The following is a 60948-nucleotide window of genomic DNA, read 5'->3' as shown; positions in this document are numbered from 1 at the left end:
TCTCAAACAACTTGAAAGTTATCAATAAACTTGGTATTTAGAAAATTTCACCCTTAAGACAAGCATTTTCGGGTAAAAGTCAAGCATGTTTTCAGTAACTGCAACGATGAATATTGAAGGGGAATTTTCAAACCCGTTGGAAGTTGTCTTGGATCGTTTGCCGTCTTGAATTTTCGCATGACATGTAGGTGGCAGACGCCTTTACAGTGTATATGTAATTCGTCGAAGAACTGAACTATTTCTGAGCATGCTCACATCGGACTATCCATAAACTAGAGTTTCAAAACAAAACCAATACTGCGTTTGCCAATTTAACAACATCAAGTCGTTACTTTTAGGACTGAATTACATACATAAGACTAGACAAGGCAAAGGTTGACGTAAATATCTTTAGTATAGAGTAAAATATAACAAAACATCTGATCCATCTGACTGTAAGCTTACATCTTTACATGTTAAAAGATCGATTCCAATTTACTTGTAAAAATACTGTGAAATGTAGACAAGTATTTGTGTAGAACCACTCCATTCGCTGATCTGTTGTCCATGCATGATAGCGTTCAGTTTACAAACACAGTCAGTGGTACTCGATACAAGACTTCCCCCGTCGGGCATGCGTACCAGCACTATTGTATAACATAAATCGTACACACAAAACAATACTCCTTGTGACAAACGACACTGACTTAATACGTCATGCTGATGGCGATATTTTTTTTCCCATACCGGGATGGGTGGTAAGAATTCTCTACATAATTTTCTTCCGCGTTCCAAAATTTGACGGTTTTTCAAACTTACATGCCATGCACCTCGTCAGATTTCCACGGATTTCCAAGCTGATAGTCACGTGGATACTCTGTTTGCAAAAGCAATAAATCTGAGAATCTTTTTGCAACTTCACGCACTTTGCTCTGCAGATATTTTGACAACCGCTTTCAAAGACATAATTGACGACTTTTAAACTGCAACCTTTCCTCGGTTATTTTATAAACTACAATCGACCAAAGAAAGGTGCATTTCTCGGGGTGATATATTTTGACTAAAGTTAAACCCAGCGACATCTCTACCGCTATTAGATTGCGCGCATACATGTATTATGAGAGCGATTGGATTTTAATCGTGTTCAATCATGAATAAAATAATGCAACGTTTATAAGTATATGAGAATGTAAACATATATCCACTTTTCTTTTTGCCGTGACAAAAATATAAACATTAAGTTACCAGATCTTTGCTCACAAATATGGAGCCGTGGAAACATACTGTCATGGTACAAAGGTCACACACTTTACTAATAAAAAGTTGGAAAAAAACCAACTCAACGGAAAGTGACAGCCTATACTGTCATTGTCGTGTAAATATATAGAGATATAATTATAAAGCCTGCGAAGTATCTTACACCTTACGGAACTACATTTTTGCATATGTACATCTGCCAGGTGAGAGTGGAAAATCACACCAGACTTATTAAAATCTAAGTACACATTTGATAGTTTTTGTATATTTTTGTGCGGTGCTACTCTTTATGGTCAAGGTGACGGTTCTGGAAACGATATTGCTTAGTATCTGACACTTAACAGCAGCATACAGTATGTCCTGGACTCGAGCTCACTTATGCCAATTGACCTTCGTATTTGACAGAAATAAAAAGCCCTTTTCTCAACACGAAGAGACACTTTGAAACTACCACTGCTGTCGCAAAAAAAACATAACCCCTGGTTGTGTTCAGATTTAAATTGGCAACATTCCAGGTTCAATATCATACTCGTGCGTAGTTTTTGTCAAGGTTTACTTTGCAAGATATGTCAAAGAACCGGAGGGTTTTCTTACAAGGATTGCACTTACTCATGTTTGACTTTATTAGAACTAAGGGAGCAGCTTTGTTTTCTACTTTCCGACACATAAAATGCTTAATTATTTGTCTGTGAGTATAGAACTCCAGTAAAGCGATACCAATTCTTGTCTAAATGGACAACAAAGAGACTCAACAAAGCTACAACAATCGTGTGTTGGTAAAACATCAGCGAGAAGCAATGCCTCAGAGTTGGCTTTCTAATTGCATATGTCAACATTTCTTTTCGGCAGGCTTGTTAAAACTTCCAGGCTCAATTTGGATACTAACCTTGATTGGTCTCAGTGAATGACAGTGACTACAAAGTTACCCATTGTACCCACGGTGTCTGTAAGATTGTTACCTCCTTGTCAGCGTTAGCCTTACTCCATGATGATTAATGAGCATTTCTAATGAAGATTTCTGGATCCCAATTTTCGCTCTATGCCAATAGATTCTTAGTAAAATCAAAAGCACTGCATGTGATGTGACCGCAAAATAAGTTCAGAATTTCAATTTTTAAATTGGTCTGAAATTCTTCCACTTTTTGCAGGAGACGAAAAATAGAATGGCGGGACATGTCTCCAATAAACAATTAGGAAGGGATAGTCTTCATTATGCGAGTGACGTCAACTGAATCGCATTTGCAGACATACCACATTCCTAAAAACCGGGTAACAGCGTATTTCCTTCGCTTTCTAAGTGTATTGCGATGTTCATAGTAGCAACTATGTCATACAGGAACACTATTATTTAATGTCACCGAGGGTAGACAAATTTTAAACTCTAACGATCAAAACCAAATGACATCTTTAAAAATTCTGGGTAAGCTGTGTGATATTTGTGTTTGTTTCAACCACGGTTGCAATACAGTGTCATAGTGTAATATTCTACATGCACTTTCTCTGTAAACAATTTCCGAAGAATCGGAAGTTTCCTTAAAGCCAACACACTTAATCAGAATCAAAGGTTTCATAGTTTGATATCTCGTTTTAGTAAACAAGCTTCCTTTACAGGAATATCCAAACATAATGAAAAATGAATGAGAGGATGAGTCAAAGTTTGTGTCGTGTGCTCTTCACCCCCGAATCATAACTTCCAAGATGTACATTGACCATTGTTAGACACAGCTGATACAAAACGGTCTCAACAAGTAGAGCGATACTATTTTCCCTTGAAAAGGCGGGAGCAACTATAAGAACGACCAAAGAGTGCACACGCTTATGATAGATAGCTGTCTTTGTGTATAGAATTGTGGATAAAACTTGCACTTGCGGTAAAACCTTATCGATAGTAAGACGCATACAGCAGTAAAACCGTATACACGGTCAAAATCTATCAGTCCAAAGCTGTCAAGACCCAAAAACTTCTGTCCACAACCAAAGTCTGTACGTATTCATGGACGACATGCTGAGCATTTCATAAAAAAATTATGCTTAACATAATGAGTCTTATGGCTATCGTACCCTAAGTCTATTCCGCTGCCATAGTAGTCTTGTGGCTTTGACAATGTGTGTCGTTCTAATCTCATTTCGGAATGTTCAAGCTGCTTTTGCGTATTGTTTCCCCGTAGTTCATCCATATGCGTCATAGCTATTCCATCTCCTGGCTTGACAGTCTAGTGCTTAACTATCGCAAATAAAAAATATCACCCTCGATGCTCTCATAAAGATGAAATTATATTAAATTCATATATGAGGTAGTGACAATAAAAATATTCCAAGAAAAATTGAACAACAGTTTTTTTTTTCTACATCGCCCCTTCAACCGATAAAACTGACTGAACCTCAACCTGTTAATTCCCGTTCGCGGCCGCAAACGGTTTATTTGGCAGGCTTTGTAACCGTTACTGATGTGTGTATCAACACTCGAACACAATAGAACTCGATAACAAAAGAAGCTGAGGTTGAGGCGAAACGGTATCAATTGTTCTCAACAAAACAGACCTATTGTTACAACGGCCTCTCTCCCACTATCAGAGAGTTACACTCGTAAACATTCGGCAAGTGAATGATCCGGTCATTGGTGAGTTGATTTCCAGATTAGGCCGTTACAAAAGAAATCACCTGGCCAACGGCGTCCAGAGGTGTAGAACTCCTAATCCTTCGACCAGGCGTAGCGGCGATTTTTAAAACTGTTTGGCTGAAAGCAATCCCCAGTGTTTGTTTGTGAAGGAGTGCTGCCGTAATAACATGTGCAAACCGCCGGGATATTAGTGACACGTCTTTTACTAAAAAGGAATGTTTAACCTCGATGTCAATGTTACTCGATCACCTCAAGTTTGCAATATCTGGTCTGAAAGCGACAAAGTTAAATCCTCAGGTCATGGGGATTGCAAATTTAAACACATTTCAATCATCACGGTCCGCACTTGCACATTTTAATGAAAGATTATGATGTTCTTAGGGTAATCATTCCATGCTGATAACAAAGAAGTGCCCCCATCAAAGGACCATATTATTGATTTTTATGGCGTAACAAACGTGAAATTTCTTTAATTTCTTCTTAAAATGACTCAAATAGACTTTGATAACAGCAACAGCCAACATCATACAGCATATGTTCAATAGATTGGGAACCGGCACATCCATGACCATGGACCATTATAGAAATACGCATATATCCTTTATGAATTTTAGGTATTTTGGTAATCGCCATATTATATGTCACGAATTTCTGTAGTAGAACATAAAGTTTATTTCAATAACAGTTCAGAAATTGTGCATAATCTCCAAACGTTTTCTAGCGATACACTTTTATTCTTTTGTAGATTAAATGTTTTCCACGTTGTCATGGTAACAAACGAGGTAGAGTTGTCAGTTTAGCGAACGCAGACGGAGGTGGACTATTTGCAAAGCTAAAAAATATGTCGCCACCCATACATTATATTAATGTGAACAACAGACGATTAAAAATTGTGAGAGAGTACTAAATTGTCTGGACATCCGCTGATAAAAAAGTTGACCATTCTGAGTCTTGCGATAAAATGCCATGACCGTCTGTCCCCGACACTAGATTACGGAGAACGAATCCACGTTCCGTCTGCATCGTCTATCATTTTTTCCGCACATTTTCCAAGAATACGTGAGAGGGCGTCTGTCAGGAATGGAATTCAACTTTAGTCGTATTGTGTGTATTTACCTGACTGTCACACCGGGTCACTTTTAACGTACTGGAATCGCGCCACAGAATTGTAGAATCAGTTCAAGTCGTGGTAAAGTAAATAAGACGGATAGATTTGAACACATATTCAACGGTGTATAGATTAATCAAGGAGCAATCCCGTAGACCTCTTCCTTGGACGAAATATATTATTATTTGGTTATTAAACCCAATATTTGTCTTGCAAAGGCCTGCACTGGTTTCGCTATCACTCCTCTACTACGCACACCATTGTTACGAAAGCGAAATACTTTACTGAAATTTATTCCTTCAACTTACTTTTAAACTAAGACTTTCACCTGTTTAGCCCCAATTCGCTGTAAACACGCCCACAATCACAATATTGACTCTAGCAATGAGTTTGGGCCAAACCATTGTGGTGAAAGGGTTAATAGATCCTGAAACTTTTGAGGCAGTCTACATATCCCTTGCAACACATGGTGGTATTTTGAAGGAAAACCATCTTCAAAGTTCGGAACCGATGCTACTAATTTCGATCACGCAGTGATATCCTACAGTATGGTCGTTTTAATTTTATTCAGTGAAGGTCGACGGGCCAATTTAACAGAATAATCACTTACGGCCATTTGATCTGCCCCGGAAAATATATCTCATTGGTTCATTAGATAATATTAGATCACCTGATTAGATCACCAGATTATTTGCCGAAACGCTGAACATAAACACGAGACGTATTATTTACTTCAACCACGTCTCAAAGCAGGTGTCGCGATTTCGTCGAATGGCGCCCCCAATCGACATCGTGACACGTCTCGTGATCCTGAACAACTCATGCGCACAGGACAATGAATCCCAGGAATTGATCACGCTCATGAACGCATTTGACCTGCAGTATACAACGCTGATGATAGACGTTCAGAAAAACCCCCTTGCGTTTTCCTCCACGCAACTAGGTAAATGCAGCATTTTGATTTCTCTACAGGTGACTATACACATAGAGGCTTGTTTCTATGGAGACATCGGTTTCTGGTGACGATTTGTAAGCTTATGTTTTATACGGCATATTTTGTAGCATGGTATTTATGTTCGGAAAACATAAGCTTTATAGCAATATTAGAATGCCAAATATCTCCGTTCCTTGTCTTAGCTGAAAAACAAACCCATATTTTTACAACCTCTTAAAGAATGTTTTGCGTTTGTGGAAATCAATCATAATTTTGTCGTTTCAAACTATCGATGGGGAGAGGGAGTGTGAGTTTGGTGTCAAACCCGATCTACTTTTGCAATGCGCGCATTTTGATAGTCTATTAGGCCTATACCTTTACAAAACCAACAATACACCATTTTGTCAGGGGTAGCTAACAAACCCGTAACCAGAGCCTTAGCGATGAGGATGGTTGGCTGTTTTTTCCAGTGTAAGCAAACGGGGCAGGGTAATTTTTTAATGACTTAATATAATCAGCGGGGAGGTATTATATTCGTTAGCTCCCTGGGCAACATAGAAAAAGCAACAAGGTGTACCGTAGGAATGTGTACCGGACGGTGGAGATTTTGAATTGGAGAAGACGAAACAGGTTTATTCCGCTAGGGAGTCTATGGAAGAAGAAACCCGTAATGGGTGGATGAGAGAAATTCAAATGGTAATGGAAGGGCAGTTGTGAATAGTTTTCACTCTCCCTCAAAGTAGTATTTTGTGCTTAAAATGCCTTAGAATATTACATTTACATATAAAACACCTGTGTATACAATGCATCGAAATTGGCAACTTGGTTGCCCATGATTTTGACCTTGGTTGTTTTGCTCTACTATGATAGATTACTTTTCGTTATAAGAATTGACATTCCTCTCGGGAGAATAGCTTCTAAAGACTTGCGACCGACATGACCGCAAACATTCACCATCCAATAAACTGACATGTCCCTATCCCTGCGTGAGTAGGCTGCGCAGTGCGGACGACCTTGGCCTCACGGAAACGTATCGAGCACACACTCTACTGTGTTTATTATTATAGAAGGGTGACATATCAGCCGATTTCTAGAAATTATAACCGCGTATAACCGCTGGCCCTCTCCCTTTTGTAAAGAGCGTTATCGAAACAATGGTATTTAGTGGACATTGACAAGACTCGATGGGAACTTTTCCAGTAAAAGCCCCTTAGCCTATGAGTATTTGTATGGCACACTTGTCAGGACAAATATGTAATAATGCAGAATATGGACTAGAAGTGTCCCTATGTAAGGAATACCCACTGTAAGATCACAACATCAGTATTTTTGCCTGTGCATGAGCAGAGGTGACATAAAATTTTATGCAGAAGAAAAACATCAAATAGAAATCGATATGGAATTTCAAGTGACTGTGGAAAAAACTCCATCTGTTTAAGGGTTTTTGAACTGAAGCACGAAAGTATCATCAATTTATTTTACAAAACAATTAATTCGCGTATCGTGATGTTTTGTTGACTCGATATGCCAATTATTGCTTTGATCCACAGCAACCGCAAAGAAGGCTAATATTGGCCAACCAGAGAGGTTTATCATTGCAAGCAGATGACAGGCAAACGATCTATAAATGACAATATCGCACGTGAAACGGGTAATGAAAGGCTAAGTAGGTAGGCTACATAGGATTGGGCGTGTCTGCATATATTTTGAAGGGGCGGGGCAGTTTGAAAGTGGAGGCAAGAGGCTTGTGAAAGGGTATTAAAATACTATACACAAGCAAAGTGAATCACTTCAAAATCTATGTATATGCCTTTCACTGTTTTTTTCATGAAAATCCAAGATTGCCGCCAAATTAATAATAATAGTGATAATTTCAAAGCGTCAATATCTACATAATAATGTGATAAAGGACGCTGAATAACAGTGAAATGCCAGAAAAACTAATGAAATTAAAACAACTCTAAAAATCTATAAATACAGAAAAAGGTGCATACTAACGATTAAAAGCGAATTCAAGAGGAAAAATTTAAAATCCGACAGACTAATAAGACGCCAGATATTTAATTGATGACTATTCCAGAATACACAAGTTGCTATACTAAAAGAACGATTTACATATGTCAGACAGTACGTGACCGCATCAAACAAAGTTTAACTGTTCTGCTGACCTGAAATTTCGACTGGGTACATAAAGTGAGATCATATTTAAAAGATAACTTGAAGCAAGCCCACAAACCTTTTAATGCACTGAAAAGTCGGGACCGAAATCTTAAAAAACAATTCTTTGTGTTAGTGGTAACAATGCAACTGGCACAGAACTGAAGTGATGTAGAGAGAGTGACTTTTGAACGAGTTACAATTCTTGCAGCTCTGTTCTGAACACGTCGAATCTAATTAATTAAATTATTCTGAAGCCTGTACAACAGAGAGTTACAAAAATCGATGCGAGATGTGATAAAAGCATGGACAAGTTGTTCTGTGACAGATCTTGATAAATATTTTCAAACACGTTTGATGCGTCGTAGATGAGAAGTAGCTGTATGGAAGATCTCTCAGACGTGAGTAATTAAGCGAAAATCAAGGATAGTGACAAGACTCTTAGCCTGATAGTGAACGGGAATTTTAACATCGCCAAAACAAATTTCTGTAACATTTCTATCTGACAGATCGTGAAAGGAGAAAATTACAAACTCTGTTTTATTATCATTAAACTGAGAACATTTTAAGACATCTAAAATCTGACATCCGAAATGCAATCTTCAAGATTTGAAATCATTCGGGTGGAATTATTCCTGGTGAAGGACATGTGTAAAATGTCGAATCGTCAGCATAAACAACTATAAAGACACACATGACTATTGCAGCGAATATCCCTAGTGGGGAAGTATTGTCATAAAAAAGTATTGGACCTAATACTGATCCTTGAGGTACCCCAGTATCAAGTGGATAAAATAAAGACTGAGTAGAATTTATAAGAACGCACTGACTTCGATTGGAAAGATATGAGCGGAAACACTTGAGTGCTCGACCATCCAGAAAGACCAAATTGGTCTCTTAAACGATCTACTAGAAAAGTATGGTTGACAGTATCAAATGCAGCAGAAAGGTCAAGTAAAACCAAGAATTGAGGGAAAGTAAAATGTTACTAGTATTTGTAAACTTTAAAACGCAGTTTCAGTACTGCGTCCCGGTTTCTAGGCATATTCATTGAATAGTTTACAATATGGTCCTTAGTCTCGCAGTTACAATACATACTAGAATCTTCGATGAAAATGACAATTTGAAACGGGCGGAAGTTCTTGAGAGTTTCGTGATTCCGAGATGGTTTTTAAATAAGGGGTTTAACAATAGCGAGCTTGAAATCATCAGTCACAACACACTAGTCTGCAGACAGTCGTTGAAAATCTCAGTAATACGTGATAGAAGATCATTTACAATGAACAGGGTTCTTAAAGTTCTTTGTAGGAAATGGATCTGAACAACAATAGGTTGATGGCGAAGAACGAATTATATCAGTAGTTGTGGGCTTAAAAACATCAAGTTTACATTCATCAAGTTTTCACTGGCAGGCTTTGAATGTTGATGTTCAGAAATAATAGGTAAAATATCAAAATAAAAGAACATCACTTAACACGATCTATTAAAAACTCAGCTAAGCGATTTGCTAGTTCCAAAGCATTATCATGTTTTGGTAGGGGAACAGAAGTGTTCATGGCCAAGTTATCGTCTGATGACTTGAAACGACAGTTTTTGATTGCCTGTACTATCGTCAGCGAGATCAGGATAATGATTTTCCTTGGCAACTTCTACAAAGCGAACAACACCAGTCTGATATCATCTGTGACGCTGTACTTACAGTCTTTATATAATCCAAAATCTCTCTGCCTTCATTGTATTTTTCGCGCATTGATGAAAGAATTATTAATCCAGCGAACTGGCTTTCTGCCTGTGACTAGTCTTTCCTCTGTAGGAGCGTGATGATCAAATGTGTCCCGAATACAGTTGCATTTTGCTGGTACTTTCATCAGTCATCTCAAAACAGATTGACGAAGCTGAATCTGATGCAAACTGGTCAGGAGAACAAAAGATTTCATGATTCTCGCAATAACAGATTTTCGGGTGTTTTTCACTTAAAAATGTGAGGACGGTAACTGGAAATGATTAGAAAGGGCAAAGATGGAGCGCGAACATCGTCGATGATGTCATCGTCAGAATAGTGTATGCATGATATCATGATCAATAGTGTGACCAGCACAATATGTAGAAGCGGGGATCCATGGCATGTAGAAATGACTCAAGTGTGTGGCGATACTTTGGCACTTGGACGTTTTGAGTCGTCAAAATGAGAGTTAAAGTCACCAGCGATGACAAGTTGTAAGTTATCTGTGAGATGACAAGATAGGAAAGTAGTGAAATTGTTGACAAAATCATCGACGGTGAAACCATTTGTTTTAAATTGGCGGTGAATGGTAGACTGACGGAAGCTAATGCGATGTGGAATCAATAGAATCTCACACCACCGAGGACCTGGGATCAGATTTCTCAACAGGCCCTTGCTGTGTGAGATTTTTTTCCCCACACCGTCGATCCCACACTCCCAGTGGCCAGGAATGTGAGAAAATGGGTTATTCATGCGTACCTCCATTAATAAACCAGTATGGCGTTCGCCTTGTGTGTACCTCACCACCAGCAACTGTGATATGACGCAAATAATTTTCGTTTGAATCAGCACAGCAGCCATTGCTCACTCTCTTTACTCAGACACAAGGTAGGCTTGAATAGCAACAAAGTACCTTGATTGCCAATATTTCAGGGATTTCTTCGCTAGAGGATGTTATTACAAATATTTAAAGAAGTTAAACTCGACTCCATGGGATTAAAGTAACAAGCACAAAACCTACGCGTATCCAATTATAAATATAAAAAAAAATCACGTCCCTTATGTTTAAATTTTAAGGGCGCCCTCTTTATGTGGAGGACCTATTGAGCAACACTGTACTTGACAAATGTCGTCACAATATATACTTTTCAATGGCGCCAAAAACTTTGCTCTGAGGGCACAAATAATCTTCAACTTCTGTAACTTCAGTGCCTGCAGGAAGCATTGCAGATACTGATAGCAATACATGCAACACTATTTTGACTTGTGCTTACTTTATCGAGAAATTAAAAAACAAAAACAACAGAAAAAGACTATGTCAAGTGATAACTTTGAGTTTCAGTTGCTGAACGAATAAAAACGCCACTTTTTCGCCATGAATTCTAACACTGACTATGACTGCTGTGTTTCGCAAGATGCCGCAAATTTTGAACGAGAAATCCTAATATATTTAAATGTCATTTCCAAAGTCGTGACCAAAACAAACTGAAGTTGTGTGATATTAATAATTCTTTCATAATATCCACTGTATGTTTTGTTCACTGATAAGCTCACACACACTGACGTCACTAATTAATTGTGGACGTCAATTTTATACTTTTTCTCCGCTTTCTCTGAAGTACATACAAAAGGTAACTATCCTTTACTGCGCCCTAATAAAGGCTAAAGCACGATAAAAGCATAACAAGTGGGAATAATCCGTGGCCTTTTTGATCAACCGTTTTTTGGATATTGAGCAAAAGACAAAATGCTGACTGCATCATAAATAAGTCCTCTTTGCTCTTCGATTAGTTATCTGGGCATCTCAATTGCATTATCGTGCTTTACTAAATGTTCCCAATCGTTTTATAAGAATAATTTAGAACATACAATTCCTGTTTCTAAGTTGATTTTATCGAAAGGGAACGACTTGATGTAGTTTGTGATAGGGATTCTATGGTTAGGATGGCCATACCATGATATCGATCACTGTTTAATATCGACCATGATATCCCATTACCATAATCTTTAACAAGAATCTCATTTAATTTCACAAAACAGCATTCTGAGTTTCCATTTTGAGATAATTACTAAATACACTATCGTAGGGTTTTCCTTTTATCTTGTAAACTGAAACATTTCCATAGAATACAAGGATGAAAGCAGAGCATGCAAAACACTATTTAATTATGTTTGGATAATTGCATGACATGGAAAGGATTATTTTAGTTTGTGAAACAAAAATCCAGAGACCGGATAAAATTAATATTTTCTTTCAATTACAAAAGACTTGATAAAGCAATGATAAAAATTAAACTATCTAAAATCATATTTACATTTTATCACCGAGCACTACATCAAATATAATTCCAATTATATACCAACAAACACAAAGTATTTAAGATCGTAAATCTTTCATATTAATGATATTTCACCTCAAATTGACCGGTACTCCGACTCTGTAATTGATGACACAGACTTTATGTCCCCGTAATTGGGTTTTTTGCTCACTAACTGCCTAACGTGAATTATTGAATCCATTAGCGTGTTTCTCGCGTGATTATTAATATGCCATTACATTTCTCGAAGTATTCATTGAAAACAATGGTCGTTATCGTCATTGTTTTCCCGATACGCCTGATTCTAATGCTTGTCATAATTCATCGACCTCTCAGGAAACTAGAAAAAGCTGGTTTTTTTGGATTGTTGTTTTTGGAGACATCTTACAAGAAAACAAACAAACAAACAAACATAACCTCCTCTGAAACACACTTTAACATTAAATTGTAACTTAGAGTAATGAAGTTAACCCAGAAGAAGTTTTTGTAACCGCTTTTGATGATATATCGTTGTGTACATTCTTCACTTGGTCAGCAAGTCACCCATGCAGTGTATGTCTTCGTGTACTTGAGGGGCGCCCTTTGAGGGACGTTTAGAAATCGAGGCCGAAAGGAACTGAAATGGTTGATCATCTCCCTGCTTTCTTGAAGGTTCAAATCTGTCTTGAGGCAATATGAGACGTAACATGAAATCAAACGGTAAAATGTGTTTCCATGCAATGTATCTAAAAAGTAGCCAAACGCGGGAACACCAATTTTGCTCATCACATTACTTGTCTGTTCACCGCTATCTATAAAACATTGGTAATCAAATGACGACTCTAAAGCTTTTGGTGGTCCTCCACTTAAAAATGATACTGCTGGGAAAGTAAAAAGAACCCCTCCTTTCAAGAACGGGTAGTATTTTATGTCGGAAAGTAACTTAAAAAGAATAATTACATCGCTTGAAAAGCAGCGTATAGCTAGTGTCGATTTCAAGCTGAAACAGAAACACTTTACATCTTGGTGTTCCTGGCGCCGGACAAACTCGTTGCTGTCACCAATTTTAGCGCCAAACATCCGTGGTTTATAGCGATCACATTTTCGCGACTATAGAAAGAGTTTTCTGATTGGTCAATATCATATAATCACATCACCATCAACAACTTTATTTCAACTCGATAGCCTCAATATATATGTATACGCCTCTTTTCAATTCACAAGGTCGAACACAAAGAAAACTTGTATACAAAGTCGACAAAATACAGGAATAACACCAACCTTGCAACACAAACAGATCATAGAGTAAAAGTGTCGGTAAAGCTTTGTCAATAAAATGTATAACTCTAACACCTGTACAACTTCCTATTTCTGTAAGCAACTCGTTGTACAGGTTAGGAGCAATTACTCAGAAAGGCTGTTTCAATAATTCAGTTCTGGCAAAGATTCTCGTAGAGCTTTATTACTAAGAGACCTAAGTGATCTTTTTTGATCGTACTCTGTTATCATATCCCGGATGTATGGAGGAGACAAGTCACAAATAGCCTTGTGTTCAGATACTACTGGGTTGCACTTATAGCGATAAGATAGAGGATATACCATCGTAGAAGTGTAAACATTTCAACGGATGAGGTACCAATGTCACAATTCAAAATCAGTCGCATTGCCCGCTTTAAAAGACAGTTCAAGTGATCTATATCCTTCTGAATACAAGAACACAAAATACTAATATCAATAATCAAAATACGGTTAAATGAAAGATTGTTATATAACCCACGCCTCGCTTAAACTGTTAAAATTACTTAATTCTGGCAAGAGGATACAGTTTACTCTTTATTTTTTCATAATACTATCAACATGTGATGTCCATTATAAATCACTCAGAATCTTAAAGGTATACTGTCACCTGTTCCAATTTTGCAACAGTTATACCAACCACAGATTTTAAGCGGGTGGCCGCTTTTTAAAAACAGCGCCCTCACATGGGCATTTTAAATACCAAGGAACGCCCCTTTGACCATATACGGGCATATTGAGATTAAATGAGCAATGCATTAGCATGATCGAGCCATTCGCTCAGCCTGTGGATTCTGTTTAACGCAGCCCATAATGCAGTTCGGCAAGTTACGGCCCGCACAAGTGCCAGAATCCATGTTTGTATCCGACATGTTTCTTGGATTTTGGCGCGTGACTACAATGGAACAAGAATAGTGCAGAAAAGACTTAAAATTGATCATAATAGTTTAAACAATCGCTGGTAAATCTCTTAGTCTTCCCTTCTTCAGCAAATGAAAGATTACCTGCTTTCCAAATTTTTGAACGTGTAATCAGATGAGGAGTTCTGGATTTTAGTGAGATCAAATCAATTTGTGCCATTCCTTTCCTTTGCAACTTAAGACTCTCAGAAGGAAAAGGTCACTTTTTATGTATTATTTCAAAGTAAACTGCTCCATCATATGAGATTTGTCAACTTTCCGCCGAAAATATCGCATCGAGAGTCTCTCAAGTCATTTGCACGTGTGTGGGAGTGTCGCCTTTTCCCGCCAGGGACGGTCTCAACAAACGTATCGAAGATAGCGTTCCCCTCTGCGCACAGCGGGAATATCGAGTACCAGTTGCATCCATTGTTAATGAAGAGAGGTTTATCAGAGAATTCTGGGTCGCCGTGACAGGTGTTTGTGACAAGATAGGATCTGTTGGCTTCGCTGATAACTTAACGCAGGGCTGCGATTCCCATACATGTCACCAACGAACGCATATTCGTATACGGTTTAGTTAGAGGCTTCATGCAGCGATATTCTCGCGAGATTTCCAGAATACCACAGTGTGCATACTATAAATTGAAATATCTCGCTTCGCCGCCCGAGCTTAAAGTTAAATTCTAGTGGAGTCGACAGCGGTCATTGTCCTTCTGGAAAACTTCCTGGAAATTTCCTGGAATTACCCATTTTGATATTTCTTCATATGATGCTTCTATGATTTTGTCAAGTCGATACTGATGGCTTAGAATGACAAAAGCTTTGTTGGTGAAGCGCCTTGAGCGAGGCACTTCAAAGTCGCCATCTTGTGATTTATATTTGTGTTATTGTCATATCACGTGAAAACGACCGTAATGTTTTCCTTTCTCCCGAAACATGATGAACGGCAGGTTACTGTATGCCTGCATACAACATGTATAACTACGAAAATATTTTAAAAAGATTTTTGTAAAATTATACCAAATCATGTCTTCAAAGTCAGTCTTACGTCTTTCCCTGAACACAACAAATAAAATCACTTGCATTTTTTAAACAGAAAGTCGAAAGACGTTTACTCTTTCAGGTTCACGTTTTGTTAATGTATTGGTCCACGTGCAACCTAGTGCGTCAGTCTTTAGACTAGATCACCAGAGAATAGGTTGTGATGTCGAATGGCGGTTCTCCCTTCGAAACGAGTCTGACAAGAACGAGTTGGCACAGGACTGTACTTTCATCGGTTGAAACAGCGACACCCTTCTGTCAAGCAAACGCCGCCTTAATAACAGCAGACTACAACCAAACCTGTCTTATACAATTTTATTCTCATAACGTTTAAAATTACGCATTGTGCCATGCATAGCGACTGCCGCCAGGTATCTTCTTGCTGGTCTGTTTTAGAGAGAAATTCTCCTCTTTTGCCTTTTTTTACAAGTCGGGTTTATTTACATACAAGCCATTCAATAGGATGCTTTTAATGTGCATGGAGACTGCCGGGTATACGATCACAAAATATACACTTTGCATGAAGTCAATACCGTTTACCGGAAATGTTTTCCTATTACATATGTCTACCGGCAAGCCATTATACAATCCTCTAAGCTTTCTCGCTGGTTTATCACGTAAACTTTCGTCGAAGTCTCCGACTGGCTCCATTGCATCTTGCCCCGTTGTTTTTTCTCTCCTCGATGAAAATCAAAGGAGTCTTCTCCGAAGTATCACGGCTCGAGTGCACTTTACTCCGAACGTTAACAGTGAACATGTCCATGTTGAGAGCATAAGTGCTGGAGGAACAATATGTTCGTATCTGGTTTGTCATCGACCATGCGATGGTCTAACTATATATATACGTACAGGTTGTAAGAAACAGAGCTTATGCCAATCGTGGTCGAAGGAAATTATTACCAAAAAAAAAGAAAGTTGAGCAAACCATTGAAATAGTTTATGCATGCTGTGGACATAGTTTCAACGGGTGGATGGAAGAATTAGAAGCTTATCTAGTTATGTAGGTGATAACGCGCAATTCAAAATAACACATTGCAGGGCTTTTAATCAATTGATGGAGACAGGACATGATAGTATACAATTTGTCTTCGACCAGGAGAGTAGTCTACAAGAATTAGTCGAATTCATAATCCAATCTACCGTCAAAATCTGGATAAAGACACTAATATTATACGGGGACGTGAACCAGTAAAGCACATCACAAACGTGTTTTGGGCTCGTTTATTCTGATAATGTTCAGAGGTGGTTACTGAGAAAATACTAAATAAGGAAATTTGAAGTGAAAGGCACTACACAGTACTTGTAACGCTACATTCACCATAAATTCATGGAAAACGTGCAGCCTCGGACACAGATTACTACGGTCGATACGGTCTTTGCATTTCTCTGTGAAGCGATGGGCGTTGAACTGTACTTTATAGGTACAGCGACCGTTCGTGGAAAATAATGACAGATGACGTACTTCACCCTAGAAAACAGATCACGTGCCTTTACAAATTATGCAAATTATTTTAATATCAGCTGTAGTATTACGCTTAGGGGTCTTTCTGTATTTATATGCACCGTCGGTGTCGTTATGCAAATTGCACGACTGTATGGCAGTCTTCGGTCTGGTCTTTTCAACGGATGACTTTTTATCAACTCTGAAATATATAGGGTTGTCTTACGTCGACAACTAGCATCATATCTTGGTTATCTGAGTCATAGGGCAACTAGAAATTTACTTGTGAACGAGAACTCAACGGGTTTATTGGGTCGCTATTAAGATTCGACCAGAGATTTGATATTACACACTTAATTCCGATCAAGGAGCCAAGTAGACTTTGTCCAAGTCGGTGAATTTCTAAAACAAAATCTTTTGTAAGAGTTTCCCTTGTGTGTTTCCTATTTCATACAGACCTCTTTGGAATTTTGCAGCCCAGGCGATCAATTGAACGCGTTACCTTTGAGTCTGCGCAGTAGTGAGTTAGTTTCTGCCGGATTGATTCCGGGAGAAACTCCCCTGAATAGCGTTCACCCCACTCATCGCGTTCACCCCACTCACGCGTTTCATATGAAAACAGAACACAAATCATCGCGTTCGCCCCACTCAAACTCAAACATTCACAAATCACAGACTTGAACCAAGTCTAGGAACCAAGCAGCTAAACTACTGTACATGGCGCGTCTCCTTTGATCGGATCCTTACGGAATCTTCATTTTTATTCAATTTCACCACTTGATCAATCGAACAAGATTATGTGACGGTCCATGGAAGGGCCGTGAATATATAATTTAACAGAACGTTTAGCAACGTTTTAAATTGCCAGGAGATTTAACTTTTGATAATTTTTCACCAATTTTGTTTTCAATGTCAACCACAGTGTCTTGTCCCAAGCATAATCAGGTACATAGTATTCAGCTTGTCAACTCAGTCTGTACACGTGTTAATTGCTATCTGTTAATGACCAGTGAATTCTAGTGCAGATTGGAATTCAAATGAACAATGGCATTGCATTTACACATTTCGACGGTGTGTTAACAAGCTAAATAGTTGGAGTTATATCACACTTTGAAGAGTAGTACAGGACCTTGCAAATAACATATAAATCATTAAAAGTTACAGTTAATTGCATTTAAGCATTACACAACATAAATGAGTCAGCAAAATTAACATCGCAGTGAGACACTTTTATATGTACTTCCAGCGACATCAAAGTAATGGTACCGACTCCTTTTTTTAAAAAAGTATGTTTAACGTAGTGTTAAAATACACCTAAAAAGTAACCCCTGGGTTTGCCCGTCGCTATACTGGTGACATGAATTACATATCGATTCCAGAACAGTCGATTACTGCGGGAGGTGACGTCTTTCACGGATGTCGAGGTAGTACTGCCTTTTCAATTGGTGGATTCAACAGCAATTAGCTGTGTGCAGTTCAAGTCTTATACGTATTGTAAAACTACATCGTTTTACATTACACAAAATGTTAACATTGATTTCAATCTGCTGATCTTGAAACAGTCAATGAAAGTATACGATATACCAATAAACACAGAGGAAGGTCATTCAAGAACATATCAATCGTAATAATTGTTCCTACTCCAACGGACGGCCATCTTAATGGCTATACTTTTTATGATTCTGCTTGACAAATACATGAATATACCAAAACAATTGTTCAGAAGCAGCTTAATTAAGATTGACGAGAGCTTCCGTTTTCCACGAGTGTCATCGATACCTTTAAATACGGATTCTGTTGTGATCTCGCGAATGTAAAAAACTTTGAAAATGAACCTCGACTGGTGTGTACATAATTGCGAGATAAGTGATTATTTAAAATATCAAAAAAGGTTGAATTTGGAAAAAAACGAGGTTGGTAACTTAGTATTTCTTATCTTTAGATGTAAAATAATTATGCGTTTAGTCAATATATCTCTTTGTACATTTGCCTTGAGGTTATTTCCCTTTGAAACGGTATATGTTTTGATTATAATGCAGTCAACAACGTGCGGAGACCAATGTTAGCGGGAAGAGTTTCCACTCATTGTTTATCCTTTTGTATGATATTCATTTCACCATGTAAAGCGCCATTGTGATTCCTGCCTTTGAGCGATAATGTAGACACCAAGCTCATCAAGTCCATCCATTTCGATGTGAGATCCATTTCAACGGTACGTGAGCGAGTGTTTCGCTGTTTGAAATGAGTGCCTCCCGGAGTGTTTTAGGAACAAGGTTTGTTTTTCACTGGAGGGGGTTCTCGCAGGGCGGTACAAATGCAGGTTACGTTTAAAGGGGCGTGCATATTCAGCGTAGGAGAATGTCAAAATATTTGGCAGAGGTTTCAAGACAGCTCTATACAGCAGTTTACGACATGTGGAACAGAATGGCATGTCCGCAGTCTCTCCTTGTGGTGCGGGACTGTAGCATACCGTATCGATCATAAACTGCTAACTAAATTGCCGTAACGCCACAAAACTACTTAAAGATATCAATGGGTGAACTTTGACAGAAAAGTGTGAAGAAACTTTGCCGTTGAAATCCATAATACCATGACACATATAATATTAATTGAGTATAAACTTAACTTTTACCCTATTTCTTTCACATAGAGTCAAGTATTGAATTTCCACGATCGCTGTTGTGTTTAAATTTAAATGGTGGTGAACAGGCTGTCGTTGTTGGGTTGGCTTCAACCTATATTTTCTGCTTTCACATCACTGTTTCGTTCACGGCATAAAATGAAAAATGAGGTGTAAAAGTTTAATAGCTGGCTTTCTTCTCGCACCTAGTATGCCTAAAACACTTATGTGGTACGCTTCAGAGAACATTTAACGTTATAATGATTGTGCATCAGCAATAGGCAAGGACTCAGCAAGGGTAGGAAACACCGCACGACTGATGATCCGTTAACCCCTCCTTGGAAGTAGTCCCTGAGCCTGGCTTACCATTCCATTTCGATCGTGTCACCAGGATGTGTATCTATGGTTGAAAAGCATGGGTAAATGATTTTGGAATCTCGGGAACAGTTACCTTATCCCTAGGCACGAACGCATGGATACACCAAAGGAAATCCTGATGCATAGCTTGGGAATTCCGGTAATATTTACCGCATTTGTGACCTTAAACAAAATCAATATTATCATGCACAGTAGCATCTAGAAAAATAGTTCAATAGCATTTCAGTTAGTTTAAAATTCGAATATTATTTCCATCATATTATTTTGTCACAGCAATGTAATCTTTTTTTTCGCGTACACACGGTGGCTATATCCAGTAAATACTCGATGGGATTCGAACTCACAACTAACCTTCCTCAGACTGACTTTCAGACGTTTCAATCGCTGACAATTCACTTGCAATAGCGTCGATACTTACAGCGACCTTCCCTCAGATATAAGAATGTTTGACAGCTAAAAGTAATCCATAAAATAATCTGCACGTGTTGAAGCATAATCGTAATGGTAAAATCGCATGCTTTATCGATTGTACAGAAGCAAGAGCTGAGAGAACTGTAACTCGTGTAAAATCAACCACGACAAACATAAAATCTATCTATCTATGCTTTATTCTCTTAATTAAGGTCTACAACTGTAAACGTAAATTCTTAAGCATATGCTTTCAAGAAAGAAATTCATTTATGGATATGAGAAAAGTTGACATGAAAGACTTAGTGATGAGAGAGAACGGTCACTTTAGTTGAAGTGACACAATCATATGGAACCGTTAAACACATGCAAGCCGCCATTTTGAATATGCAAATTACAGCGCGACAGTACGCCAGCGCCTCACATATAATTTTACTCGTTTATTTAAACCTGTTATGCAATCAGACTAGGATTTAAGCCTGATGCTAATTACAGAGTTGCAGACATTGTATCTAAGGCAGAGTTCACTATGACGTTGGAACTCTATTAAATATTCAAATCTCATGTATACAGTATTTCCAAACATAATCAACAATGTGGACCGCATATTAACTGCTAAAATTTTGAAAATTAAACGTCGTTTGACTCACTACAATAAATCTATTTCCCATTTAAAAAGATGTAATGAACAAAAAGCTCCCTATTGCATGCCAAACAATAAAGTTATAAGTTCAAAGTACAGTGAAGTCAAAGAGAGTAATTTAGACTATTATTTGTGAGCGTTGTAGTATGAACATTAACTATTTCAGATTTGGTTTACAACTGGTTGTTCTAGTGAAGAGCATACTTGATTTTAGTGATTAATCAGATGCCCTACCTTCATTTAACTTATTTGAAAGGTTCTGTCTCCCCAGGGAATGCGAAACCCAAAATATTATCGAAAAATCCAGGTGTGCAGGGTACAATGTACTGCCGGGAGCAAAACGATTCATTATCATTGCAATTATAGGCGTGCGGAAAAGACTGAGGCCCTAGGCAACAAGTTTTCCTTCTGCCCACAAAGCTTTTCAAATAATGGAAGGGTCATTAGATCCTGAGAAGGGAATGGTCAAATATTGAAAATATAAGTGGAGTAAAAATTATCAATGACATTTTATATTTTGCTGCTCTTGGATAGAACATATTCACATAGTTGGAATGCGAAAAAGTAAGGGATTCTAGGGAAGACAAACACGAACGCATATCTTTTAAGGCGAAACAAATTATGTATTTGCTGACCAACCCCTTCGAAGATTGATGGTGCATCCCTTAAAGAGGGGCACTTTATGTGACAGACTATTGTGAATGTAAATGACTATAAACACTCGTCTAAACAGCAATTATAATATTTGGGATAAAAATCGAGTTTTTTCTAGAAGGAGATACGCTTATACATCATCTTAAAACATTATAGCTGCTAATTTAGTGTGTTTACAATCATAAAGGCAAAGAAAAGGATCGCCCCTGTATGCATGAAATAACCGTTAGCTATTTTCTTATAAGCATATTAAGAACTAACTTGAAATAATAATTTATTCATACATGTCAACGAAATATGAATAGTAATATTTTACAATGAAAAAGGATTATATTATCATGAAAATGTGAAACTTTCATACATTAAGAATTTGCCATAATATTCATACATATTTTAATAAACTGTGAGAAATTCAGTACTTGTATTATCGTTAACAAGAATATTACATTGAAAAATGGATACAATTTTGCATCGTAGCAAATAGTGTTGTTGAACAATCTCTATGGAAATAAATCAAATTTTCGTCAGTTTCGGTTACGCTGATTTAATTGCTGTCAACATAAAAGAAATACGCAAATCATTTTATCCTGAAAAGGCTCCTTCGTTGGGTCGACTCAGAGAATTTTCTTCGGAGCTACGCTGAAGAACCCGAAGTAGCTTATGCTCACGATCTTTCAAAAAAGCCTCTTCAACAGCGAAACTTTTCAAAAGGACGACTCTTGTGTGTTCACTGGGTTAGCAAAGTCCTGAGAAGTTCGTAGACATGTCTTTTCTGTTCTTCACCAAGATCCCGTTTCGATGTCGTGGACGTTCTTGTCTGGTCGTATTCAATGTAGGGCTTGGCCTCCTCCTGTTCGGCGGCCATTTTCCTCTCTTGTTTTAACATCATGGCCATCCTTGCAAATATTCTTTCCAACGATTCTGTCTCTTGAGATTTATCCGTTCTTCCTCCGTCCCACCGTGTGTATGGTTCGTTGAAATATGCAGCATCCTTCTTTCCGAATATTGGAGTATAAATCTTGGCATCAACAATTTTCCTCTTGGCAACAACGTTTGACAAACAGACAATAACAACAAGTAGGACGACGACCCTGCCGTGCCTTATCGTGATCGGGTTAGACATTTCCGTTTTCCTGTCAAAGAAACGATAGATAAGTTCGATTCGTCGGATACGATGCTTTCATTTGAGATAAAAAGACAGTGAAAAGAATGATCACATGACAAATGAAAGGTCACTGAACAATCCACACTTTTAAGCATACATGTAACATATACAGCATATCGTACACTGGTAAAGCAAACGAACGAACTTGAAATAATCTAATATACAACCAAACACGCGAAGGAAAGTGTATTGTTCTATGGAGAGGAAATGATGAACGCAGCAAAGATTTCACACTCCTAGGGGATTTGTCGTAAGTCGACTAGAAAGCGTTGTCTTTCGCTGCATTGAAACTGCATGGTCCCTGGAGAACGCAACCACCTACGACAGATATTTTTGTCGTTGTAAATGATTCAGTAGATCTTTTCACAAGCTCCAAATCGTGCCAAACTATACTAAAACTGCTATTCTGGAAAATGAACAATAGAAGTGAAAGATGAAATAATTTGTATTTATGAGATGGTAAGAAAGTAGTGACTTTAACTCAGAACAAAACAGGTTTTGACGCTTCATTTGTGTTTCTCATCACTAAATGAGCAAATTTAGAATTTTAATGGACAAGAAAATCAATAAGATACTACGCCCTCAACGGTCTCATTGGGTAAAAGCCTTACCTTCCAGCAAGTACATTCAAAATGGCGTCGAAGGCAAATTTATGGCCGCCAGCTGAGACTTTGAATCCGGCAAGCCTTCCTTCAGTCATAGGACATAGATCTTGTCAGGACTGTAACATATACTATACAATTTAATTTAATTTAATTGAATATTATATATTACAGTCCCAACAGGTGACTATTCCAGGACGTCAGGAAGGCAAAAATATCTCTAGCCTCGAGAACACATTGTCCCTTGTTTGGGTTAGCCTAGGCCACCTGTATTAAAGTTTAATGCTTTTGTTACATCTCTCTTTCACATAATTTTCATACTGAATTTGTGGTTTGATTTGAGAACGACAATCAAATGCTTGATTTCCATGAAAAACGAAAAGCCGTAAAAATAAAAGATTTTCTTGGATTTTGAATGGCGCACGGATATTATTTAAATCACTTCTATGCGACTTATCGTTTTTTTGCTTGCATAATTTAGTAAACATGTGATTTACCATGTCAATCATGGAGGAACACGTTGCGTAATGGCTATCTTTCAGAAAAAAAAGATTGCGTAATTTAATCATGTTCACATCCGGAAGTAGTTGTCAAGTTGAAAATAGTTCCAGGTCAGTTTCGGCAAAATGATAACTATGGGGTGCGTGAAGTGCGATATACGAGGAACGTAATAAAATACATTTGAATGAATTTCACTGATGTTGCATGACTTCATGAGATAATTTCACTAGGAAATAACCTATTTTGGGACCTTTTAATCGTCCTTTTGTTGGCTAGGCAATCTACGATGGTTAATGTATCTTACCATGGGATATAGGCCTATGTCATTAAAAACCTTAAAACTTCGACTTAATTCAGGTGGCTAGTAAGCTTGATAAGCGAGAGAGAGAGATCGAGAGAGAGATCGAGAGAGAGATCGAGAGATAGAGAGAGAGAGAGAGAGAGAGAGAGAGAGAGAGAGAGAGAGAGAGAGAGAGAGAGAGAGGGAGAGAGAGATGTCATCTTTGAAGTTTGTGCACGTGATTTTTTCCTTCCTGCAAGCCATTCTTTTATCACAATACTTGACGCATTGCTTTGCTGCATTTGGCCTGTACGTTGTCTTGTTTATTGACGGGAATATTCACTTCAACATTCAACAAAGCTTTTATGGCTCAATTACTATGACGTACATTTGTATGTTTGACAGGTGATAGCTGTAGAGTTTAAAAATTGGTCGACAAGGTGTTTCTATTCCTGTCTGTCTGTCTGTCTGTCTGTCTTCCCGTTCTCTGTCTCCCTGTGTATTTCTGTGTATTAGTTTCTGTCTATATGTCCTTCTCCCTTCTCTTTCTCGCTCTCTCCTCAGATATGATAACATTGCGGGGGCAATACTAAATCAATACCTCATTGGCTTTATTTGATGAACAATACTGTCCTGTCTACCATCTTACAAAGGTCTAGATCATTCACAAGTTATCCGCTGTGTATAGATAATTGACTTGAACAAAATGCATTTAATTTTGAATCTGGGTGTATTTACACGTACGTCACTAGTCGGATAAGTTGAATTTGGAGGAAAGAAATATTAGTTTGTCTTTGTATACTTTTCTTAGTGGTCAACACTGTCCACAAAACCAAGTTACAGAAATACCGTTGCGGCTGTTACTTCAATCAAAACGCCTTACGCCTGTTCTACGACCCCATTGCCTGGGTAAATTGTAAAAGTACTGTGCGAGTATGTGTCTCGATACCTAAAAATTACCTCCAATTGCCACTTGTTAACACAATTGCATGTCTTGAATCCCTTGAGTTGTTTGTCCTACGTCGGTTTCTTCTGCCCTACCTCCCATCTCACCTCACTCCTGTGCATACCGTACAACCTTTTGACTCCCCTTTGATATTTTACCCCTCTATGTGAAAGTCGCACTTTTTCTGTCCTCATCCGCCCGCCTCTTTGTGCACCTGTCTGTCTGACTGTTAATCTAATACCTTTCTAAGTATCATTACATTTTGAACATAGCGGCAAATGACTGAGGAGGACTTTTTAAACTCAGTCTGATAATCAATAATGTTGTTTCCTCCAAATGGCTTGAGGCGGCTATTTATGCATATGTTAACTTGTGGCGTCTTTGGTTCTTTTTATTCCGACACACCCATGACAAAAGCACGGAATTTTAAAACTCATTACATTTTTCAGGTGACGAATTTTTCACACTTCTTTGTAAAAAAACAAGTGTCAAACTTCGCAACATTGTGAACGCTTGAGAATACAAAGGATACGGAAAAAATTACTCGAGAAAAAATGACGATTAAAGCGGTTTTAAATCACTCAAATCAAACGATTAAGCAATAAACAAACAAACAAACAAATAAACAGAGGAAGAAGCAAACAATAGAGCTAGTATCCTTTAGATTCCATGTGTGATATCACGGGAAGTAAATGTAAAGAGCCAGTTGCCGTAAGGTTTTTTTTTCACTATTTATGATTTGCAGGTCAATTGCAAGTTCTTGTTCTACGGCAAAAAGCATGTCAAACACCTTCTTAACTTGCCAACACATCGTCTATACTTGCACATGTAGAATGCACTGTTAATTGTTGACATTTGAATTCTAGTCCGGACCAGAATTCATTGTCGATGCAGTTTACATAATGCACAGGCTGAGTTGACAAGCTGAATACTAGGCCTACATCGATATGCTGTGAGGAGTAGAACAACCGACTGTTGTCGACATTAATAACAAAATAGTCAAAAATTATCTGATGTTGCCGCTGGCCCTATAATAGCTAATAAAATATCTGTGCAAGATTGCGTTTGATTGGATTACGGAAACTGAAGAATTTACGCGTTTAAAGCAATGCATCTAAGTCTAACCCAAACTGTAACCAACGGTGTATGAGTTAGAAGGGAATAAGGTCAAAGATTTTCAATTTTATTCGACTTAAATTGTTACCAAGCGTAAGAAATTGTGTTGAATGTTTCGTTTTAGGTGAACAAAAATCTACAAAAGAACAATATAAGCCGATCATGGCTTGATAAATGATACTTCTTCAGTCTTCTCCAAAGTTTTGCTGCCTTATTCGAACTACACCCACAGAATAAACGATATTGTGTCAACGTCAAAGGTACACAGTCACCTGTAATCTAAATATGCCAATATATGGTCAAAAGGGCATTCCTTGATATTCAAAATGCCCATGTAAGGGCGCTGTTTTTAAAAAGCGGCCACCCGCTTAAAATCTGTGATTGGTTAGATTTTCTCTTTCCATGGTAACTGTGGCAAAGTTGGAACAGGTGACAGTATACCTTTAACTTTTCTATGAACATAACAAAAGTCAACATACATAGATTACGTCACTTCCGTTTTCAAAGTCAAGTATGCCATAACAAGCAAGCAAGTTAATCCCGCCTAGGTAACATAAAGCGCTGCATCTAACTACGGAGCTCGAGATCAAAGTGGATTTTCACGTAAATAGGTTGCTGGGCAGTCCATATCGTCTTCGTGTAAAGAACCTCAGCGTAAAAGGTGTTCTTTCGGAATGCTAACAGTATTGTAGGCATCACATGCCACTAGGCCTTTTTCTATTTTCTTTTATTGAGACCCCCGCAGCGCAATCAACGTAAATGGCGGCCATTCTGCCCCATTTACGAGCTGTTTTGTTCTTCTTAAGGGAGATAGTAAAGATCGACATCGGTGTATGGCGATTTTCCAATTATTTCGCATAGTGGACAGTTTCAGGTTGATTACAGTCGCCGTAATGATTCTGACAAAGATGGAATGAGGCGGTCAAATTTACGACCAAGACCATATTGTATCGTTTCTTTTGGGATGCGAAACCGTTACTCGAACAGTGGATGCAACGAATCACCGGGTTTTATGTAAATGAGCAGCTGAATGTGAATTTTCTGACCGAACAGATATTCTTAAACAAAGACTGTCTCAAAACAGCTGTAAGTGAGAAACTTCCAAATTACTTCGCTTCTGACGACGCATTTCTCTCAATAATTGCCCCTTTGCAGAAATTATTGGTCGATTTATGCACATGCATTTCCTTGTATTGAAATTTAGGTTAGAGAACGGTAAGGTTTTCTACTCTGAACTTTAAAACACACTGCTTTATGGAATATAGATATTAAAGTTCACAGGTAACGAGAACGCTGGGAGTACGCAATTACGAGTCAATATGACAGCTTCAGGTGTCAATTTCTACTTTCGTGTTCATGCATGAGTTAGATGGTTCCGACGAATCAAGAACGAATAATATGCATACAGTTTGGTTTACACGATTTTACGAGTTGAGATTTCTCGCTGTGTGGGTAATCGCTTTTTTGAACCACTTCTGCACGTACTGAACAATTCTGCCAAGACCCCATTATTAACCATTCAAATTTTTTTTAGTGTTTTTTGTTCCGTTTATCAGCAAGAATTCATAGTTCAATATCCTTGGGCATGTCGCAATACCCGGTGTTTGACTCGATTGCAGTGCCGTAAGAGTGTAAAATCCGCTCTTGTTGTCGACAAACGAATCTAATTCTGGACAGAAAGTAAGTTTTTAACATTAGAAATGTATGTCAGATCATGGGCGTTATCAATACACGGTATATTTTGAGAAACCGCGAATTACACATTACAACACAATTGAGGAAGGCGGCCAGAAAACTTCGCATAAAGTTAACATACGTAGGACAAAAATAACTGAAGAAATTGGCAAAAGTCCATTTACTCCTGGTCTATTAGGCATACCTGCGGCCGAAATTTAAACCATTAAGGAAGTCGGCAAGAACGGCAAGGCCACAACAAGTCACTGATAAATGGTTAACATAACGGTAAAAACTGATTAAGCCCATAGTTTGAAATCGAATCTTCGCCGAGGGCGTCGCGCTACACCCACCGCGCTCGCCTGTGTATTTAGCTTACAGGGGAGGTGTCATCGAGCCATAATTGATTACTTTTTCACAATATCCTTAAACCTAAACATCACATATTGATGTCTCGTCGGCAATTTTACACCCGATGTCTGTTAATCCGGGGCGTAAAACAATGAATAGTAGATGAATTTACGCGATCAGACAGTTAGGGACGACACCTGATGCATGGTAAAAGGCACTACAACTTAGTTGATAGAGAGACACTTATGAGACGTAAATGAACCTTGAAAGACGAGACACTAATGGAGGAAGTCTGAAACTGTTTCCACTCTCACTTGAAAGAAGAAAACGAGATAAAAACTGATACAGTCGCCTAGGACTGGCAAAATGTGTGCAAAAGTCCTTATTTTGTTCGACGAGCACAATTTGTGATGTTATGATGTTTTTTCGGGAGGCATGCACAGCATTTCCTGTCCATATGGGAGACACATTGTATCAATCGATAACATTTCGGTAATGTGTTCACAAGAAAGGCTTGTTTTGCCCATCTTTAAAACAGCTTTGCACATGAAAAGCTACACCTATTTGGCGGCATATGTATTCAAACGTGCATCTAAAGATGCGCGCAATCTTTTTTCGTAACATTTTGACATGCGCAAGTACATGTGTATAACAAGGTCACGCATAACGCTATAGTAGAGATTGCAATTTTAAAGACCAACATTTTGCTACCAGGACGCTTAATCCAGGGGAAGATAATGCACTGTTTCCGTAAAATAATTATACCATGGTATGCTGTCTCACAACTGTAGTGTTGCGCTTGTGATGACCTTTGCCGACAAATGTTATATGACCAAATTTCAAAGACATCCGTCCTTTAAGAACATATTGTACAATTTCTTAACTTGGCATCACCACATGTGTAGGGTGATCATGTTCATAGACGGTGGGTGTTTTTGGTTCTGTGTCGGCACAAGTTGCATATTTTTTGAAATTCAAGGAATATTAGGATCACTTAGTCTCCCTACTTACACAAGTATCTAAGTTGTTTGTGGTAAAATAAATAGTTTTCCCGTAATACCACTGATGATACATTTTTCTTGTTAGTGGGAATACGCTCGTTGTTGTTGTCAAAAAAAAAAAAATCCAAACAGTGAACCAAGATCAACATTTCATTCAAAGTTTCGGAAGTGTTCATTGCCAGACACTTCATAAAACATCAATTTAGAAGCAATAGTGTTACTTTAGCTCTCTCTAGAGATTTTTTACTCTCCTAATTCATTTAATCTATCTTCTCATAGCATCAATTCTCGTTTTCATCATTACATATGGAGCATTAAGAAAATTTATTGCGGTTTTGTCCAAAATGTCGATGGAATTACGTAGATGGACGAGATGAGACTAAAAGTAAAATCTAAGTTGAACCATGTCTCACGCAACGCCATTCTCTATGGGGCGAAACCAGTATTTAAGTTATCAAATATAGGGTGCATTTAAGAATATTTGCTCTGTGCAAATCAGAGAATGGTTATCGAATAATAAGCAATGTCCGCGACTATGAAATAATCACCGAGGAATTTGCCGGTCGCCTCCGCAATGATTTGATTCTTAAAAGGATCGTTTGATCATGTCGCTATTATTCACATGATAAATGAGATAACAGCTTTTGTCTTTCGTACGTGATATATTAATATACAATGTGATGTCATAAATGTTTACTAATCGATGACCGACAACTTGTCGGTAACCTGACACTGCTGGTTTTATTGAGATAGAATGCCCCTCACGGACAGATATTCGGACTGTCAAATTTCTACGATGCTTCTTATTTTCTGCTACTTGTTGGGTTCATTTTAAAGCTCTTGCAGTAAGTTAACTTATCACCGTCTTAGTTTTATGAAAATCGAAAACCAAATTTCCTCCACAGAGTGAACACAGGGATGGCGGCCATTTTGAATTTTAAGTATCAGTAACATGTATATGTTGGGTAATTTATTTATCTTGTACCAAAGTTTGCACGTGCACGGTGACCCCCCCCCCCCTCACCATTATTATTCTTGAATTGACAGGAGCATAATTTAAGATTTTATTGAGGAAAGTTTGAGTAAAAGTTTGTCTTTTAGTTTTGGGGCGCGTGCTAGCTTTATAATGGTTAAAAATAAAATAAAATGATTATTTCGACTCAGATTTTTCTTTGAGGAAACTGTTTGTAACTCTTGAGAATTCTTAGAGTAATAAGCGCCGCGAAAGTGAAATACTTCAACCTTTGCTCAACTTTCCTCAATGAAACTTTAAGTCTTACTCCTTACCAAATCAAGAATAACAATCAGGGGTCACCGTCCAAATTTTGTAGGCTAACAAGAGAAACAAAGTTCCTGGTGTTTACCGATATTAAAATTCAAAATGGCCGCCATCCGTTGTGTGTCTATTGGCAAAAAATGACATTTTCGATTTCGAAAAACCATAGTGAAAATACTCGTTACTCCATAACTTTAAAAATAAGCCCCCACAAGTGGTAGATCTTAAAAGAATTGTAAAAATTTGGGCGTCTCAATATCTGTCCCCGAGGCGCATTCTAATTTTATTCTTTTCCCCTGAAATATGTTAAATACCGAGTATTAGCCTTTCAAACACAACGCAGAGTACAATATATAACATTATTGTTGATAAATCAATTCGAGCTTGAATAATAACGCATTTCCTATCATTAATATCGGACGTTACTCACTTAAATGTGTTAACAAGTTTAATACTGGGCATTTTCGAAGTGATTTTGGGAGTAGAAAAAGACAATTTCGCAACAGAAACAAAATTCTGTAAACATCACCAAAAGATACTGCTAACGGTACACTGAGGAGAATTACAAAAACAACATAATTCTGAAATGGCTGGAGCGAGCGAAGAGAAGAAAACAGTCGCAAATCATGCTATGACTTGATGGAGGGAAAATGGATACCTTGTAACTTTTACCTATGGCGACGGCAAGTTACTCGGAGCAGAGCAAACGAAACCGATCATGCGCAGAGTCGATTCTGCCCCGGGGTTCTCAATGGTTGATGTTTCCGTTGACTGTGAAATCATGCTAATACACATAGCTCAAGTACTGGACAGATATCCACTCGCTCGGTAACATTTTATAGCTGGTTATCACCGTGTGAGGCAAAAGCGAGGTAACTGCATATCACATTACTATACATTACATTTCTTTTCTTGATTCCCTCAGTACGATGAGTGAAAGTATCGTGTTTTTGCTTTTTTGGTTTTTTTTGCACATTTACGGTAAATTCATAATCTGAATGTTTGGCAGAACGTACTTCGTGTTGAAATCATATTGCGTAAGTATGAATATATAAATTTTGAAATTCTTCCTTGGCGATAATTGAATATATTTATTTGATAAAATATACTCAGGGTTCATGCAGGTAGAGTATGCAGTTCACCGGGTATATTTACATATTTAGAATTAAAGGGACAGTCCTCAATCCCTGGGTCTGGGATTAGTTCTTGTTGATATTGACTAGTCATCTGCTGTTATTCCCTCGTTCTAGTCTTTTTTAATTCAAAGTTCTTCAATTTGTTTCGCGATAAAGCTGACAAACATCCTTCGCCCTAAAGTTTATCATTTTTGTTCAAAACACAAACTACAGAGTGTTATTTCCGCTTTACAGCATAAGCCTGTAATCTGTAATTAAGACTAGCGCCTGTCATGCTCGGTAAAAAAGCTATGACGTTTTTATACAATAACACGAAAATCGATTACGTCATCAAATCATGATATATGCATTGCGTAGCGTGAATATCGACAATTCATGGCGTTTTAGTATTGATTCTTAATATTACAAGTTTTAAACATCAATATATAATCAAACTTCAGCAACTGTAACCATATTCATCCAGGGGTATCATAGATCAGAAAAGGCCGTTATCTTTGCTTTTGGTTTATCAATTGATGAAAATATCACTAAAAGGCGGGCTCCTTTTATCTGGAATATCTCAGGGGCCTGTCGTATCTTGACAGGTCACGCATTCCGTTCGTTACATGAATCTTTGTTTGAGGATGCAGTTGATAAGATTAGGAACCTGAGATTTCGACGAAGAGAAATTACTTCTTGCTGAGAACAGTGGGGTTTAGGGAAAGAATAATAGGCTCCGGGTCTGTCTTCTTTGACGCGCTTATTAAAAATTGACACTTTTACCGAATCCCACGGCAAAAATCAATTTCGGAATTGACTCGCGCAGATGGTTTATATCCCTGATACTAATTAAAGAAAAATTTAAGTTCAGTGGTCACAATAAGACTTTCTTCGGAACGTATGGCAGATACAGATATTTTGTTGACAGCTTTCAGCATTGTCAGGGAGGCGGTTAAGTCCAGCTGTGTTCCCTCCACAGTAAAGAGTGGAGGGACTTTATGTGTCTTGGCTCGTGGTTGAAAGTGATCAGCGACATTGCAAACACAGAGGTCACAACTTTCAATTAGGCTACGAGATAATCCGTGGACAGAAAATGCGTAAACACTCTTCCGAATAAGGGAATTACAAACAGTGTCCCTGAGCGGTTTAGCGAGCTCATCAGGGGAACATTCCCTGGCCTGGAAATGAAATTTACTGGGTCGTATTAGTTTGATGGCTTAGCTCCTGATATTTCACGTGAATGATCGGAGTACAAAGCCCAAGTCCTACGACTAATTTCCTATCTAGTGTTTCCACGGCGGGTCAAGCGTGTCACTTTTAACTTCAGGTTGAAACTTTTGCTTCACTCGTCCGTCATTGTCTGCCTACATAACCTTGACTACAAACAAAAACTTGCCAACGCCAGCGCAAAAGAAGTGCGTGCACGTCAAAATCTGCCACATGCTTGGAACAAAAGCGGCTTTCTAAATCACATAGTTAAAAGATAGAACTGCATTTAGGATAAAGTATTCATAACTCAGAGAATACAAATGGTTGATTATGACAGACGTTTAACGCCTTTTGATTCAAAGGCATCAACAAGTAATTTTCGACACAGACCGCGATTCATTCAATTGAATATATCTTTATATTTCATTCGCTGATATATTCACACAATGCTTCATTTTTTGCAGAATTTAAAAGATTTTCATCACTGAATAAAGAGCTTCATCTTTGAATACATTGTGTCGGATATCCATATTTCACTTTTAATGGCTTTAGCGAGGCGGCACTGAATACACGGCGTCAAGGCGGTTGCAGAGCTGTCATCTTTCTGTTGATGGAATCGCCCCCAGAGTTTAGGGATGTGAAGAAGACAATAGTAAGCCTCAATCAGCTAGGTGACACAATGTTGACGCACTGTTAGCGGCGGTGAAAGCGTTTTTTGTTAAGCTTACTCGCAAGGAAATACTTGAGTATAATGTCGGCATCGCACACAACATCATTCTTTCGAAATCAATGCACTGCCGAGTTCGGAAATGCTTTGTATTGAATGGAATTTGACGAGTGAATGAAAGTCGATGCGCTTTCGTCATGCAAGAAAAAAAAGACATTCACAAATCAATTTCTCTGGTTCAAGGCTATGTATGAAAAAGTATTTTTCTATCGAGTACAACACATTGAAAAGTCGCAGAGTAAGGCCCTGTTTATGTTTTAGAAGATAAATCTTGCTATTCTATCGCCAACTGTAGTGGTTTTCCTGTCATAATTTTTAGACGAGTCAACTGCGTGTAATTGAATTACACCTTACCAGCTTCTTGGGGAAGACGATCCCGCAGGCGAGCAATGAATACGCGGTGCCACACCGCTCGATCAAAAACAAATCCTATAAGTTTTCATTACCTTTCAACGTCTTTCACAGATGTACCCTGTCGTTCCTGACAGTGTGTAGCTGTTTGAACGCGGCGAGCTCCTGTCCCCGAAGTCACACACACACACTTTCTCCCTCTGTGCACTGGTACCACAACGCTGCGTCTCTGTGTCTGCTTGGAACTACCTGTAAACGGGGTCTCATTTACAATGCACACGTGGGCATCTGCCACATCGCTATATATCGGTAGCTGCACGTATAAATCGTCTCTGCGAAATACCGCCGCGGACACCTACGACGAAGCGATTACGAAGGGACTCCTTGTCGTGCACGGTCCTTGGAGTCTGTAATTTCCTATCTCGTACTCTTAATTCCCGGCTATCAATCACAACCAGATGCTGATGCTGATGATAGTGAGATGCGCAACTCGTGAGAGTAGGAGTAACCGAGTGCACACGTGACCAGACCCACAGGAAACTTCTCTGGCACGCCTCCGGGAGCTCTCGGCTGATAGATATACTCCTTGATCAATTGCCCCGCTTGTGATAACTGAACCGGCGGAAAGAAATTATCAGGGCAGTTTTGATAGAGCCAACAAACCGCATTTCAAGGATATTTGTGAGGACAAGTGCAACTGTCAAACGAAACAATTATGCCGTTAATGAGCAAAAGTGATAATCGGTTTTCCCTGCGATTCTATTGTCAGCTATTCTCTTAATTAATGTGTCGACCCCCAAATGCCTGATAACAGTTTTGCGATAAATTTGACTAGCTTAGCTACCAAGGATGCTACGACCATTCCATCCTTTGTCGGTTGTCACATCTACGAAAGCAAATTTCTACGCGAGGACCAAAGTCAAGCAACTGATGTGACTCCATCCGGCATTGTTCCTTCCATAATGATAACTTCAGTGCCGAAAGTCACAAGCCGACGCCATGATTATTGTTAAACATTCATTGTAATCACAACTTGCCTACGTTTCCGATAAACATCGCCATAGGCATGGGAGAGCTTGGAAGGTTAAATCTTCCAGAAAGACACCCGTCCCCCAGGAGATAACGTCTTTTCCCCAACGATGTCTAATTGACTCGCCCTTGTTGCTGTCACTCAGTAACCATGGCAACCTGTTCCCATGTACCGTCAATTAAACATATTAAGAAGGACAGATATTCATACTTGTGATCAGGGCACAATCCCGCAAAACTAAAGTTTGGGACATTCTCCCAAATGCGAGACCAAAACAACGGAATATTCACAAATATTTCGTTCATTGTTCGAATGTCGCTTCGCCTTCATGTATAGCACTGCTCTCAAACACAGGACAAATCAAATTATCCACGCGCACGTACAAATGCACAGATTCAGTGAAAAAGAGGTCTGCTTGACAAGTTCTGAATATTTTATTAGGTTCGTCAAAATTAACATCACAACACTGTCGCTGCTCCACACAGTTTTCAGAGAATGTCAAAGAGTTTAAGAACAATATACGGTACTGGGGTACGTTATTTTTTCAACAAATAAAAACGATGAAGAATTAGTCAATTGTCTCTATAACAAAGGGCAGAATTTTTCCGCAGAAACTGGATGCTAGTATTAATATTAATTCCAAAAAAGTACTATAAATCACTCTTTATCTCTCTATCTTGGTATGTCACTCATCTCTGCCTTTATATGTCACTCAATCTCTCTGGCCCTGTATGTCACTCCATCTCTGTCTCTGTATGTCACTCTCTGTCTGTCCCTGTTTGTCACTTCATCTTTCTCTGTATGTCACTTGCTATCTGTTTATCCCTATATGTCACTCCATCTCTGCCTCTGTATGTCACTCTCTGTCTGTCCGTGTTTGTCACTCCATCTGTCTCTATATGTCACTCAATCTCTCTGTCCCTGTATGTCACTACATCTGTCTCTGTATGTCACTCCATCTCTCTGTCTCTGTATGTCACTCCATATCATCCCTGTTTCTCTGCCGCCTTTGCCTTCGTCACCAATTTCTGTCTGTATATTATTCTGTGTATTCGTCCGCCCCTATCCGTAAGTACAAAGAAGTATTATCGTATATTTAAACAAATCTTATGTTACTACTTTGTCAAACTATACGACTTGCATCTTTTAAAACACAAGTGTGTTCTACTTTCCTTCACTACTAGCAGAATGTGGTCGGGGTAAAAAGCGGATTATGTTCTTTTAATTTCATTAAGATGGAAGTCTTACAGAAAGGCTTGTTATCATTGTTAGGATGCAAATTATATAGTTCTCATACGACGTTTCTTACCTTGCCGTATTCACTTAGTTAACTTCATAAAACATATAAATCAAAGATAGTTTCGGAAATTTTCGAATGATGACAAGATTTCAGTGGAAAACTAAATGAGAATAAAAGACCTTTTCCGAAAAAAAGCGCGGTCGTAAATCAGCATGCACCGTGTTTTTCCCTTTGTGCAATGCCAGGTACGTAGAGAAGACACAACGTGAACTTAGCGCCGGTGGCGAAGAAAACCTGCTTCTGGTTTTTGTGGCTTAGACGGCCTAACGGTAGTGATCGCGACATGTTTGCCAGATCGTTGAGCTAATGCACCCAATGCCCCGCAGCCTTGAACAAACATGATTATAACAGTACAGTGCACTTACATCGGTCATTGCCACCCCTTTAAATAGTGTATAAGTTATATAAGCTTATGGATTGAATATAGAACGTGACCTTAATTCTAAATGTTAGCTAACATTAGTTGTCTTTTTTATATATTTTAAAATGTTATAGCCCCAAAGTGCCGATCGACAGCTCGAACCTGATCTCTCTTCCATAAATTGTTGTTACTGATAGTTGTCTCGCATATTTATGTTATGGGAGTCAAAACCTTTCACCTCAGAAATAGCGATACATTTAATCTTGCGATTACGTTCACTGGACTGAATTTAATATGCGGATAAAAGTCCCACTAATATTTCCTCGTTGATATGGCTGAAATACTTTACCCCCGTGCTTAATATTCTGCGACAAACAGTGATTACTATACTGTAAATGATACGAAAATTCCAAGAAATGTTATGTCCGCCGTCAACAGCCCCTATTAGTTGGCGATAGTAACATCAGAGCTACAGCTAAGCTGAGAGTGTAATAAAGAATAACTATTGGCATAATAAAGAATTTTGTCCTGTTCCTTCATCTTAATAATTACAAAAAATCAAACTATACCCTTGTACTCCTTAGATTCGAAGTAATCTGTAAATAACCACACTTGTTTCGTACATGTCCGAATTGTGCAAATGTGATATTTTGATTTTTAGCGTTCTATAGGCTATGTTGTACGTTGAGCGAACAACGTCCACGCCATGGGCCGTTCAGGTGCACACTCTCCACGTATTGACCCAATTGCTGGATTTTTTATGTTTTCGATTGCAAACTGCGAACCCGATTTTAATAATGTAGGCAATTGGGATTGAAGTTGGAAGCGTGTATCGCCACCTGTCAGAGAGCCATGTACGTCACTAATGAGATGCCTATTAACTCCCTGTTGGTGCGTGTGCTCAAATTCTGAACATATTGTTTCGTAATTCAGCCAGAAAATTCATTTTGGTTGTTTAGTTACCATACTTCATCGTCAATAAATATTACCGATATCGCATCAAGTTCATCCTAAACATTGGTTTCTTCTCTGTACATATATAAATGACGTCACCTTTACACGAACAACCAATACGTCGTCATATTTCGTTTATTTCACACCTACAATACAAGTCGGATTTGAGCGATGATTGGTCAGAGTGTTTCTGTCGAAAAGGCAACTTGACGAACCGCTAAAATAAACAATATTAAGCTATAGCTTTCACCCTACTCGTTGGTTGTGGCTTTCGGTCCGTTTGCTTAATTTCACCGAAGTTACTCGTTACATATCAAAATGGAAAATAACTAACGGTATGTTTTACAAGGAAGTCATTATATTTTACTAAAGCTAGTGTTGTAAGTGTAATCGCTGATAACTGTAATTGATGTATTCTCATATCAATGCCAATGAGTTGCGCAGTAGTGACATCATTTAGAAAGGACGCCTTCCAAACCCTTTATCCACGATGGGACGAAGACGTTTGAGATTAATCTTTTAAACGCTAAGTATTTTAGTCTGGTAAATTAAGGTGTTCGATACTGTGGAAAGGTTGGCAAATGGAATCTCCTTAAGACTGAATCTCACTTGACAATATGTACTGGTCGAAATGCAATGGATCGTCAGGCTTTGGCCAGTGACCTTTTAAAGGTAGAATGCGCCCCAGGTACAGATGCCAGTGTTATTAAAATTCTCAATTTTTTACAATGCTTTTCTGGCCTGTGGCATTTTAAAGCTCTTGGAGAATATAAACTCTTAACCGTCTTATTTTCCCCACAGAGTTAACACAGGGGCGGCGGCCACTTTTAATTTGAAACCTCGGTAAATGTTGGGTAACTTGTTTCTACAGTACCATGTACATAGTGTAAGAAGAGCCTTTGCCTCGACTGTTAATCAAGTTTAAGTACAGGCTACTATTTCTACTACCCCACTCTTTCGCACTAAGTCTGTTCGCAAAAGGCGTAACCAATACTGTGATTTTGGACAAAAGGTCTTAAACTATGAGTAAAAGCATCTTTGTATCTCCCTTCTGTTGTTGAAAGCGTCTTACATCTAATTAGCAGTGACATTCTTCGCTTGTATACCACTCGGGGCATTTTTTAATAATTTAGGGAAGTGATTGTTCGGCCGACCTTTTATAGTGATTAAGGTAAAGCACGCCTCGGCGACATATATTGAGACTTTCTAAATTTTATCATACTTTGGTCATACACTATTTGTGTGGGCTCATTTTGAAACTCAGGGAGTTACTGAAGTTTGCCCCAGTTCATTTTTGTGAAAACTGGAAAATTCATTCATCCCAATAGAGTTAACCTTCAAATATCGGTAAAGTTAGAGTGATTTGTTTCCATAGTACCAAATTTTGCACAGTAACTCCTGATTTTTATTTTTGATTTTGGAAGAGAATGATTTATGGCTTCGTTGAAGAAAGTTTGAGCAAATGTTTAAGTCTTCCAATTTCGAAGCGAATACTACCTTAAGAAAACAAACATGTTGGAAAGTAGGACGTTGAAGGTCAAATCTTGAAGCAATAAAAGTATCTACTGAAGAAAAATGTTAAATCTCAAAGCTTAGTTACATAAATCTTAATAGGCTTGCCAAAAGTTTCTCAAGTACCGACAAGGGAATATTATTCTGGTGGAAATTGTCCTCAATAGGAATATTATTCTCCCATAAATATAATTCGCATATCACTATTCATAAGATTTACTGTCTTTTACCGCCGTTTGACATTTCTAAACAAGGATGGAACATCATGGCGTATGCATCTCTCGGGCAGATGGCTACTGAGGGGTTACGAGATTAACGTACTATCTCGAAGATATAGGACTGGGCTTTCGCATTCCTAATCTTTGAATATTCGTCTCGCATGTAAGAATTTTCAAGATGGAGCGTACTAGTGTTCCCAATACTATGACTCAATAACTCTTGAGTACCTCTCCAGATTAAGAGCATCTCCGAACAAATGTGTCAAATTAATTTTGCTTAAACATTAAGATCCTGCCCAGCTCAATTTTACGAGTACTTTGCTGACGTCATACTTTACTGTAAGAAACTTTGAGCTGTAAATAAAAAAGTTACAATATATATATATATATATATATATATATATATATATATATATATATATATATATTTATATATATATATTAAAATGATGCTGATTTAATAAATCGAGCAAAAATATAAAGATAACAAATATTGTTTTTGATTCACTGCAATTACTACATAATTGCACCTATATTTGTTGAGATTTATCAATTTTTAATGAAATGTATACCGCGCAGAGTGGCGTGTTACCTCTATAGGGTATGTGCACGCTTCCTCCATTGTTCCATGAATACGGAAAGTCGTGTGGAAGACCAGGTGATTCCATCAAACAATGCAATTACAACTTTTACAGTTAAGCCTTTCCAAACTCCCACTCTGGGAGCTACGCCTCGCTCAAGAGGGATAAAGTCCAACTTTTTGCCAGGCACATCAGTGCAGATGGCATCGGCGATGCAGTTATTTTAATGTGTGACTATTCTGGATGCGACATAAGATTATTGTTTTGGGCAGGATATGGAGCAGAACGTGTTTACCATTTTCGGAAAATCTAACCATACCTATTGGTTGTTGTTTTGCCATAGGTCAATACATCTTTCTTCCATTACCTTGACTTTGGTGTGTATGTTGTGCATGAAATGTCTGTCGTTTATGTTACACTGTTCCTGGCTATGTACATCTGATTCTTGACTTTAAGATTTCGGATGCTGTATGGATATGACCATGATTGTCTTAAAATGTTGCCAGTTAAACGTCTACTGAACTTTCTTTTACCTTTGTAGGGTTATTACTTATTTATGCATACTTTTATACATGTGCCTTTGGTTACAGAACTCACAAGAAGCCAGCCTGACTTTCGATATTCAAACGATCTCTGCGCTTATAGGCGTCGAAATACATGTATACGTACAATTATTAATTACTGCAGACGTATACTGTGACGCCATTTTCATAGTTATTGGATATATGAGTAGCAGTTCAGAAAGACCGCAAGTAGATATTCCTTTCAATAATCCGTCATAAAACTCAGTTCAGCGGAAAAGCGTATGCTCGGTCTTAAATTTGAACGTCCTTTCATACAATATCCAAAGTGGAAGCATTTCAATAGTTTATCAATACAGTATACTTTAAGTATCATTTACGATCGTTTATTCAGAATCTTTGCTATTGAATTTATTGGACCACTCAGACTGGTAGGAAGTGACGTAGAGGTTCTCAAAGTAGGCCGTCCAGTCACGCCGACACAAGTTCTATCGAAGATTGTTTTGTAACTAACGGGTATTTTCAACAGGATCTTGTCAGCACCCTCCCCCCCCCACAGACACAGTCTGTGGATTTTTAAAACATTTAACCAGCTATATAAGGTAATACTGTAAACTGTTTTCATTCAGCTTTTAAACAAGGATTATGGGGTCATTAATAACACCGTTTGTTTTTTAATTTTGGAATAGCCAACCCATTTAACCTTTGAATGATATTGAATATTGTTATCTACATGACAAGGTTATGAATAATTGATTTGCCCTACTAACGCTTTACACAATACGTCCTATGAAGCGCGAGGCGATTACAGTCGCTGCTACCGCCTTGGGAATTTCTCGAAGACCTTGCTTTACGAGAGCTTGGGCTTGTGAAAAATGGACCATAGATACATCAAAACCACAGTCACCTGTCAAGTCTCTCAGATATGTCCTAACTTCGAAGGTTTCGCGTTATTCTTGATAAGAAAAAGGAAATCCGTTCTCATTTGTAATGGGTACACTACTTGAAGCATCGTGCAGCATGAAGTGAAACAGCCATCAATGGACTGTTAGAAGCAAGTCGAATTTCCTCAAGTGGTTCATGAAAACCTGCCCATATGATATCAATATCCACATTCATCTGGATGTGAAGTCTAATTTCACAAATGTAGCCGCGTCAGTTTGGCTATCCATAATCGATAACGGCTAAACCTACAGGTGAAGAACTCCCTCGTGACAAGGGCTTTATTCTTTTTAAGCTCCTTGAGGAAATATCTGCCTATATGTTCGCATGTCTGTCTTCCTGTCTGTCTTCCTGTCTGTCCGTCTGTCTGTCTGTATATATTTCTCTCCTATTTTCTGCGTTTTTCTTTTCTTTCTTTCAATCTTTCTTTGTGTGTCTGTCCGTCTGTATTGATGGATGATGTATTCACGTACTTACGTAAGAGTATGTCATGCGTTGTGATGTTGGAAGTATCATCTCCCGCTGACCAGTTTTCCCTTTCCACAACTGTCCACACGATATCCAGACTGTCATTTAAACTCCTCCACGGTTTGTTATGAAAACATTAGATATTAATATCACACAAAACTTTATGCCCGACTACCAGCGGAATATATTCACACTTTGCCTGCAGATAACAATGCCCTACTCACTTACCGCCCTTTGGTTTTTCAAATTCTTCTAAATAAGAAATTATCCTGTCCACTAATAAGATTAAATTTGCTCTCCTGCCGAAGACCCGCTTTCGGACATCCTTTGAAATGTGAGTTTACACAAGCACGAGGTAAATGTGCGTAGGTGTAAGTATATGTCTGTCTACCAATCTCATCTACCTGTTCACACGATCTAATTAATTAGTAAAACTCTGCCCTGCCTATCAGGCATGTCTACGTTTTTTTTGAAAGAATAGATAAGCTGATAAAGAAATTTGTGATAAAGTATTTGTCAATAACACACTTTTCTCATCAGAAGCTTTCAAGTTTATCGATTATATAGGTATCCCTCGTTTGAAATGCGGAACCAAATTTTAACATGTGGAAATTTGAAAGAGATCAGCCAAGTTAGTAGGAAGTGGTCCATAATAGTCATTGCATTGACATCGACGTTCAGGGTGCCACTGTTCCTTCTTGATATCACTGTTTTCCGATCAAACATTTAAAGCTTTTAATTTCTTTGTTCAAGGATTGTGAGTACAAACGACAACTTGAGTGAGTCAAAGTTATAAGTAGTCATTTTATTTGCAAAGAAGTTTATTAAATCATCTTTCTCTTTGTCAGTTGGTTCTAATATTGTAAGTATTCTACGTAAACTTCTGTGCAATGTCAAACCCAAATAATACACGTATCAATAATTAGATTCCTGTCGTATTTTTCCTCATATGCTTTGCTCTTAAGTTGGGGATGGGTAGGTTGGTGGGTATATACAGTGTTTTCAATCGGATTCGAACTCACAACCTACGGTATCCAGTCACCTAGCGAAGAAGCAACAGACAGAACCACTCGGCTAAATCCTGACTCTGAAGAGAGTGGTTCAATAACCAGGCTAAGTTTTACATTTTTGCTTGTCCAAATTCACCGAGCCAGTGTATTCTCTTAAGCGTTTATAAGGTATCACTTGACGTTTCTCCCACTACGATCGTTTTATGACGTATGTCAAATTATCAAGACTACAAAAGTTAACTTGTGGAAAGTTTGTGATACCGTCTAGGCAAAATTCGGAACTACATTAAATTATTGCGGAAGGATATGACCCTACTCTCGTGATTAGTTAGCTCAATTTCATTCAAGATAACAGGAAATGCCAAACGAAGGTGACACATATGTATGATCATGTCAATACTTTACTTGTAATTCGTCTGAGAGACACCAGCTGTTCAACAATGTTTTTGTCAAAAGGAAAGATTTACTTTTGTCCCTGAGTCAATGTAATGTCGATCCGTCGGAGACGCCATTTTGAAAGTAGTTCGTGGGAGTAGGGCCGTAGATAGTATTGTGCCCAGAATTGTGCCGTATGAGAGTTAACAGCCTTTTATCCTTTATACGTATGACCAGAAAGAAACAGCCCAGTGTAATAGATCTGCACATTTTGCTTCTGACTAAGAAGTTAGTCACTAAAAAATACTGTATATTAAAGTAAATATCATTGATGAAGGGCCATCATTCAGGGGCGCGCTCACTTGGCAGTAATTTCCAGTATCCTGTTCTCAGGTCCTAGGAAATGATAAGTTTAACCTAGTTGAAGCACTGGGTATGTACATGGTACGCACATGTCCCCTAAGGAAACATTTCAAAGGTGGATGAAAAATTACATCTCTTTACTTCATCGGAACATAATTATGTGTACACGTCAGTGATGTCTAGATACTCAGTATCGAATTTAAACCTTCCGAGAATCATAAAAAGCAAATGTAGATAAGAAAATATCGTCTTACTGAACCTACATGTACATTCAAACGGTGTTAGTTGTTTTCCATATTTTACATCTCACTTTCGTAAGTGCCTGTTTACCATAAATTACGTCTCTTACGGGGCTTATTGTCCGCACGCATCGGTAAAAAATTCAAATTTTTTTTATCTATCTAGGTTTTGAGATTGATAAAAGAGGATGAGTGAAAACAAAGTGCTTTCTGTAATGTCTACAGCAATATTTTGTACGATACCTGGGTAATTCTCCCACAGTCATTAGTATGTGACTGAATAGGTAAAGATGAGAACTATAAAATATAGCCTATGTTTGTAGTTGAATGTGTTTTGGTGTAACATGTCCCATTTTTGATCAGTCTTATGTAGGCAAGACCCTTGGAGCAGATATGCGGACTCTCGAACTTGTACAGTATTCTTTTGGCCTACCACTTGTAGGGCTCATTTTGAAGCTTTTACAGTAAATAAAATTTTCAATGGCTTAGTTTAGTGACAATCGGGAATTTATTTTTCTCAATAGAGATAACATGGGAACGGCAGCCATTTTGAATTTCAAACATCTTTAAATACTGGGTATTTTATTTCTCTAATGCCAAATTTGCAGGTTGACCGTCGATCTTGATTTTGAAGGAGAATGGTTGAAAGTTTGCTTTGGGGAAGTTGAGCAAAAGTTTAAGCTTTTCAGTTACGAGGAGCAAACTACCATATTAAACATTGAATTAAATTTTCTAATATTCCGAACCTTAGAGCTATTGTGACGAACATCGCATTATTGCGATCGATAACAGCCTTGACCTAAATACATACGTGATACTAAGAATGTAATTTCTTGCGTAATCTGTACATTATGCGTTTATAAGGTGGTGGTGTGCGGATATACGGTATCGGGCTGGTTAACAATTATGTCCGAAAAAAATTTATGCAAATCACAGTCCCTCCACCCACGTGTGTTCTTAACACAAGTGAAAATGATCTCTTTGGCATTCAAGCTTTATAAACAGTTAAAATGGAGAATCGCGACAACTCGAAACAGATGAAAAGACACATTTTGATGAAGCTATTAAGTGTTTAAATTAGTTAAGTTATTGGTCTTATATTTAAGAAATGCCATATTTACATATATGGGTTCAATCCCATCTTTTTCAGTGTGTAAAGCGTTTCTTCTAAGTGGGTGAGCGGTCATACGCATATGAACGTGCAAATAGGTACAAACTGTAATTATTCGTGTGGGTTTTAGTCTTCCACGTTTTGAGATTGACAGAAGAGAGTACGTGAAAACTACCTGTGTGTGTTTGTTGTACTGCAAACAGAATGGAGGAGTAATTTTCCGGTGCCTGATTAATGTCTCTTAAAAATCATTCGTATGTAGGTGAACATACTGATGAAGAAACGAACTAATATGATATGATATGATATGATATGATATCTTGCATATTGATACACAAAATATCTGTCATCAGCATCCGGGTAATCTGTTTTTGTATCGCTCTTGTTTTATTTCCCATTTTGGCTAAAATTAGACAATGAAATCCAAATTTCTGGACAAATTTCACACGTAGTCTAAACCAAAACTAATTTGACAAGTAGAGTATCTTTGCAATAGATAACAGTCGAACGTACGACTCAAATGTAAGGAACAAGAATTTATGTCAAAACAACACGACCATGTTTCCCAAGGGCCGCGTTTAATAGGATGGGGCGATGATTAAGTTATGGGAGACATGGTCCCACCATCGAGATAAGAATGGGCAGTGTAACATAAGACGTTAAACACCTTTGACATTCGGTGTCGTCAACATCCTGGTCAGAATAGCAAAGTGACGTTTACACACTTACACGTGGTTTGTTTCTGACCTTGAAACACCCACACATTTGTAGACCTTAGCTTTTCTTCTAATTGAAAATTATTAACTCTCAAGCTTATCAATAATGGAGGTATCATCCATGCATCAATCAATCTCATTTCAATGTCAATGTTAATTGTCGATGACGACAAAGGCAACCATAATTTCTTTCAATCTTTTCAGATACAAGCTATAACCGAGTTGAATGCGCTATGTCGTAAACAGACAATGCATTTCTTTGCAAAAGGCAGCTAGTAACAGAAATTAAGCGGGAATTTAACGAAAACGCAGTGCTATTTTATATTTTAGGAAATTTCACTTGTAACATAATACTTGTCCCAAAGGTGTGAAACCCCGATTCCCTGTCGTCAGTAAGCGTCTGATATAGCACTCAACTTCATTATCGACAGCAAGTCTATAGTTAATCCTTTTCCATGGCAATACCACACTTGAAATTATGGTAGTGTTTTTCTTACAGCAAATAATTAACAAAAAATGATGATTTCCAGTTTCCATTTTTATTGCTTGGGTATGTCTTTTTACTTTCAGTATTAGATAATTATTGTTTCAATACTCACAAAGCAGAGGTCAACTTAATGAGAAACTGGCGCGCAAAGGAAACCGTGATCATCGCACATAGTCGTGGCTCGATATCCACTTGTTATCATGTGTTCAAAAATTCTTAAATTCTTGTGTTCTGGTTTCCAGGGTAACAGCAGCACATACGTCTCTCGAAGTTAGATTATTATCTAAAGACAGTCTGAACATTCATGACCCATATACCAACAGAAAAATTCATCTTATAATGAACACAAACCACCTGCCTGTGATAATTTTTACGAGTTCAGTTTTCATAGTAATTCACCACGATATAGCCACTTTGTTACGCGCGTGAAAAACAAGATTCAAATGAACTTGAACGTAAACAAGATGATAGAACAGCTAAGAAGCAAAAAGACATAATAAATTCACGGGAAATGGATGAATCTTCCCGAGAATGCCTCTTCCATTTCTGCCATTTTTTCATAGTCTGCAGCCATATCAAATATTGCAATTCTTGTTGCATGAATGTGTTTTTTTCATCACATAGTGAAGACCGTTGTTGAAATCAATATGTACACTCGGTGCCTATCCCACGATGCATAGCACAGTTGCATTGACTTTGCGGCGAATGTCAGAATAATCATCGGAAATAAATTGACGGGTTCGTTAAAAAAATTAAAACGACACTCGTCAACTTTTTGTTCTTGTTAAGAAAGGACGAAGGAACAATATAATGCACGGGCTCAATTCTCTTTTTGTTTTTATTCCGTACGCTTCAAGGGTCTACCATGAATCTACACCGAGTGTGAAGGGATGTTCCAACTCGGCCACAAGTCTAATCATACAAGAGTACCGATACTCGAGATAAATCGCATTGAATCCCCCGCCCCGATGAAATTACTGAGAAAATATAAACAAGAGCATTAGCAGTGTCTTTTCCAACTTAATCCCACACTTTTTAATATCCAACTTGGTGGGGATTAACTTAAAATACCAACAATTTCCTCGTATTAAATGGATATATTTCAAGGACACTATCATTAGGAACCCAGTATAGAATAAAATTGGCAGAAAATAAATACTGTGCTACCATGAAAACCTGCAAGTAAGGGGAGAGGCTTGTACTTTATTTATTCGACAAATGTGTCATCAGTTGTCTTCTTTAAACTCTTTTGACAGAACCAGTGCCCAGCAGTCGTGGCAATGGACTTGAATGCCGTTGCCATCTATGGGAACTGTGAGTGATGACGTCATATATAGAACACTGTGATGGTGCAAACTGAACGCATTTCATCTCAGCGTAGTCTGTCTTATCTCACGATGCAGGGATAATCTCAATCAAAAGAAGTTAATTTTTTTCAGAAAATGGCACGTCTCGGTTCATTTTACCGTGGACACTCGAAACTGTAAGGAAATGAAGAAATTGTGTTCTCACAACATGAAAACTCGGGCTACCAATACACAGGCGGACGAAAATACGTCCAGAAGTGGGACTAGGTTTTTGTGCGTGACAGATAATTATCATATAAAAGAATGTAAATTCGATCGCTAAAGCGTAAACTGGAATGCATATAGATTCTGTGTTGTAATATCATCAGTTCAGGACGAGGAGCTAGCAGTTTACGCCTTCAAAACATGTTATGATAAGTTAGGTAATGCTCATTGTATCACCTAGCTCTTTTGGTAGCTGTACGAATACTCCGTAACACTTAGCATACATTAAATCAACGTGCAGAGGAACGTTATAATATCAAAATTGCAGCAAGTGGTCTAAAAGATGAATATCCTTTCTAAAATTAATATTCAAAGTATAATAACTATGATTCAGTCCCTGTAGGGCTGCCGTCAATAATCTCCGCGCCTTTTTCGGTTGAGGTTGGAACCTTATCTAGCGGACGACAGTCAGAGAAAGTAACGTTAACACACATCACAATAGATAGCTGTCTGATAGGAAATTTTGCGACATACTCTAAGTTGTCATCGTTAACCTTGTTATACACTTACTTCGTGTGTTGGTGTTGGCTTTATTTATCTGAAAGGTAATGTAACCGGGAAAAACACTCGTGCACAGTGTGAGTCACTTGACTCACTCACCGTGACTCACTTTAAGGTAGAACGCGCCTCGGGGACAGATATTTGGACTCTCAAACTTTTACAATTCTTTTCTGATCTACCACTTGTAGGGGTTCATTTTAAAGCTCTTGGTGAAAGAAAACTTTTCATTGGCTTAGTTTTTCGAAATTCGAAAATTTTTATTATTCTCCATAGAGTTACCACAGGCATGGCGGCCATTTTGCATTTTAAATATCAGTAAATCTTGGCTTATTTGTTTCTTTAATACAAGAGACCCCCGATTTTTATTCTTGATTTTGAAGGAGAATGGTTGAAAGATTCCTTAAGGAAAGTTTGAGCAAAAGTTTAAGTCTCTAACTTTCGAGGCGCATACTACCATAAAACGCAAAAATTTAGTTTTAAACGTTCCACTGTCGACAACAGGACGAAGATTGGTCTTTCTCTGGACAGAAGTGGCGCTTCTTTTCCCGAGATATGTGATAACATAGATCGTAATTTGTCAGCGTTCCCTTAGTTAACATTTGAAAGGCACTGCATATTTACACGAGGTGCATTTGTATAGTTAATCGCACGAGTAGGTGTCTGCCTCGTGATGTTTACAAGTTCCTGACCATAAGTGTGGTGATTACAACTGTAACAGCTCACCTACGAGGTGCGATTAACGACTTATACCACGAAAAACAGGCCAATCTTCTCTAAAATTTGAAAATTACTGTGAATAAATCGTCTACTTTTGATTTGAATACCCACAATGGAATGGAGTGACCCATTGTACGTCGAAAGGTCACAGAGGTCATTGTGCACCTGGCATGCGAGTTGGGAAGAATGACCTATCCCAGACAAGTAGGACAAGGGTTCCGGTCAACTGCAAATCTGCATTTGAATAAGGGCTACAGAGTGGTATAATGCACCTGTGTAGAAGGAAACTGTTTTAGTCTGATTGGTAAAATAAAATGGCTTGCCTTACTCTATCTTATCGGCTATTGGCTAGCGAGAAGGAATTCAATCTGTGATGCATGTGATTGCCTCGTGGATGCATCAGGCTTTCAATGCCATTTTCGTGTTTTCGACTGGTCAAGATTGACCTTGTCAACTTGTCTGATCTGATGACTCAAGAGACTTCCTAGAGTTTCATCGACGTCCATGTAAAAACAACCAAAGTAAATTTTACACGGGCAAACTGCCCTATAAGAGCAGCCGCTACTACGGAGCGCATAAAATCCACGATGTGAACTTCAACTTATAAAAAGGTGAATGCGGCAACATCTCTGTACCATCAGGGATTCGATGAGCAGCTTATTAAAGAACAAACAGGTTCCAGATCAGATGACGGTTTCCGCGCCTCAAATGTTTGTCTACTGCACTACAAAAGCAGGTGTCGAATTTATTACTTTCGCCTCCATTTAGTGTTAAATCAGAGGAATCTGTAAGTAAACCAGTTTCTCAAGTTGCGACAAAACAATGTAACAAAACAGACAGGATTGGTCCAACCTAAGAAGACGCCGAATCTAAAGATGGACAGTCTTCATCAACAAATCATGTTGCTTACATTGAGCATGGTCCAAAGAAAGTTGAAATTGAATTATAAATTGTGATGCTATAACATATCAGTTGAACAAATTGTCTTCATTGTGTTATTGAATGTGTGTGAATGCTTTAGACATCTCGACTTGACCTATTGTTCTCATGCAAATTAGTAATCAGTCATACTTTTTTCATATTTAAATGAGTAATCACTACACTTTTATTGATATGATAATGATTTTCTTTCATTAAAGTGTGGTGATTACTTATTTACATATGAATAAAAGTGTGACTGATTACTTATTTTGCATAAGAACAATAGGTGTCAGTCATGATTTCAGGGATAAATGGATGGCAAGAACAATAGGTCACATGACCTGGAGTGGTATAATACTTCAAAATGTACAACAGAAAGTACGATCGTGGACCTGTCCTGTTAACTGTTTAGGGATTTCGGGTGAACTTGCTAATCCCCCAATCAACTGATCACAATTTTAGAACCATTCAACTGATTTCAATGGAATAATTTAAACTCTTCATAATCCAGTTTGTGATATGGGAATAAAGATTAAGCCATCCAACAATTTTGTATAATTAATAAGCGACAACATCCAGGCAACAGAGTGAGCACAATCTTTGCTTCTTTGAACAAGAATGAGGAACAAACGATATTTTGAATAATTGAAGAAAGTTGTATGAAAATGCTAGCCGCGGTGATAATAATATTAGTATTTTTTTACAAACTTTACCGATATTGTTGAAATATTAGAATAGCTCGCTTGTTTACATTTTGATAGGCAAAAAAAAAATCGGTAAAGAAGTTCAGCTAGGCCAAACATGAAGCGTTATTTTCTTCACAAAATACAACCATTGAATCAGATATGAAAATAAGAAAGGCAGAAATCTTTACTCGAAGCGATAGTTCCGACACACTGCAAGATGATAAGAATAAGTGCACCCTCCAACGACTAACAGAGTTTATAATGTGACCCCCAAGATATTCATATTTTCTGCCATACTCATAGTGCATTGTCATATTAATGTGTTTTTATGTTCAGGGAGAATTAAGAAAAGGTGATGCGGTTGATCTAGATCGACGCGGACGATGATGAGAAACAAGATCTTTTCTGCTTTGGCGCTAAAATTCATACCTGCTCCTGACATACCTCCCATAATCCTCTTATTTATATTCTCTGAAGTCAGGCTATGAAAAGATTTTCAGGAAAACTGGTTACAGACGAACAGAACTGTACGGCAAATCTCCATGCAATCCTGTTGGAAAGGTCTACGGTATATTGTATTCTTTGATCAATACACTCAAATACACAGTTACTGTGACTTTTGATATTTTTTTTTCGATTTCTCTTCTCAGTATCTGCAACATTTTCTGCATGTTTTCTTTCCCTAAAGCGTGTCGAAATGCCGGGGCCAAGTGTTTTCGGTGCGCATTTATGTGCGAGAAGCATCGTTATTGTTGATAACTGAAAGTGCGGACAGAATTTAATAATTATAATAATAATAGTGTGCTTCGCGGATCTACGGACCTAACGGATATTCGGATTGGCCGGCCGAATAATGTGTAGTTCCATTGTAGGTAGACCACAAAAACTGAGGTTACTATGTAGAACAAATTAACACAATATTGAAAAAAATGTATAATTTCGAAAATGCATAATATCGTAAAAATACTGAGAGAACACACAGGGCTGTAACTATAGTATTTACGCCTGTCTTTGGTTCAACACGACAATACCTTCCTGTTTTGTTTATATGCTCTTGATCAAAACAGAACTCGATCTTATCTTTGTTCAGATATCAAAATCGAGGATTTCGGTGCTTCAGATGAGTGGAAATAACACGTTTTGACGTGCCCTGAACATCACCGTTAAATTTTGAAGGTATATCACAGAGCCGATCGGCAACACATATTATCTAAAGGTGACGATGAATATGATATGAAATAGACCTTTGACCCTCTGAGATATCGCAAATCTTCATTATTGCCCAAGGTATGATATTGATCAGGTTTTGCTGTAACAATGCTATGAAATACCGACAATAGGTTAAGGGACAAACCGACTGGATTTAACACGGGCAGCTACAATGGAGCGTTTGTACAATCGAAAAACACATTCTTTCGGTTTTCTGTCCTTTGGCCTTTGCGATTTGCGTTTCATTACATGTCGTAAAGTATTATACCACAGATTTGATTGAATTCTAGGAAGCCTGTCACACCAGAATGTACTATTTTTTCTTGAATAGTTTAAGACATTCTCCCCTATTTACGTTATTATCCGTACGTGTTGAACCAAAATTTGTTGGAACGGGGTGTTAATGCCACTCGAGGAATTGAAAATCCTGTTTCAACGTCAAACTTTTGAAGTTAGTACTGTTTTGTAGCTATCATCTACCAACGAAAGGGCGAAAGCAGCCCTGATCGGTTTAGAAAAGTTTGGCCATGAATTTTTCTTTGCTGTCTCAGTGTTATGTTAAATATGTAATGCCAAAGCAACGAGGTGAGAAGGCGGTGATCATTGAGCGACTTTGAGGTAATCTTAACCTCGAAATCGATGAAAAACATGATCACAAAAAATAGATTTGGCGGCTTCATGAAGTGGTAGGTATGTACCTGCACCAATCATTAAAGAATATTCGGAATATCTATAGATTGACAATTTTTTAAAAAGCAATGTTTCTATTATCTTTGTGATAAGCCTTACAGTTAATCAAATGAGACCCGTTCATGCCAAATATCAGATGGTACAGGGCTCTTGACTCAGCTTCCAGGTGTCGTGACAGTGCTCCCATCTTTAATCGTAAGATCTTAAGGGGTAATGATCCGACCTATGCGACGGATTATAAAACTAAAACGTCGTGAAATTTCACTTGTGATCTGTAGCGATGTAACGTCCGTAATGGAGCCGTAACGATCGGCGGCGCGCTGTCGTAAAAATGACTGACGTGCGCATGGTGACATCATTCAGCTCCTCGGTTGGCACGTTGTGTCTCGAATAACGACGAGTTGAATTGAAATGGTCGGTTTTATTCTGAGCGTGTAACTTCGACAACTAAAAACGTCTTGATGTCAGCGTTTTAATCCCCTGCAATTTGGTTGTAAAACAAACACAGGAAATAGGACTGTTATTTATCGCTGAAAAATAAACTTGTTTTAAACGCTCGCTGATAGAGTTTGTGATTTCAAGCTGCAAATTGATATTACAGCGATTCCCGCCAAAGGATTGTGAAATTGGTTCGTTCACAATCTAAATGTCTTGCGACATTAGAGGGAGCAATAAAAGCTTTTAATACAACTATTCTTGACTAACGCCCCTACACGTTCGTGATGTGCAGAACAGTCGATAGATTAAGTCGTGACGTCACGTCCCCTCGCAGTATACTTAGCCTTTTCATTTCTCACGTGTTTAGGTTGTATGGATTAAACATAATCTTACGCAAGACTCGACGAATGGCACGCATCCAATCACAAACTCACCACGCAAACAATTAAATGATGGGATTATTTTCGCATTCTGTCGGTTGGAAAATTGATTTTTTTTCCATTTTACTGCGTGCTAAAGGGTCAGGTAGATTAAAAGTTTTCACTATCCACCCTTTAAACATAGAGTTAATCATTTTCTGCCTCATTTCATTCGTCGAGATATAAAGGTTATCACTTTAATACTTTGCTTACTTTGATGCGATCTGTGATTGAAAAACACGTTTTCTGGGTTAGATGAGAATTTTCTTGAAACAGAACGTCAATATTTTAACGCGAAACTCACATGATTTTTGAAGAATTATAGGCCTAACCACCATATCTGTGAACAGGGCAATTTTTGCTCACATGTTCAAACGTTTTTGTCCGATGTCAAACAAAGAGATTTGGCATAGAAACGTTCGTTAGATCTACATCCAGTGACAATGTCCTCGTTAAAGTCAGGTTTTAGCCTCACATTGCGATTTTGAAAGCGGACAGCGGAAACATTGCTTGTACATTATATATATTCATCTTCGAAAATATTAAGCACTTGAACAGCCGTTATCGTTGTGCGCGCAGGAAATTTTAGGAACAGTCACTGGGAACTTCTTACTTTGAAGATGGTGCCTAAACACACGGGGAAAATATGATCCATTGTGACAGATGGGGAGGGGCGAAATCATTAGGTAACAAATCTATGATTTCGAAGCCAACTTTTCCTCAAACTGCAGTGAAAGTTTAATCACTTTAAGATGCTCTACACGTGGTCGTAACCCAGTTGTTGGTAATGTTACAGAGTCCCTCTTTATCGCTAAAGTTAATTCACTCCATTACGTGCATATGGCCCTCGGGTTATGCAGTAGGTTCCTAAAAAGTAAACACTGGAATTGAAATAGCAAGGTTATTACGCCAAGGCGGCAGCCTATGAGAATGTTGTCAGAAAATAGAATGCGTTGGTCGGTAACGTTATCTCACCGATAGTTGTATCCTCGCGCTTGTTTACTTTGAGAATTCTCGAATCTAAATTGTGAAAATTTGACAAGCAAAACTGAACAGCGTTCATTCTCAAGGGTGTAAATCAGACATGCTAAAAAAGATTGCAAGTCAACTGTGGCTATTCACAAACATGTACAGTCATGTGACCTTCGATAGCGACACTGGGATTTGAACATGACTTTGCATATCATTCAGAGATGAATTATTAAATTATTCCCCCGCATTTTAACAATGTCGAGCTCCAAGGTGACACAGATCTCAACATGTGTCGAAGCCTTGGGAGACATGTGTGGGCGAGTTTTTCCACGTGACATTCGCGGCGGTGCAGCTGACACTAGCGATACCAGCGTCTTTGCCTCGTGTCTGACGCAGCACAAATGATATTCATGCTGATACGACACAGGAACAGGCGATAATTGGTATCATATCATACCAGTATATTGATGGCGCAAATGCAGCGATCTGATTGGTCGAGACGCGAAAAGAATCGTGGTATATTGGCGATATACCACGGTTTGCGCGCTCTCAGCTTGAGCCAAAATCCGGTTTTGACGTTCCATGCCTGAATTTCAATATACTGTTATGATATAATAGCAATAAATCACACCCAGCGAAGTTATACCACTCGATTTTGACCAGTTCACTTCATATATGCACTCGTTATCGCTCGTGCATCTATGTCGTGAACTGGTCAAAATCTCGTGGTATACCATCGCTGGGTGTGCTTTATTGCTTAAATAACCACTATGAAATTGTAACAATTTATGTCATGTCCTAATTTATCTAGAAAAAATGAGAACGCCGATAAGCATACGAAACGAAAATTATGTTGACTAAATAACAAACAAACAAACACGGATAAGACAGGAGAGAAAGATGCATCTACGTCACAAACAGGAACTTTAATCGTGACGAACAGAGTCAAATACAGACGCTGTTGCTTCATATCTCATAAAGCAACATATTTGCAATACAATACAATATCAACAATACCAGTGTTCTGTTCATATGTGTAATGTGTTCAGCTGCTTTAAATTTCTCCCGTCTTCAAGACATTAATCAGTCTTCAAGTTATATGCTTTCTGTTAAATTCAATTAGAATACGTAAAACTTCGGCTAAACGTCGAAGATAATCGACGGTCTCGAAACGTGCTGGCGATGCTGAAGGTATATGTGCGTGTGCGACCTACAGAAGAGATGTATACAATCTTTCTAGAAGACAACTTTCCTCACATGTTCATAGCCTTTTTTCTGGAGTAAATAAGTCACTGTCAGTTTTAAAATTTCGGGTTATTTACAACGAATCCATAATCCAGAAGGGAGCGACAAATTTTATGATATAGCTATAGATAGGCTAAAACAAAAGATTTGTTTCTGGTCAGCGCGCGCATCATTTCAGGAGCTGCTCGTCATGTCTTTATCCTCGTAAAAATTCTGGGTGAGTCAGAATTTCGTGTTCTGGCGGCCTCAATTCAAATTTTTTATGATGTATGTCCAAAAATGCTAAAAAGGAAACGGAAATATTTTGCAGCCAGTGATAAAAGACAATATCTGTTGCATCAATAGTGCCAAACCAGCATTGTTACTTACGAATAACATATCTTTTTTTAGCCATATGACAATAGGATTGTAACACACCTCATCCGCAGTCTGTATTCTAATTCGTCAATTTATAGTCAGGTGGGATGCGTTCTTTTTGTGCTGATCCACGTAAACGGCGTCATCAGGCATCATTTGTTTGAACTGTTGCCTGCCAGGCATCAGTTCCGAAAAATGATGCCCGCTGACGTCAAAAACGACATTGACGCGAACGCGGACCGGAATGTAAACAAAGATGTCGTCTGCGGCCGATCGAAACGATAGTCGAGAAATTTCTTGGTTATCCTACTTTCTGAAGAAGAATTTAATGCTTTGGTTTCCAACAAGGACTCGATACGGACAAAAACTATAATCAAAGGTGAATTGAACGTTTTGCAGAAGTATTGCGATCCTTTTTGGCAAAACTTTTTCTTACTGAACGACATCATAGGCCTACATGCGACACGTTTTGTGTATAGTACGTTCTTATGCATGGCTACGGATGAGGTGTGTTACAAAACACATATTGACTGGCATGAGGGCAACAGCATACGTCTTTAACCCCTCGGGCCTGTGAGTCACCCCCAAAATAGACTGTTTCCCTCGGCCTACGGCCTCGGGAAACAGTCTGTTTTTGGGGAGACTCACAGTCCCTCGGGGTACGGACGTATGCTGTTGCCCTCATGGCCAGTCAATATGTGTATAATGACATTCAACATAAAATGTCAGAGGTTAGAAAGTGCCAATCAATATTCAAATTTACTGTCATCAAACGAATTTGGTCTTTGCGAGGTCTACTGTCTTTCTTTTGCCCTTTCGCGACTTAGCTTCCCAATGTATGTTGCTGTTGTTGTTGTTGTTGTTGTTGTTGTTTTGTTGTTTTGTTGTTTTTTCGGGTAGAGCCCCGCCCTTTAAAACATCGTCCGGTCCGCACTTCTCAGTTAGGTGGTTAGGTCGGCGTAGCATAGCCTCCCTACCCAAATAAACACCCTTGGCTAGCAAAGTTAGTTACGGAGACCATACTACGCCGACAATGAACATGGAGGAAGAACTTTTAGAAGCGATACCTTACCCGATCGTACGGACCGGATGATGCTGACGATGCCGCATGGGTATATGACAGTGACTTATGTGAGTTTACTTCTGGGGAAAGAATCGGACGGTTATGGTCGTACGACTCTCTGTTGGTCCATAGCTTGTATTGACTCACTTCTAGACTAGGAGAGCAAATTCAGTATTTTGCTTACTACTACCAGCTTTTGTCCATGTAAAAGGGAGGGGTCGTCGGAACTGCGCCTGCGCGACTTTCTTGTTGACAATGTATTTTATCATAGACCTTGGAGCGAGATCCAGGGTCTATGATTTTATGCACGATATCTAGATGCATCACGTCAACATGACGGCAAATTTAATTTTACGATGTACATTGTGACAAATATGTTTCAGCTTTCATCAACCGCTAACGTCTTTTGGACCACGGTATTCACAATTGTAGTATGGGTCCCAACGACCTTCCTTTAAGTATGCCGTACGCGACAAAATTTCAATACGCGTTGTTGCAGGTGAGAGCGTTCCTTTTTTTAATTTTATACTCCCTACTCACTCTCCTGCATTTTACAAATGTGTGAAAGCTTCGTCTTGAGGTCAGGTTTGCGTCGACTGAACGAAACGTTCCCAGAGTTCAACTTTAAAGGGAAACAGTCGTCAGAACTGCGCGTGTGCGAGTCTCTTGTTCACAAACACTGTATTTCGTGCACGATATCTAGATGCACATAATCACCATAGCTGCAACATTTAAATTATACGATGTAGATTACGACAGACATGTTTTAACTGTCATCAATCACCATCGTACCTTGGATACAGTGTTTACATTGGTCGCATGGGTCCCATACGACCTTTCAGCGCAGTTCCGACGACATACTATATCCCTTTTAAAGTTGAATGCGCCTCGGGGACAGATATTCGTACTCTCAATTTTTTATAATTCTGTTGTGATCTATCACTTCGGGGGTTATGTTGAAGTTGAGTAGGTAAAATTTTACCATCTTAGTTTTGTAAAAATCAAAACTTTCATATTTCACCTTAGTGATTTTTTGAATTTCAAATATCGGTAAATATGATGAAGCACTTTGTTTCCTAGGTACCAAATTTTGCATGCCGACCCCTGATTTCCATTATTTGCTTTTGTCAAGAGAATTGTCGAAAGTTTCGTTGAGGACACTTAAGCGAGAAAGAAAAGAAAGATAAGGCAAGGAATGAATATAAGAGGATTCACTGTGGTTTTTGAGACAAGGCGAGAAAATAATTCTAAATTATAACAACTGCAAAACAAGCGTGTTACAGTTAGTTCAAAAATAGTTTTTAGTTTTACGACTACCGATTCCACGTCTGCAGCCGAATTCCTGGGCCAAAAATTTCTCACACTTTAGAGTTGATGATCATTTGGTAAAAAACTTGATGCAGAAACAAAGTACATTTCCGTGACGTCGAATGGACAGGAACTTGGCACAGTACCTGTTTTACTATTTGTGGCATCGTTACTTTTAAAAAATTCGCAAAAACGAACATTTACCTTCGAATAAAGATCTAAGCGATTGGAATTATTCGCAGATTCGGATGTTCCAGCTACCATAGTTACTCCCGTGCGCCAGAGAATTAGAACGCTGGAATCGGTCATAACCTGTCGAACAACTACAATCGTATGTTGTCGTTCGAAGGTCACAGTTAGTATGGTAAATGTATTATTCATGTTTTAAAGTCAAGGGAATTTTTTTCACAGTTTTGACTTATTGATATCAGTCGTTCTTGCGGGACTAGCGCGGGCATCAATCATCCGTGGGCTTGAATATTTTATCATTATGGAGACTTTCCGAGGGATAGGTGAGTTGTACAGTAATGTGACAGATCTATGCTCCGTGCGCTCGTGAAATACAAACCTTATCTATTGTACTGAAGTATGGCATTCTTTGCCCAGTGCGCTCGTGAAATATGCAGACTTTATCTATGTGCCAGTTCGCCTTCCACCATCGTTGAACCGTCCTCACGTGTCCCGAACGCTATTGCGAATTACTGCAGTCATAATTTCTCAAGTAAAATGATTGCATTCTTTTTATATTAACGTTTATTTATTCGATCGTATACTTCATTCAGTTGTACGTGACGTGTAACAGTACTTTCGCGCCAGAGGGCTTCCTCGTTCACTGAGCATATTCGGATTCAAAGAATATGTGTGTGATATGTGCAATGTAAACACTATGATACAATTTACATCATGATTTGTCGATTCACGCGGTCGCATTGATTTATCCCCGGGGCTTAATCAAACATGGAAGCGATATTTCGACCCAAACTATTTCCTACAATGCAACAGCTGGAAAACGGATGGTGGAAACTACCAAGAACGAACGAAATTTCTGATCAAATGCGCTGGACAGACACTGAGAATGTATTCGGCCCTATATTGATAGTTATACTACGTCATTAATGTTAAACATTTGCATAAAAGTCGTTGATTATGAAATTTATGACGGCAATTTAATGTTGATGTTAATTAAAAGGATAAAGCGTAAAGAGACATAGTCGTCGGAACTGCGCTCAATGGTCGTATGGGACCCATATGACCAATGTAAACATTGTATCCAAGGTACAATGGTGATTGGTGAAAGTTAAAACATATCTGTCATAATCTACATCGTATAATTTAACTGTTGCAGCTATGATGATGAGGTGCATCTAGATATCTTGCACGAAATGCATTGTTTGTAAACAAGAAACTCGCACATGCGCAGTTCCGACGACTGTTTCCCTTTAACATCGAAATCTCGTACAATCTTTGGAGATGATACTTGACATAATCTTCGAAACATTTTGATTGTAAGTCATGAATCAAGATCGACATTACGAGGTCAGTTTCGATAGTTTGTAGTTCTGGAGTACATGCTGAGGGAGTGTCAGGTTTTGACGAGAGTCGTGTAAAACGCCCGGATAGTGCACACGACGTAGACTTTATCGTTCGTCTTTGAGTGGAAAGATTAGTCATGATACCTATGAAATGATAGCGTCGATGAGCCGTTTATTAATCGCAAAATAGAGAGGTTCAGTTACACGTAATTACCTTCCATCAGAACGCCTAGTGTCTTTGTCACGTGATAACGGGACGTCGTGTCCGTGAAACACAGACGTTCGGAACGTCGTACGACACTTCTACACGTAGTCATAATTACGTGAAGTAGTGTTTAGATTTTATTCATGTTTTCAGTCAATTCAGAGAAGCAACCTCGTTCAGTATCGTTGTAAATTAGCAAACATCTTTAATGTAAGAATATTTTGTAGAGTTTGGACAAGTGTAAGATATACTTGTTATGGTTTCCTGACACGTAGGGAAAGTTGTAATCTCATTTTTAAACTGACGCCTCAACAAAGATTTCTTTAAACCTAATAAACAACTGTATTAAAGAGAATTGGTCGATTAAAATGAGGGCAGAATGAGATAGGACCTATACGAATAGTCCTCACGTATAGAAATGATTTTTTCCAAAATTATACGAATTTCCATGTTTCCAAGAAAAAATGCGGCGATGTCTTCGGGAATACACAACTAAACCAAAAAATTCACACACGCATGCGCCACCGCTCGCTGTCAGACGTACGCGTAATTACCTGCAACTAAACCTCTCTGATATCGGCAAACAGATGGCTCCGAGAGTAGGCATCTGAACAAGTCCTGTATTATGAGCAAATCTTTGTGAACTTTCCTTTCTAAAAATCTCCGCAACGTCATTTATTTCAGATCAGAGGAGATCACAGGCAGTGGATTACTATGCTACTTGTCAACCATTTATGATACTTTGAAGGCTTCTAAGATGGATTCAAACTTGTCCGCCAACTGTTGCAGTGTATCTCCCGATGCTCTCTCACTGTCATCGTCTGATCCTTCATCACCTAGCGCCACCAACGGCCATACAGCCGATGAAAAAGAATTAGCAGCTTCCACAGACCCGGACACTCACAAGGCAGAGTCAACAGATAGTAAAGATATCGTTAAAATTCATCAAGAAAATACTTCAGATTTGTCAGTGGAATCAGAAACAGTGGATAAAACCAACGTCGACCAACCAGCCGCAAGTTGTAAAACGTCAACTGAAAGCCCTGACACCAGAGAGCCTAGAACTTGTAAAGTCAATTTCGGTTCTCGGAAACCACCAATTCTCCTGCCTTGCGAATCTTGCCCAAAAATATTTACAACACCCTCATCTCTGA

The 60948-nt window shown here is 38.4% G+C and overlaps 1 protein-coding gene across 1 annotated transcript; it reads right to left on the bottom strand.

The window, feature by feature from the left end:
- Positions 1-20338: 20338 nt before the first annotated feature.
- Positions 20339-34125, bottom strand: LOC139122708 (uncharacterized). Its single transcript, XM_070688329.1, has 2 exons — positions 33868-34125; positions 20339-22591 (listed from the first exon to the last, which is right to left on the bottom strand). The coding sequence occupies exon 2, from the start codon at positions 22579-22581 to the stop codon at positions 22186-22188; it is 396 nt and encodes a 131-aa protein (XP_070544430.1). The 5' UTR covers positions 22582-22591; positions 33868-34125; the 3' UTR covers positions 20339-22185.
- Between the last annotated feature and the right edge of the window lie 26823 nt (positions 34126-60948).

Source organism: Ptychodera flava, chromosome 22, assembly GCF_041260155.1.
Source record: "Ptychodera flava strain L36383 chromosome 22, AS_Pfla_20210202, whole genome shotgun sequence".
In the NCBI taxonomy this organism is placed as follows: Eukaryota; Metazoa; Hemichordata; class Enteropneusta; family Ptychoderidae; genus Ptychodera; species Ptychodera flava.
This window is presented reverse-complemented; position numbering and strand designations above follow the sequence as displayed.

Coding starts and splice junctions, on each gene's coding strand:
- LOC139122708 (XM_070688329.1), bottom strand. CDS start 22,581: ATGTCTAACCCGATCACGATAAGGCACGGCAGGGTCGTCGTCCTACTT.